Genomic DNA, 71,651 nt, shown 5'->3' with positions numbered 1-71,651 from the left:
CTTTGAATTGGCCATATTATGACCCGGGCGGTGTTATGACTGGAGAGTTTCATGTGTTTATGATATTTATGGCCAAGTTATCTCGTCTATCCAGTCGTTCCCTTGTCGAAACATCAGTCGAAGAACAAATCATCATTAAACAAGAAGCCCTTGGAATCCAACATGAAGTTCAAATGTGGTGGCAAAATTGTCCGCCTATGCTCCGAGATCTTTCTAACGATTGGCGACGACAACCACGCGATACTAAGCTCACCGTCGCGGAAACTCTCGAAGCTGAAGCATTCTCTAGTACAAAAGCTTGCATGTACGGATGCATCCTTTTCATTCATCATATTATTAACCCAGTTGGTGAGGAACCACCATCTCCAGAAGTTTCAGAGGCAATCACACAGGTTCTAGATATTGCTGCCGAGACACCAGAGGGTTATGGATTGGAGATGGGTTTGTATTATGGGTTGTTTGCAGCGGGAGCAAGTATCTTTAATGATTGGGCGGTAGAGGATACTGTTAGGAAGAAGTTGAAGGCTGATACTAGGATTGCACTTTATGTAAGTTTTTTGTATTCTTTGTATGGGCATGATGGGAAAGATAATGGGAAATTCGGTTTCTGGATTAAAGCTAATCAAAATCATACAGCATGCTGATCGAGCCTTGGAATTACTTGAAATCCTTTGGAGAAGGCAACACCAATATGAACGCAAATTTGATTGGAGAGAAGTTCAACAACAAATGGGAATTCACATGTAAGTTTTGTCCTTGTCGATCACATTTCTTTTTCTTCACGAAGCTTTATTGACAGTATTGTAGATTTATTCTTGCTTGAAGATATTACTTTTTCAGGTGTATAAATCTTGAAGACAGCCCCACCAGCAAAATTCGAAACTCGCAACAAAATTGTGCGAGTTACGGAAGGACCGGAGTTCGCCACCAAACGGAGGGGTAAAATGGTCCGGCTTTCTTCGGGTACGCAATAGAAATGACTAAAGTCATGGATATTCCATTGGTGTGAAAATCATGCAGATACGCAGGGACTTGAGTGGGAATGAATCATGCCGGTAATCGGATCATCCAAATGAACTCTTGGGGTATTTGATAGGTTTCACCTTCCTTCGATTTCCACACCATTCTATCAATCAAGGATAAAATCCCGAATTCACGAATTTTTGATCGAATTCAAGGGTATAGGTCAAGGATTGCGGAGAAATAGATAGGACGCCACAGCCGGGTTTTGGAAAGATGGACAGGAATGAGATCAAGGGTACCGATATTGGAGTCAAGAATGGCGGGACGAATAAGGCTACTATTCTACTTCTCGGTGGTACGGGAAAGGTCGCCCGTCGAATCGCTCCTCTCCTCTCTGACGATGGATACAACGTTCTTTTAGCATCTCGATCCGGATCGTCTCCAGTATCACTGCCAAACACTAAAGGAGTTAAGTTCGACTGGTTAGATACGAATAGTTATGATAATCCGTTTATCTCATCCGAGGGGGACGGCGACACGAAAGAAAATTCAATTGAAGCGGTTTTTATGATCGCTCCTCCTGTTCTCGATGCACTTCCTCTGGCTAAAAGGTTTATCGATGGAGTAATTAAGAGAGGAGTAAGAAGAATTGTATTTCTGAGTGGGAGTATACTACATTGTGGGGATGGACCAATTTTATCTCAGATATCTGAGTATATAAAAGGAAGAGGAAAGAAGTTTCAGACACTTAAAGAAGAATCGGAGAATTCCGACCCGAACGCAGTGGAATGGACGATATTGAAACCGAGTTGGTTTATGGAAAATTTCTCGGAAATGCACCATTTATACACCATCCGCGATGAAAATCGATTAATTTCAGCAACGGGTACAGGGAAAATCCCGTTTGTTAGTGTAGAAGATATCGCAAATGTGGCACGTAAAGCACTCATTGGGTGGAGAAGTGATGATTTTGAGAGGGGATTGATGGGGAAGGAATTGGTTTTGAGGGGAAGTGCATTGTGGTCTTATGATGATATTGCTGCGCTCTTGACGGAATTGTTGGGGAGGGAGATTAGTCATGTGGGTGTGGAGGAAGAGGAGATTGTCAAGGGGATGCTGGAGGGTGGGGTGGAGGAGGGGTTGGCGGGGGTTTTGGGGGAGCTTGATGGTGCGGTTAGGAGGGGGGAGGAGGCTTGGTTGGGGGGAGATTTGGAGGGGGTTATTGGGGGGAGGGGGAGAGTGTGAGGGAGTTTGTGGAGGGGTGTGTGAGGAGTGGAGTGTGGGGGTGGGGGGTGTAGGGAGTAGGGAATTGGGGGAGGGGGGATAGGAAGAGGGGAAGAGAAGGAATGGTGAGTGATTTGATATTGATCAAGTAGTAGTTGAGTTGTGCATCTAGATTTGCATTGAAATTTAGTGAAGAAAATAATAGGGAAGAGAAGGATATATTGTTTGTTGTATAAATGAATGAATAAATGAGCATATCGTATGTTATTTTTTCTGAAAACATATTCATTCCAGTCATCTACTTTTTCCATTTCCAGTCGAGTATACTATATCGCGGATCTTCAACTCAAGGCTTAACTTCCAGTGTGTTCTCCAATACCTTGTCTGAGCCACCCACTTTCCACCCATCATTCAACGCGGCCTCTTCCTGATCTCGAACTTGGTAACGAGGAATCGCTACTTGAGGATTCGCTCTCATCGTTTTCTCCCTCTTCGTTTTCCGCCAGGCCATTTTCGTCCTACGTTTAATTTTCTACATGAGACAAGATGAATCATCGCAAGAGAAAATACCACACAAGAGACATATCAATCATCAGCCGTAGACGGATCATACTCCCAATCATGTGGCTACCGCATCTTCCTTGATGAATGAATGAATGTGGGAGTGGGAGATATCTCGCGCTTCTCCATCTGGTACTCCGTGACAGCGTACCATACATAAACGATTCCTTGTCGTGTTTTCCTTCTTAACAAATCCACAGATTCTATGATAAATATATTAGATACACGATCCACATACGCTGCGAGAATAACATGCGAGATAAACAGGAGAGATGTGATATATGGGAAGCGTACATATATACATACTTATCAGCAGTACAGCTCACAGTTAATACTCGTGTACCGAAAATGATTCTCGTGCCGGATCTCGCACTTTGTCGTCTCTTTTTACATTTCGGGTTGTGTAGTCGAGTAGTATAGTATGTATGCATGCAGGATGACAGTCGGTCTTGAGATAGATGTCTTTCACATATCACGAGCGGGGGGATTTCTTTTCAATCCTGTGGTTTGGTGGTGTTGAAATTATGCTTCTGTATTTATGATTGGTTTAATGGTTGTCAAAGATGTTGAGTTTGTGTTGGTGGTTTGAAGAGGTGATTTGAACAGATGATTCTCGTGTGTTGTGGATATTTATGGGTTGCTAGTGGTTGAAAAGGCCAGTCATTCTGCAAGTAAAAAGTTGGAGAAAACACTGCACGTATAAGGACTTCTCCGAGTGAGATCAATAGTATTGGTATGTGAAAAAAAAAAAAGAATTGTGTCACTATTTACCTCAAAAGGATACCAGAGCTTCGCATTATTCGGCTGGGTGTGAGTGTTCTTGTAGTATAGGTATGGGTTACATATTGCTTCATCAGCAATCTTACTCACAGCAGCCAAAACCCATCAGCCACGATGCAATGCCAACCTGAAAGGAAACGTACACAAGACTGCCCCGAATATTCTGGATCGCTCGTGGAATTTTAGTCTAGTTTTATTTATTGTGATGGTAGAGAGAAACATTCTGTTATTTTAACAGTACAATACCATCTCAAAGCGACTTGCTAAGAACGGGTAACCTCATCATGAGTACGGCCAAGCCGCTATGCCAACTCTGCGAAAGGATTAATCCAAGTAGGATGCTTGCAAGCGAAGTCAATGAAATCATCGTTGGCTTTATTAGTGACTACAACAAAGGTCAAGACTGTTCATTCTGTGCGCTCATTTCTAGAGCGGCGTCTTTGGTCTGGAGAAACAACTCTAGCAAAGTGTCACGCTCGGTTATCAAAATAGCGTCACAACTGCTCATTTAGAGTTGGAGCTCTCTCGCACTCAAAGTAAATGTTTGCATGGAATATCTTGTACTATGGTTATTGTTGATAATTAGCCCAAAAACTTCAAGCCAGAGGAACAATCGGCCTCCTGTACGAGAGATTGACCGATGCGAAGACAGGTTCATTTTTGCGAGAATTGAACACTTACCCAACTTCGCTGATAGTTTCATCCGGCGACGTGCTATTCCGAGCTCTTTGGATGTTTCTTTAGTCCAAAAATGGTTATTGAATTGCAATGGCCATGAGCATTCAAATGTGCCACTAAGCAGGGCTAGCAACACACTTTTCCATGGGCAACACCCCTTCCGGTTGATTGATGTCGTAGAGGAATGTCTAACAAATCGGAATGAACGATGTGAATACACAGTATTATCTTACACATGCGGAAATTCAGACACTATTCTGAATGCGGAAAAGAATACTAAAGAAGCCTCAATTCTTGTCACAACCTAAACAAATCTAGACACACTTTACTGTCCACATGCTTTATCCTCACTGCGAATAGATAGGCATCAGGATGGGATTGTTCCTCGCACTTTCCGTGACGCAATGGAAACGACACGCAAGATTGGATTCGATACCTGTGGGTGGACACACTTTGCATTGTGCAAGATGACCCGGATGACAAATCACGACTAGTGAGCTCGATGGGCAACATCTACAATGGTTCTACACTCACCCTTATTGCAGCTGTAGGTGACAATCCGCATGCGGGACTGCGAGGAGTTAGTCACCGTCCTGAGAGTCCCATAGAACCTTACGAAATCATCAATCATGGCAAGTTATTGACGCTTTCTCTCTGCCTGCCATCCTTATGCGAGGAAGTCCGAAAGGGCAAGTGGTACACTCGTGTTTGGACATACCAGGAGCAGTGCTTGTCGCAGCGCTGTTTGTACTTTACCTCGAATGAACTTTTTTTCAATCCCCCGAAAGCCAGTGGAGGGAGGGATATGACTATATGGAGCAACTGCCCATCTCAAGACATTCAAGTCCGCACCGGGCCTCCATGGTGGAGTAAGAGACACAGAAAAGACCCCGATCCTACTCCCTATCGTTACCTAGGGGAAGTCAAAGGGCAGTTGCAAGCCGAAAGCTACATAATGACAGTCCAGGAATACAGTCAGAGAAACTTAACACATTCGAATGACGTGCTTGATGCCTTCGAAGGCATTTTTCATCGATTCAACAGGCCAAAGAATCTGTCTAACTTGAGCATTCATCAGACCCAAGGCATTCCAGCCGATGTTTTATCTCAAGCTTTATTGTGGTTTCCATCGAAAACCTGTCAGAAACGTGTAAGAACCACTCAGGCTAGGATGGCTGTAAAGCATTTCTCGACATGGTCATGGTACGTGATTATATATCCCTCCCAAGTAAAATCTCATCTAGTTCTATTCCCTTATTAATCGATGTCACTGTAGGGCTTCGTGGATTGGACCTATCGAATTTATATTTGCAGAGAGCCTTTGGCTATCACGAAGCATCTCTCAAGCCCCGCGCAAAGGTATTCCGCTCCATGTGTGTATTCCTCAATGGCAGGTTGGCAACTCGACAGAGAAAATCTGGCCGAGTTCTGCGTGGAAGAGCGCGGGCAAGTACTATCGCAGAAATTTGAGGCGCTTTCCTGATAGTTTCTCACCCACCCAACAGTTTCTGGGTAGTTGTATGGGAATTGATCTCTCCCGGTTACTCGATCAGTCATTCACAGCGCGCCGATCCACACTTGAATGCGGGCAACTTAGGTTTGTCGCACCATATTTGAGATCTCGAGAATTTGTTCTTTCTGATGGCACCAATCAATCGATCAAGGTGTTTATCCATATCTGCAACTCATCGCGGCGAGTTTCGGTTTGATGATAGGATGTTGATTGGGCCGATAAATGAATTGGTGATGGTATTATGTACCAATACTGTGACCAAGCCCCCCAGGGCACTGGGTGTCTTTCTTGGCCTCGCTACTTGTAAAGGGATCTCGCGCCGCGTTGGAATTGGATTTCTTAACCTTTCTGGAGACGCGAAAAGACCCAAGCCATCATGGGAATATAAATCATTTACCATACAATAAGGTGATCACATATACAAGAGCGGGTCAACGACAAAGCCATCTAATACTGGCGATATGAATGATTCATATCTGAAGGTCGCCGCTATTATTATAACGACTCTAGATTCTGTGAGATTCCTACTAAACGCTTTCTCTGAAAAATAGAATAAACCTTTCAGAAGAAATGTATTTGTATTGAAGTCTTGGGAACAAATAGGGGGAGATGGGGTATTGTTTAACAAATGAATAAATGAATGATACATTTGTTTTCCGAATATATGTTTGCATAGGTACTAGCATTTGTTCCCTAAGTCGTGGTCGTGGTCGTGTAAGTAAATAGGCTGATAGGCACTTCCTCCTTACAACACAAACATAAACAAGAATAACAACACCCCGGTTCTTTATTTGATATTCTGGAATCCGTAGACTTGAGATAAGGAGTTGAGAAGGATATCTTTATTTCTATTGCTTACTTACTTATTTGCTATCTTATTTGCTTACTATCTTAACGACTGTCAGTATGTATTTGTATTGTATTGTATGTAATCTTACACTCGTATATAAAATCGAGTATCAAAAGCAGGGTTGTAACTTCCTATCTGTAGATAGACAGACAATGGTGACAGACAGACCGGTTGACTCATAATGATTGATGAATAATGAATGGCTCTTGAGGTATTTCTTCACTTTTATATGTTGAGATTTCTTTTGTTTATTTTCCTTGATTTCTGCTACACTTCTATGTCATGTAATCGATGAGGTGTTGGAGTTGACAGTTTGTTAGATATCTGGATGGATGTGATGGATGGATGGATATTCAAGTGAATACTAGGCAGATGAATTGATATCATCTCTTCGGATTTCGGAATAGTTACCAGATAATGAGTTGAATGCCAAGTCTGCAGGCACATCATTATGATCACATCTATCCATCGTATTGTATTCCAATGCTTTATCATTCAAATTCCCGAGTTCATCAATTCTTGTTGGTTCAATATTCAAGATAGTGAGAATGCATTCAGCATTTCGGCCATTCCATTCCGTGGAAGAGCGATGTTGAGCGTGGATACCCGGGATTGTCAATATTCTAATCAGTGTTTCCAAGTTCCAAGTTCCAACAGCTTGCTGGCTTGCTGGCTTACACTCCCGAGGTCTGTCTGAATGAAGATGGATGTCGAGATAAGGAATTCAATTCGTATCGCCCATCGGAGGAGTTTCCTCATTCATCTAAACGATATCCTCGTGCTTACCTAGCTATGCATAGGCATATTCCTTCATCGGCAGGTCAGAACCTAAAAGATACATCACGAGTGCCTTTTGAATGGAAATGTTTTGATTGATTGAACGGCTTGGAAACATTACTCGTGCTTTTCAATGGAAGTCTTTTGATTGATTGGTTTCTGTTCGCTGCGAGATGTCTTACCATATCTTCAAACTCACTATCAGCTTTAGAAATAAGCGCCGGATAGCAATATGTTTCTTACCCAGCTTTTGGTATCAGAGAAATAAGCATAAGGCTTTCAGCCTTCGCCAACCTGGGTTACTGATTTGAGTTGATGATTCTGACCCTGTGGCCCGTATTGAATGTCACTACGCACATATCTTTACGCTTGGCAAATCAGTGCAACGTTATGATTTCTTTGGCTGCTAAGTGGCTCGCCTCCAAGAATTCTTGGAAGAAGCTTCGAAAGCTTCGCCTCGGGCTTGCAGATTGTACCTACTTGGGAGCTTGGGATGTGATCATGATTATCATTTTGATGTGGAGGGAGGGGAGAGAAACTGTGAGAATCGAAAGATCGAGATATGGGAGATATGGTATGGATGAACTCGGACTCGGATGAGGTTAAGGGATTCGGGTTCTCCACCTACTCCGTATTTCTTATCATGTATCAATAGCTTACATCTTACGCCTCTCTCTATCTCGTATCTCATCCATCATATAAGGTTATCAGTTCATATCTACTGGTATAACTTGGAAAGAAAAGACGAGGAGGCGATTTTACACTCTTTAGAGTATAGAGACACGTGCGTGGCATTTTATCTTGGGAATTCGAGTCTTGTTTGTACTTATGTATTTATTATTAGTTGCATTAAAAATGTTCACAAATAATCAAACACAATAAATAATAATAATATCCTCACAATCTCCCAATATTTCACCATATCTCGTTTTTTGCTTATCGTAATTGCAAAAAGGACCGAGGTGACGAGGATGGTACTCCCATCTCGGTCCAAAAACCCCCATCGGGTATCAATTTCGAACGCCTCTAACGCCATGAAATAATTCTATCCACTCATCGATCACGACATTCATGTTTAAATCTAGTGCTTCAATTGCTTATTATCCAATCCCTAGCTATCCCCGATGATTTGGGGGAAAGATAAAAGACAGACCCCGGATGGCTTTCCCGCCACCAAAATCAAACCACCTTACCATGATACCAAGAGGAGGGAAATGCTCGTTGGCTAGATCTAACGGCAATATTAAGTAAGACTGGATAGGTCTGAAAAGACGGGCGGCTCATTTGAATAGGTACATAAGCTTCTACCTGTACCTAGTATTGCCAAGTCGACTCGGTAAACAAATTAAACCTTTTTTTGGCAGGTGAAAAGAGCTGTAGGCAGTTCCATCATTCCAATTTCGTATGCCCAGTCTTCTCGGTCTCGCGTTCTTGACATAAGTCACATAACATCTTTTGCCAGCTTGTTATCCCGGGTGTCCAGGATAGAATTGTTCCTGTTCCAGTCCAGTGGTAGAGAGGTATTTGTGAGCCGAGTTCACCGTTCGCTGATACCCGGGCTCGCCGGGTTCCCCAAAAGCTTTGTTCGCCTCTGACCCTCTTCCTGTCTGGTTTACTGCTCGCGCGACTAATTTCTTATCGGATTCTCTGCTTGGCAACATTCTCAAACTCTTGGCGTAACGTTACCTTCCTAATGTGGAGTAAAGAGGAGATAATTATTTGTTGGTGGTAAATTCGCTTGACAAATGAGAATGATTTGGTTTAATGAATTTTGATAGAGATGAAGGACCACGGTTGAAGGTGGGTTTTGGGGGGTGATATTTGAGATTGGGGATATGATTGTATGATGAGGCTGGTAAGGTGGATATTGTGGAGGGGAAAGGCCTCGCAATTGTCTTTGTCACTCTTGTGGGTGCTGCAATTGAGGTGGTACTGGTGACTGGGCTGGTCTTTGGACGCACTAGGGTCATTACACTGTATGCACGACAGCTTTCCATAATCGGGTGAATACAGAACTATCCGTACACAATACACAAGTGTGCTACCGATTGACCTTGCTCTGACTCTATTTGCCACAGACAAGGAGGTAGCCTGGTCAATTCAGAACCTGGGGTCTGAGTTTATATCTTCTAGAACGATTTGATACCTGCTATGATTTGTTCCGTGCGTTCAATATCACTTACACACCTTCCTATCTAGGCGATCTCCGTAATGGATCAGCATTGGATTGAGTTCACAAAACACAATCGTGAGAGCTCGTACCAGCTGATAACGGTGCTGATTGGTATGGCGTTCCCGTATGGGAGGGAGGGATATGATCCCATGCTAGTTAGGAGTGCATGGGAGCAGCATGCGAGATTCTCCGAATTAGTTGAGGGCTAGGATGGTGAATGGGGAACATGGTGAATAAAGGTGGTGTAGCTTGGGATTCGATGGGCACGGCAGCGGTATATTTATTCTCGTGTTTCCCCTCCTCGTGGGCTCGTTCTTTAGTCGCACTTCTACGACCACTCTCTTTACCTGTTGTGATAAATCAACTTCGCAAAGATGGGTAAGTAATTTTTTCTACTCAATCATACCTGCTTGGTGATATTTCATACAGCTTACTGACATTCAAAAATAGTTGCCCAAGAAAATGTCACAGCCGATATCCAAGGCGCGATGCTAGGCAGTGATGCTGTCCTAGCTCTCGACCAAAAAGGATCGTTGATTCACACAGCCTCAAGAGAGCATCACCCTAAAGTCGGTCTCGAAACTGAAGCCGCAATAGTCCATGCAGATGGCCATGGACACGACCACATCGATCCAGAATTAATTCCTACTGAAGAGGAGAAGAAAACCCTCCGAAAAGTAGCTGGAAAACTCCCAACTATCACTTACTTAATCTGTGCTGTCGAGTTCGCTGAGCGAGCTTCTTACTAGTAGGTTTCCCCTCATTTTGAAATGACGTCTGCAATTTAAATTAGAAAAAGTCGCTAACATGTAATTCACTCATAGTGGTTGCCAAGGTTTGTTCAACAATTACGTCAACAGACCACTCCCAGTCGGTGGTAATGGTTATGGTGCACCACCAAGAGGAACTCAACAAACTGCCGGAGCTTTAGGTCTCGGTACCGTCAAAGCAACAGCCACATCTCAATCATTCTCCCTGCTTGCATATGCCCTTCCATTGTTCTTCGGATGGCTCGCCGATACCAAAACTGGTAGATTCAAGATTATTTGCTGGGGTGTAGCAGTATGCGGTCTTGCACACGTTCTCATGGTTGTAAGTGGTGCTCCTAGTTTGTTGGCCAACGGAACCGCCAAGGGTCCTTTCTTTTTGAGTGTTTACACTTTGTCTATTGGTGCTGGTAAGCTTTCTCCACATTCTAAATCTTAGCCATCATCCACTAATCTTCTTTAGCTATGTTCAAGCCTAATATTGCACCAACCCTTCTCGATCAAATGCCAAACGCAGTTCCAGTCAAGAAGACTCTCCCATCTGGTGAAGTGGTCATTGTTGATCCCGAATCTACCACCGAGCGTGTCATGCTTTGGTTTTACCTTCTCGTTAACGTCGGTGGATTCATGGGTGTCCCAACTGCCTACACCGAAAAATACATCGGATGGTGGTTGTCCTTCCTCCTCCCACTCCTCCTCTATGTCCCTCTCCCATTCCTCCTCTGGTTCATGAGCAAACGTCTCATCCTCTACCCACCAGGAGGATCTGATCTCGTCAACGTCTGCCGTGTAGTTGGTATCTGTTTCAAGAGAGGTGGTTTAAGAAAACTCTTCACCCGCAAGGGAGGATTCTTTGAGGCCGCTAAGCCATCTGTTATTGCTCAATCCGGCAACGTTATCGATGTACCATGGAACGACGCATTCATCGAGGATGTCAAGCGTACTTTCGAAGCCGCCGGAATCTTCTGTTTCTTTCCAATCCAAAACATCAACGATAACGGTCTTGGTAGCTCCGCCAGTGCTCTCTCAACTATGTTGTCTACCGATGGTGCCCCCAACGATCTCATGAACAACTTCAACTCTCTCTCCATTATCATTGTCGCACCAATTCTCAACTACGGTCTCTACCCATTGTTGAGAAAGCGCAACATTCACTATGGACCAATCGCCAGAATGACCACCGGATTTTTCCTTTCTACTCTCGGAGGTCTCGGCTACACTCTCCTCAACTACTACGCCTACAAGATCGGACCTTGCGGAAAATACGGTTCTTCCGAAACCTGTGTTGATTCCAATGGTGTTTCCCGTGTATCCTCCATCTCCGTCTGGTTAATGGCCGTTCCCTACGCCATCGGTGGTATTTCCGAACTCTTCGTCAACGTTCCCGCCTACGGTATTGCATACTCCCGTGCTCCAGCCAACATGAGAGGTCTCGTTTCTGCTCTTAACTTGTTCTCCCAAGCTATTGCTTACATCGTTGGTCTTGCCTGTGCCGGTGTCGTCAAGGACCCATATCTCACCTGGGTTTTCGGTGCGCCAACTATCATTGGTTTCATCATGATGTGTGTTTTCTATTGGATCTATAGAGATATCGACAAGGAAGAATACAGACTCAGTGTCAATGATGAACAAATGCATGTTGCAGATCATCCAATTCATGACGGACAGAGTGCGAGCGAGAAAGCTGGACCTCCTTCATATGAGGGAGAGAAAGGTGGGCTCAAGGACAAGGAGAGAGAGCTTTAGAAAACGATGAGCGAAAAAGTTTTAAAGGGGATCAGGGAGTAAGGTTCGGGGGCTCTTTTGGGGTTTTGGGGGTGTGATGATGATTCTTATGATACCGTATGATAGTATGATTTTGGATTGTGGTGATTGGCTCAGAAAGGCTAGATGCTGGCGAGCTATCGCTGGGTAATAAACTTCTTAATGACATTCTTTTATTTAATCATCTGTTTGTTCATCGTTGATGTGGTTTTTTGTGATGATGCATTGCTCCAAACGTCTATGAAAGGGAACCCACCGTTCACGAACATATGTGGTCACCGACACGAAGGTAAAAGAATGTATGATCGATAAGAACTTCAAGACATGGCGCATCTTATCAGAATGGAGACCAGCCACAGTCAAAAACCCTCGATCCCACCTCTTGAAACATCTCTATCCCAAGAACCAAGTTCCAACTCCATGTCCGCATCGAATACCTCTAACGGAAGACGGACCTCCTCCCAACCAACCCTCATCATGGATTCCCCTACTAGTTCCGAGCGGGCGGAATCTCCTGAGATATCCGGATCCCACCATATCTACCCATGCAATCAATCCCTTTGAACCACTCCACTTCGTACCCCAATCTTCCTATTTTTGAAATTAAGAATTGCCCACTACCAAAGAGGAGCTGAATCCCTCGCAAATATATACAATCGAACTATAATCAACCACCTCAAGTTGTCTTATCAAATATGAATCATTGTTGCCGGGGTAATATACCCGTTACCTCGATTACTTCTGAAGTAATTCTTCGATCCCATTCTGATCCCAGCATTGAAGTCAAAGAACACAGAGTCGAAATTAGGAATTCAAGGACTTGAACATCTGATATAAGTAGCGAGATATTCAGGTACTTCACTTACTTCTAACTTTAGCACGGATATTCATTTCGCATTATGTGAGATCTTAGATGTGATTGGGAGGAATCTTTTACCGGATCATGAGATTCAGATGGAAAGAAAAGGAATGGGAAGAATGGGGAATCGATGCTGAGTTATGTAGCTTGAATATATATACATATCACTCTTTTCCTCTATCATGTCATATGCTGCCAATAATTGGTCTCAACCACTATCCATCAGGTGTTATCCTTCAAGACGAATAAGAATGAAAAACACATCTAAAATTGTTTCGAAAAGGTAAAGGGAAGAAGTGTGCCAGCGAACCGTACACGACTCAATATCATTTTGGGATTGTGATTATATGTCTACCGAATCCGTACTTGTATTGGTTCATCTTGACGTTGATCTCAGTGCCACTATTCAGCGAAACTTTTTGTGAAAAGGCAGGATTTAAGATCATCATACTCAAATATCAATCTAGGAGGTGTCCTTATGGTATAATAGGGACAAAAAGTCAACACCCTTGGTTAGTAACACATCCCATGCATTCGCACTCGCAATGCATAGGATGGTTAGCAGTTCATTACGCCTGTGTGCGCACTATTTTCTTTCCACCAACTCCGGACACTGTATAACTTTATCCTAGAGGTTTTCCTTTGCCCGGAAGCCTTGTCTTTTCACTGAAACAATACCTTACTCTCAGCTTCACCTTTTCCAAGGAAGGTATTTGCAAGTTGCTGAAGTGCAGAGTATTTATGTCAAAGGTAGTCTTATGAGTTATAATTTTACACTTGACGATAACCACACTGCCAGTAGTAGAAATAGACTTGAATGGAACACAGGGGAGTCAATGTCCTACGTACTAAAATGTGTCGATGATATTCCAGACCTTTATTAGCTGAGATATGATGGCTACAGTGAGGCGTGTGATAGAAGATAAATCATGGGAAAGATAGGGGTAAAAAACGAAAAATCCTCTAATGATTATGCATCCGAACATAGGAAAGGTCATTTGGAATGATTCTCTGGAATACAAAGTCGAACAAGGATAGAGAAAGGGTTTTGAAAATATCAGACTATTCATCAGTGGCAATATGGAAGGATTCAAGTCGGGTGCATGAATATTCTTATTGTATGATCAAGCTTTATCGTCATAACGTAGACTATGACAGATATTTCGGATGCTCAACTATTGGATATTGATTAGGATGTGAGTATTGATAGGGGATTGGTCAGTGACAGTGGTCCTTTCAATTTTCGAATCAAGTTTAAACCTTCCTTCAGCGACTCATACCGAAAAAGCCGAATTACCATCAGCCTCAGACCAAAAACAGTGATTGAGGGGATGACCCAATGGCTAACATAAGAATCTGATTTGTCATTTCTAAATGCCCATGCGATGTATTCACAGATATTGACTGATTGAATGAACCTCATGCAGACAATTAGCAGCGATGTCCTGTTACCCTCTCATCATAGGACGCTCTATGAGTACTACTCGTATGTAATCATTTTAATTGACACTCTGCCTCGAAAACGAACGCCAAATTGAGAATCAAGAAGATAGACAATCTATTGATCAAAGTAAATTTCAAAGAAAAGCAGCAAATTAAGGTGGAGGAAAGATGCAAAAGACGTCGCTCTGTGAGAAACTGATATCGGCTGTGTGGAATGTATGAATGAGAGCATATCAGCGAACTCTTTCTTTTGAGATAAGAAAGAGAGTTACTTCAGAGCTGATTTTTATGACAAAAGAGATATGTGAAAACGAACTTTCAGTAGCCTCTGACGATTTGTCGCGGTGGAATAATGCTGGGTTAGATCATCGGGGAGGCATAGGAAAAGATTAAGTGAAGATAGTGAAACTGGGGTGGATGCAACGATGAAGTCGAAAAGATGGAGGAGTACTAGAAGATGGCTTTGTTATGTGGTTCGGTATTAAGTATAAGAGGAAAACAACTGGAATGTGTGTTCGAGAATTTGATTAGAGAATTGGGTGATGAGGACATCAAAGTAAAGCTCCTCAGAAATGACCATAGTAAGACATGAAGATTGTATTATATTCCCAATTTCTACTCCGACGCCTTGGCAATGCTTTGTTTCCCAGAACTCCATCCCGAATGATACCTTTGGTTAAAATCTGCAAATTGTTAGTGAAGCTGAAGCCTTCATATATCATTAGATTTCAAACTTACCGTATCTCATAAGACCCTGCTCTGGTCATATATCTCACCCATTTTACACTTGAGTAATTATTCTTCTCAAAGACCTTCAGATATCTAACCAACAGTCCCGAACTTGTAAACATCAACAAGCTAAAGTTCAAACTCAATGGTGGTCTTGACCATGCCTTTTGGTTCGTCATGCTTGTTAACGTAGCTTCCGCGCTCAAGACAAATTCATTTTGGCCAGTAAATCTTGGTATCTTCCATATAATAACATTCTCTTCCGGTACATATTTTGCTTTTCCTTGTGTACATCGATCGGTGATTCGAGCGGTATTTAGAGGCGTAGGTATCTTAACAACGACATTGGTAGCGAATAGCTTGCTACCATAATTTGCTCGAATTGCAATACTGTATTCGACCTTTGTTTTACCAACTTCATTCACGATGGCATGAATTTTAAATGGCAGATTGACATTTTCGGTGGCACGATAGCGCATAAGTTCGAATTCTCCATCGGGAGGTATGAATGAAATAATTCTGTCGGTATCGAATTTCCCTAGCTTAACACATTGGTGAAATTGACAATCCTCCAATGTAACACTACCAGCTGCTGCTTTGGTGGCCTTGGTACCCATACGATTTCCAGATGGTAGAGATGAAAGACTATCGCCATCTAACAGTAATCGATCATTGAGTCCGAATTTGCATTCTGGTGTTCCGGAAAGGTATGCTCTCATGACGATTTGACCATTTACATCAGCTCGTAGAACAGTTCCAGTAGCAGACATTAAAAGATTGACATCTTCAATAACATCTACAAATGCTTCATTCTTTCTGTATTTGACATCGGCCTTCCTCCATGATAAAGCTCCGGTTGCTTGCATTGTAATCTTCGCCGAGTCTTCCATGGTTCGTTCCGATTTAACACCTTCCGTTGTGATGTACATCTTTAATGTATCTGTCTCTGTATTTTGAGGGTATCCAAAATCCAAGATTTCTATGTCGCGAATCTATCAGCTTCCGGCACAATTGATGCCTGCGAATCGCGCATTGCACTCACCATCTAAAAGTTCGTATACCAGGACGAAATTGTTCTTAACCGCTTCTTCGTCAAACTTTCCAAAGTAGCCTTTCCCCAGCGCAATCAATCTATAGAGGAATTCGAAGACCAGCGCAGCATTGGCATTGCTCTTGGTAATTGCAACCAAATATATGTTCTCGTGCTTGACATGACTGAAGGTTGTACTTCCTAAAGTAAGGATTGGTGAACGAACTTGTGCATTGGAGATGACCTGAATTCGGAAGACATCTGCGAGTCGTGGTCGACAATCATTTCGAAATGCGCGAAAGATTAGATTCTCTCCCTTTTGATTGAAGATCAATATGCCAGACAGCATTTTGATTTATATGTGGTTGAAGGAGGATTTGTTTATTGAAATGTCGAGAGAGGATAAGGTGTGGGGAGCCGAGAGCTACGAGGTGCAGTAGATCTAGAGAACAAGCTCAATACAGTATAATATTTACCGAACATCCCTTTCACTAGTGTTCAGGGGTTAAAATGAAATCTTTCAACAATGTAGGTGTGTCGTTGAATTATTATTAGATGATTATGTAGATGATGAGCTCAAAGGTCTTCAAATGTTTCTGCACAAAATTCAATTAGAATTTTGGCTGCTTTGTTCATATGAATACTGGAAAGAGTATGTATTTTAGGTAGCCCGTTTGTTTCTTCCAAATGGAGACAGAGTAATAGACGTATGTCATCTTCAGGTAGCCTTGTTGACGAGGTCGAATAGAGTTAGCAATATTCGGTAGCTTTCGCTATCTACATGCAGTATATGTCATCACTCGTCATTTATCATTCATCACTTAAAAACATTGCCTAGATTATCTCTCCATCACAAGTCTATAAAAGTCTATACTGGCACACATAGGGTAATTGCTAGCTGTACAGGAATGAGGTATTGAAGAAAACCATTAAAACCAAATGCACATCATCATCGCCCCTTTATCTAATCACAAAATAACATCCTTAAATCATGTCAAGTCTCATGAACTCAGCATGTAATGTCTTTCCGAGCAATGCTGGACTTCTCTCAACAATAACACCTGCAGCTTCAAGAGCTGAGATCTTGGAATCGGCACCACCCTTTCCACCACTGACAATAGCACCTGAGATGAGTTAGTTAAGTGTCATTAGTGGGTATCATTTTTAAGATACTTACCAGCGTGTCCCATTCTTCGTCCAGGAGGAGCAGAGATACCAGCGATAAAGCTGACAACTGGCTTCTTAGCAGTGTTGTAATCCTTCAAGAATTCGGCAGCATCTTCTTCTGCGGATCCTCCAATTTCTCCAATCATGATAATACCATCGGTCTCCTCATCCTCAAGGAATACCTTCAAGCAATCAATGAAGTTGGTTCCAGAGAATGGATCACCACCAATACCAACAACAAGAGATTGACCCAATCCAGCTTGTGTAGTTTGGTTGACAGCCTCATAAGTTAAAGTTCCCGAACGAGAAACGATACCAATACGTCCACGCTTGTGAATGAACCCTGGCATAATACCAATCTTACATTGTCCTGGTGCAATGAGACCTGGGCAATTGGGTCCAACCAAACGTGTCTTTCCTTGAGTCTTCAAGATATCTGTAATGCGAACCATGTCTATATTGAGGTTAGATTTATCCTCTTAAACTCCAAATATAAACATACCATGTTGTGGGATACCCTCAGTGATACTAAATCATCAATTAGTACAAGTACGATCACATGCAAATTTTATGTATATTCTTACCACACAACCAAAGGAATTTCAGCAGCGATAGCCTCCTCAATACCGGCAGCAGCAAGAGGGGGTCTGCAAAGTATATTATATCAGCACCAAATCCATCCTTCCATCACAGATTCTTTGCGATTGCGGTAGATCTTACGGGACGAAGATAGCAGAAGCTGTAGCACCGGCTTCCTTTACAGCTTGTTCGACGGTTGCGAAAACGGGTAAATCGAGATGAGTTTGTCCAGCTTTCTTTGGGTTTGTGCCTCCAACAACAGTTGTACCTATTTCCATATCAGAACCTTTTCAATTCCCCCATTATTCGTCTTAAGACATACCATATTCGATGGCTTGTTGGGCATGGAAACTGTGGCAGATTTGTCAACTTATTCCCTCAATACCAAATAGAATCTCGCAATAATACTTACGTTCCTTGTTTACCAGTGAAACCTTGGTAGATAACTCTAGTATCCTTAGTGATACGAAGGTTTTCCGCGGTAGCAGCATAAGCAGAGGTCGAAGTGGAATAACCTTGTCTTCTCATAGCAGCCTGCATCACAGGTCTGGCACATCTTGAAAAAGCCTGCATCTTGTCTGAGGGACAATTGATGTCAGATATGAAAGACAGGAAAGTGATTTGAAGTTTATCTTGAATTATTTCCTTCTTTTCTTCTTACCAGCTTCTTCTGTTGCGGACGGAATCGCTTGCAAGGCCTCCGATTTTGCCGGATTAATTGGTTATTCCGGTAGTTTGGCTTGGAATGGAAATTTATTTCACACAAGAACATTAATTTTAGTAACCCCGCGATTTCATCAAAGCATCAACTGCATCAACTCTTCATAACTTCATAACTTCACGACTTACCACGAGAAGAGTTTTGATTTTGAAATACCAAAGGTTGCGCAAAGCCTCAAGAGAAAGGCGACCAAAACTCATCCCAACGTGCAATCGTATTGAACCAACTGCATCTCCACACAATCCAAAATGGCCACTACCGTCGATAGAATGACATTGACGGATAGGCAAAGAAAACCAAAGGATCCTAATTTACCTCCAGAGAATGAAAGATACTTGAGAGCATGTTCAGATATTGCTAGCGCATTAGTACAGGATCATGAATCTCAACAGGATCCAAATACGCCGAGGAAGGATATCAATTTGAATAGTTTGAGGGCCAAAATGTCAAAACGTCACAGGCTCAGTAATATTCCACCATTGACTGCTATTATTGCCGCCATTCCAGAACATTATAAGAAATATATTCTTCCAAAGTTAATTGCAAAGCCAATCAGTATGTATTTTCCATTACATAGACATATGCGGGGCTAATAGTTTGTTAGGGAGTGCTTCTGGTATTGCGGTTGTCGCAGTCATGTGTAAACCACATCGATGTCCTCACATTGCCTACACAGGAAACATCTGTGTCTATTGTCCCGGTGGACCTGATTCCGATTTCGAATATTCTACACAATCATATACTGGTTATGAACCTACATCAATGAGAGCGATTCGAGCACGATATGATCCTTTTGAACAAGCGCGAGGAAGAGTAGATCAAATTAAATCTCTCGGCCACAGCGTCGACAAGGTTGAATATATTATTATGGGTGGTACTTTCATGTCACTATCTGAAAGTTACAGAGATGGGTTTATCTCCCAGTTACACAATGCGCTTAGTGGATATCAAGGAAATAATGTAGACGAAGCAGTTCAAGCTGGTGAGATGAGCAACATCAAATGTGTTGGTATCACAATTGAAACTCGACCGGATTATTGCTTACAACCACATTTATCTGCTATGCTAAGATATGGTTGCACGCGTTTGGAGATTGGTGTACAATCTCTGTACGAGGACGTTGCTCGAGATACCAACAGAGGTCACACAGTGGCTTCAGTTGCAGAAACATTTTGCTTGGCGAAGGACGCTGGCTTCAAAGTTGTTAGCCATATGATGCCAGATTTACCCAATGTTGGAATGGAGAGAGATTTAGATCAATTCAGGGAATATTTCGAGAACCCCGCCTTTAGAACCGATGGTCTCAAAATTTACCCAACATTGGTCATTCGTGGAACTGGTTTATACGAACTCTGGAGAACTGGCAGATACAAGAACTACACACCAAATGCCCTTATCGATATAGTCGCTCGCATCCTCGCTCTTGTACCACCGTGGACTCGTATTTATCGTGTTCAAAGAGATATTCCAATGCCGTTAGTCACATCTGGTGTTGAGAATGGAAACCTTCGAGAGCTTGCGTTGAGTAGAATGAAGGATTTTGGTACTACTTGCCGTGATGTTCGAACTCGTGAAGTTGGTATCAATGAGGTTAAGAATAAGATTCGACCTTCTCAGGTTGAACTTGTTCGAAGAGACTATACCGCAAACAAAGGATGGGAGACATTCTTAGCATATGAAGATCCAAAGCAAGATATTCTTATTGGATTACTTCGTTTGAGAAAGTGTTCTAAAACACACACCTTTAGGCCCGAGCTTACTGGACAGCCTACGAGTATAATTCGTGAGCTTCACGTTTATGGCTCAGCTGTCCCAGTTCATGCTCGTGATCCAAGAAAGTTTCAACATCAAGGTTATGGTACATTACTCATGGAAGAAGCTGAAAGAATTGCCCGAAATGAGCATGGAAGTACAAAGATAAGTGTCATCAGTGGTGTTGGTACAAGAGATTATTATCGAAGATTAGGCTATTGGTTGGATGGTCCTTACATGAGTAAGATGCTCCCACCAAAGGATGACGAGGATAGTGATGACGACTTTTGATTTCAAAATATCCAAATTCTCGGTCTAGTCGCCGCACCTGACTCTATAATCTGTCATCACAATGCTTACCTGGCAATGCAATTATCACGTCCAGCTATCATATTGGCGCAGTAATCTCACTGTCGTCTTATGTTCTCAATATATTTGGGTATTAATACTTCGATTCTGAGACTTTTACGTGTGGTAGGACTTTTGTTCCGCTTCTTAGCAAAGAATTCAAGGTTGAAGTGATAAAACCCTCAAGTCGAGAGTCTCTCACAGCGACAATATCACCAGAAGAAGCAGTTGATACCCCAGAAAGTAGCTGCAAATCTCCCGTGCGCTAGCAGATGCTCTTGTCACAAAATTGCCCTCACTTCACGGCTTCGATACTTCGAAGGAATGTTTTGCATGTTCGGGATGGCTGGTAGCCATTCTGATTATCGCCGGGTGTTTGATTTGAGTTACTTGAATCAATTTAGCGTGTCCGTATCGCATTTCCTGAAATATCTGGGCATGCGATATGGAGGCGGGGTAGGTTGTGAATCATAGAAGAACCTGATCTAGATGTCACACTTTAGAGTTTAATTGAATGACCAATACTTTGTTTCTATGATGTTTTAGCTCACATGCAATGTACCAAAATCAGAGTAGCGTTTATCGTGGTGTATACTAATACTTGAGGATGTCTACAATAAATTGAACTAACTACAAAGCCTATCATTCGCGCATTGATATGGTACAATTATCGTTCTGGTCTTCTACTGACGTGTCTATTTTAAGGTTGATATACGCATGCGGGAAGTAACTGTGACTGCATGATGACATGTATAGTACCTGCAGTAAGCACTTTGAAATCATGCATGACTACTCTGAATGACAATCGCATTCCTTTCTTTTTTGGGAATTTATCTATCCATGTTCCTAGAGTTCAACATCAAGTGGTGCGCTAGTTCTCCAAGCCCCATAATTTGTCTGAGAAAACACTCCTTCATTACCCAGAAGGTGAGACTTTGACTTCAAAGACGACGAGTCTTTTCCAATAAGATTCATTAAAACTTGATGTTCATCGCATTCTTTCCCTTATTTGTTTATCATCTTATGTTGCTAGCCTGAATCTGGGCATCAACTGCTTCCATTATACCATGCACATTCTTGACAAAATCAGCCCTACGTGTTCTTTTTGACATCATCTCAATTGAAACATTCATATCATCCATTCATAGCGTTTCTCACATCAAAAATTGATGACAGGCTATTGGTCTTTGCAGTATCTACAATTGAAAAGATTCATGTCGTGGTGGCTATGCGAACGGGAACTAGAATATCCGATCATTGAGGTCAGCTGGGTCGCCTAATTTGCACATGTTCACCAATCAATCCCCTCTGGTTTGGCATATACCGTCTTTTTAAGAGCGCTTACAGCCGCGCGTGGGTTCTATTTCTGGCTTCCTACTTTTTCTGCGCCACCAACATACTTCTTGACTATTGGTTCAACAAACAGATCTCACTCACATGTAAGCACGTTCTTTGGTGTTTGGATTGCTTTGAAGAGAAAGTGAATTTAGGTCATGTTGACTGCGGCCGAATCTTAAATTGTATTCCGAAGGCAACTCAAAAGGTATAGTACAAATCTGGTGATTAACGAATAAGCATGAGGCGGTGTTCTAATAGACCTGGAGATGGTCTGGCTATATGAGAGACCGTTTGGCACGTTTGTGTTTTGACTTTTTCCATCAATAACCTCATTAACAATTACATCACCATACCTTTTACGAATCTCCTTACGTCTACAAGTTTTCTTTCTTCTTTGTCTCATAGAAACTCTTTATTTCTTCTTATTTCAACTTCAAAGGCCATAATTCATAATGCATACTTCAAATATTGCCTTTGGAATTTCATTCCTCTCGACCCTTGTTGCCGCAGCTCCTTTCTCGGTCGATAATAGCTTCCTTGAAGCTGTAACAGCAACCAATACAGGGCCATTACTAGCAATTCAAACCGCAGCCATGGGTTCTCTCTCCAACATCCCTCCTCCTTCTGCATTGGTTGGTGGAGACGACAGTCTCACCAATTTCAAGCTCGTCGCCTTCAACGAGAACATGGAAGTCGCATTCTTCGAGGAACTTACCTTTAATATCACAAATAATGTTCCAGGTTATACATTCGACAGTCAAGACAGTAGGGACACGGTGCTTACGAAACATCAAACGCAATCGTTGCGCAAGAAAAACTGCATTCACTAAATGCTGAGAAAGACATCGTTAGTTTCACCAATGATACCAATGCTATCATTCAACCGTGTCAATACAATTTCGATGTCACAAACTTTGAGCAAGCCATAGCTACAGCATCTCTCTTCACAGATGTAACCATGGGTACTTTGGGAGATATCCAAACCGTATTCGGCACAAACGGCGATTCCAAATTCATCCGTGGTGTTGCAGCATCCCTCGGACAAGAAGGAGAACAAAATGGATATTTCCGACAAATCCTTCACAAAATTCCATCCGCTCTTCCGTTCCTGACAGCTAGCACTAGAGATTTCGCATTCAGTGCTTTGAACCAAAATTTCGTTGTTGAAGGTACCTGTCCAAACAGCGATACCATCCCTCTCAAGACCTTCCAGAAACTCACTGCTTTTCAACCCGATACCATCGATTTTGACACCATCGTCACATTCTCATTCCAGCTCACCGCAGATCAAGACTACAACACCACCTGGGGAGAAAAATGCAAGGGGCTCTCGCTCGTCTATATCAATCAGCAAAATAAACCTGTTGTTCAACCATTCGAAAGTATCAGTTTACAAGCAGATGGGAAAACTGTTGTTTTTACTGCTAAATTTGAATTCGATGCCGGTGCTGCTAATGGTGCTACGGGTAATGGCTTGACTTTGGCGGTTTTGGCGAAGGGGTCGGATTTTGCTAATGCGTTGGAGGTATCTAATAATGCGGTTTATGGACCGGCACCCATTGAGGTTAATTGATTGGATTGGGTTAGAAGTTGATGGGAATGAGGGGACTGGGTATTGGGAAGGTGTGGCATAGCATAGCATAGCGTGGCGTTTTTTGAACTTTTCTTCTGGGCTTAGGATTTACTTTGTGAAGATTTCTTTGCATTGGACGGTGTTGGCTTCGTTCTTTTCATGCCTTTTTATGGAAACCTGTCTTTACTTCCCGCATGATTTTCCTGGCTCTTGATGTATGATTTACGATTTCACGACTTCCGTTCAATATGAAGATGCTTTTTTAGATATTAGATGGAGTAATGTTTATTCATCTACATATCTTAATATACTCGTGCTTCTACTAATATCAACCTCCTACTTTACTCTTCGTGTGAATCTGAAATAGAACGATTGCTTTGACTGAGTATGCCTTCTCAAATAGACTAAGTTTTTATTAGCATATAAATATATCGTATTCCCCTATCCTCAACATCAACAAACTCAACTTTTCTAGACGCAGTATACCCTCCATATATACATTCAACAACCTTCAACAACACAAAATACAGTACGTTACCACCCCATCAAATCCCTCCCCCAAACACTCAACGCTCAACACCCACTTCCCAAGGGCCATCCACAATCCCCAACCCTAAGCTTCTCCCTCCCCTTCCATCCCTATTCCCTCTTACTCCCACCTCAATCCTCATCCCCACACCCTCTAGACCACCCCCGGAGCCCATCATCCATCCATATAAAGATCTCCCAATCATCTCCATCCCATCGCCAAGAAATTCAATATCCAATATCTATCATCTACTCCCCTACCCCTCTCGATGCCAAATATCAGACAAGCAAAACCTACCTCAACCTCTCTACCTATTACACCCCATCCATATCCCATCCAATTTCACCCCCCAAAAACCATACCCCCATCCCTCCATTTCCACATCCATTAATTTCTCGTACATCACGAGATGAGCGGTTACCGTGTATACCCGTGTACAGATGTACATATATCCTAACAATCAGTCATCATAAAAACATTAGAATCCCTTCCCCTAGTGCATAGTACAAGTAGGTTATAACTAAACAACCATCCCAAATCCCCCAAAATCTCAAACCTCTAAGGTTACAGCAACCCCATTCATCCATATTCATCCATCCATAATACTCACTCAACACCAAGTAACTACCTAACAGCAACATCCCAAAACCTCCAAACCACCCCACGTGATCGTCCAGGAAAAAAAAAAGCCTATAACGTGAAACTCACGTTCTCGCTTCCAATCCCAACTGAATAAATCCGAAGTGCGTGCTGGGTGAGAGTCCGTCCGTCCTCAACCCTTATCGATAGATAACCAACCAAAAAATAACGGATCCCTTCAACAACCACACCACCCCCCCGAAACACCAAGTGAAAATTTTTCACCCGAGATATCCCGAAAGAAAAAAGGTAAACAGATCAACACATACATAGGTACATACATACATACATACGTACCTACTGGCGGTTGGGAAATCCCCCAGCCGCGGCCCCAGATACTCCAAGACCCGAGTCTAAGTTCTAGATTAATAAATCGCAACATGCATAGCACAGGCAAAAGAGGAATAGGTATAACATTCTTCATTGATAGTTTACAGGAACTACCCTTGAGAAAGGCCATTCGTCATCTGTCTGTATGTTCGTCTAATCTAGAAATTCTATGCTCTAATATAATGAGGAGAGAGGAAATCCGTCTATAAGAAGCATCGATTTTTCTATATCATCGATCCAAACCATCTATATGCAACTGCATGCAATGCCCGTGATGTAACAATGCACCGTTGATCTATACCACCACCTTCATTCCCCATCTCCATCCACCATATTTATACACACCCCTTCCCCATTTCATCAAGACATGACGACATATTTACAAGAACTTGGCCATCATAGCAACCATGAGATCGAAAAGACCGATGGCCTCGACGAAAGCGAAACCCAAAATGGCGTAAGAGAAGAGTTGACCACGCATGCTTGGGTTACGGGCAACGGCTTGCAAGAGAGCAGCGAAGACGAGACCGATACCAACACCGGCACCAGCAAGACCGATAGCTGCACCTCCCATACCGAGGTTTTGGGAAGCTTGAACGAGAGCGTTGGCCATTTCAGAGGAGTATGGGCGGGCGGAGATTTGGGTGGTCTTGGAGAGGATTTGGCTGGTTTTGTTTGACGCTTGACGGCTTGGAAAGCAGTCTTGGAGGACTTGCTCATGGCTGTGTGGGGAAGAAAAATTTGTTAGCGAGGTGTTCTTTATCCATTGAATTTTGACGATAGGTATGTGATGAAGACGATGATAGATGTATCGAATCGTAATACAATTGAAGCTATATCGATAGCTATTGAAGCTTGACGAAACCTCAATTGATAATTGACAACATGAAGGCATTAAAAGCTTAAAGCTTACCAGTGAAGGTACGTTGAGCACCAAGGTTGGATCGAACCATTGGGCGGGCAACCTTTGCGGAGGCAGATCCCATGAGGGAAGCCATCTTAGGAGCAACACGAGCGGCCATTGTATTGATGTGTATGAAGTAACTCAAAAATGAGGTTTTTGGAGATAGGTGTATGAGTGGAGATGGAAGACTTCGAGTGTTGACAAGCAAAAGAAGTTTTGTGACTTGGTGTGAGAGTGGGAAAGAATGGGAAGGGCGGAAGGAGAATCAAGAAAAAATGAGCTAAGGACACCTTTTCTGATCTAGCTCCGTTCGAAAGTCGGTGTCAACTAATTGTTCCTGAATATTCAGGAAATTCGCAATCATAAAGAGTGAATATGGATCGTGCCGTCACTAATCTTCAAAATTTTAATAGTAATATGTGGGTCAGGCCGCTTGATTTATGATATCCTCCTATCAGAATTGGTGTAACATCACCATGACTGAAATGCAAGGCTGAGAGATTTATCTCGTCCGATATCAACAACGGCGCTACGTGGTAAAAGGGTATAAAAAGAAAGAAAGTGGATTCCGAGCAAGATATCTTCAAGAGAAAATACCGGAATGGTGGGGATATTACAAAAAACAACCATTCTCGGATTGAAATTGGATATTTAATTTCCACTTGGGTAGAGGGGCCCGGATAGAGAGTGCATCGTAGACTTTAAACTTTCGCAACTAATCGAGCTGATCTTATCAAACCGTTGAATGATCAATCTCACATAAGAGTTTTATACTTACTTACACGACAAGTCTAACAAGAAAAAGTAAGAACATTTTATGAAGAAAACAATTAAACTCAATTCACTTGAATCGGTTCTTGCTAATTCCTGTACTGCCTAACCACCCGATGTTATTCTTTGCCTCTCTCTCTCTCGGGATTCCTGGGCATTGGGTGTGTGTCGTCAATACTTTTTTGACTGACGTTGAGTTTTCATCCCTGCTCACAAAACTTGTCACACAGTAGAATCTTACCCGAGACTTTTTACGCCAGCTATCATGCGCCATAAGTTCATCACCAAAAAATGCCACGAGTCATTTTGCACAATTGAAATCCCACTTTTTATAAGAGCAGATAAATCACAAGAAAGGTCGAATTAGGAAATCGATCTTGATGATGGATCATGAATTGACCAGTAGAAAGCGTCCTTCCAGCCCATGATTTTCGATTTGTTTGGATGGAATTGTTGCGTTGGTTGTTGTCTTGGCCCCTGAATCCCGTCGGAAGATTTCGGATTTTTTTCTGGAGGCAGTAAGACAGTTTGGTAAGATTTATATGTGAATTTGATGTGGCTTTCCATTTCTCTGTAATTTCATATTAGCCATGTCAGAATATAGCATTCCTTTGACTACCTATATACTACGATATAGATTAGGGATTCTTAAGCTGGAACAGTAATGAACTTTGAGATTCGGAACAATTCTGCCCACTTTCAATCATTTCATCAATAAGAAAAGTGTAAAATTTCAGCAGTGGGGGAGGCTTCTTCGTGGGGGTAAACCCAATTTTTAAGATCCTGAATGGATCTAGCTGCTAGCAGGGTAGTTGAAGAGTCTGATAAGGCTTGTACCACTAGAATATTAAGCAAGTGTCCGCCACTGAGAGGGCACTACTTATTGAAACCAGGACCCAGAAGAAATCGTTTCCCGTGCTTATTTTCGGAAAATGAAGAAAAGGCATACTGCATAACGATTTCTTCACGTGTATACAAGTACATGCCCACTCGATTAGATATCGCCGTCAAGACCGGTTCTTGCTCTGTATTTGTGAATCACGAAACATAAACGAAGATCGATTGAGTGATTCGATAGGGAGGATGTGGATTATTTGACTGGACTATCGAACTGGTGTGATTGCTAGAAAATTGTCTGCCGAGCGCTGCGGGCAAGGCCTGGGATCGATATATTTTATAGGGTCTTTCGCTTTCATAGGGATAGATTCCGGGTTCCGTTTCTGCCGATCGACATTCCATCATCAATAACGAGGACAACCTGCGGTCCCTTCAAGAACATACATTGTCGCATATATTAGCTTTCGAAAACAAAACAAGAGAGAGGAAGAAGATGATGCTTTGACTTACAGGTTCCTGAACGACAACATCTATTCAAAATTCATCACGACGATGAGTTTCTTTAATGGTAGGTGCCCGTGAAGGTCTATCGTACTTCGATCGGAGTTCGTATTCATACTCGAGGTTCATTCTTAACATTGAAATGAAATGAATTGTATGGGCAAAGATTCCATGGCATAGTATACCATTTTTCGGGATAGATTTCAGTTGCATGTACTTGCAATACTTACCTAGATATGAAATCAAACGACCCGGCCAACTCTTCGACTTCGACTACTGCGGTGGAAGTTTCAATGGGGGTGGATGTGACGCAAGTGTTTCGAGATGTTGAAATATTCTTTCAAGAGGCGATTCCGAATATAGATTCTCACAAACCGCTCGACGTTTTCATGATGGATGGAGGGAAATGAGAAGTTGAGGTTTGAAATTGATGTTTCTCTTCTCATTCCCCCCTTGCCTTACCCCATGCATGTTACATCGCATATGAGACGACTTTCGTGCGGGGTAATCCATTTCGAGTAACCACATCACGTGGGACGACGTGGCCTGGGTAAAGTCGTAGTTCCCCCTTCCTCCTTCCCCCTAGGAGTTACGGAGACCACAAATTCAATCTTGGCGGCAATGCTTTGCTATCGCAGTTTCTGTCTTTGATATCTATCAAGATTCATGGAAATCCGACAAAAATGATAGAGTTAGACCCCCTCTCGAAGAATTGAAGTGTGGTTATGCCGATAGGAGAGACTGAATCTCCAAAGACTCGATCAAGTAAGCACAAACTTTTGCGCACCGGGAAATGTGAGTTTGACGTTTAAATGCGGAGAGGGTATGTCAAGTATCCCATCATTTGTTTCATTGCACGGATTTCCTTTGGTTCATGAAAGTTTTCAACGTCGAGAATCACTTCTCGACCACTTTCGTATTGCTTGGCGTAAGACTTGGTCTTGACCATTGATTTATCACGGTGCTTGAATCCTCCTGTCTAATTTGAAGTGGAATCTGGGGCCGCGATGGGTATTGTGGAGTTTCTGCAGGCGATGCATATTCCACTGCGGGCTGACAACGAATCAAGTCGGATTAATCAAAGTCAAAATCCCGAAAGGTTTCGAGCCTCAAGAAGCAGCACGAACGAATGCACAATGCAGAAGAGAGAAACAACCTGTGAGGTAGCGGGGTGGACCATAAAGTCCTCAAACAATGCGCTATCCTTGGATTCACACCATTTGCGTCCTTATTTCATCAAGCCCCGTAACGTCCTCCAATACCGGTACTCCGCCAAACCTTTGAATGAATCGCACCTACAGGATACGATTCGCAAACTGTGGTTTGAGTGATTGGGTTGGGGATCCAATATATGATTGCTGTACCTTCATCATCGAAGTTGAGAATGTTGATTCTGGGCAGTCTGGAACCACACAAGCGACCTATGCAATTTTCAACTTCTCACGTTCCCCCGGATGATCAAAATGAAAGCTGAGAAAACATCGATTTTACCCGCCGTTAGTCGCTCCGCTTCGCGTTTCGTTTCTCATGACATCCATCGCCGCCATATTCGATTCGGCACAGCCACAAATATTCACTTCCTCCTCATCAAACAAAAAAGAATACAATATAGTTTCTGATACAACCGCTCCTTGAAAACACTACCAAGTTCAAGTTCATGGTCTAGTGGTCAAATACGTGCTTCGCGAAATTCATGAGAATGATTTCGTTAACAAATTCTCTAGTTCAATCCCTGGAGGTCGACCACTAAGACGCGTACAATGCTCTCAAGAACCATGGGTCATTAGGGGAGAAAAAGGATAGGTATACTTGTAGACCGTAAACCTTCCCCCAATTACTAACCCTTTAAAAGCTATAGGTAGGACGACTTGTGTAGCGGTGATCCCCACTGTGGTGCAGTAAGCTGGCGCAGGCCTGCTACGGGTTGATCCTCGTGAATAGTGGTCAATTTGGGATATGTGGTGGAAAAGTGAGTATATCCGCCCCTAGTCCTTAACACTGACCATGGACCTGAACTTGACATCTTTTTTTGCTTTTTTTGCCTTTTTTTCTCTCCTTTTTTCTTGCTTCCAGGCGCATATATGCATACATACATATATATACACATCATCCCAGCCTCTGCTCGAAGTATCGCAGGATATCTTTCTCGATATCCCGCTCTATATCTGAGAGTATGATTCGCTGCCCGCATTCAATTGTTAAAGTGGATACCTCCATCTCAAATATGAAATTCACTCAATAACTTGTCTTCATTTTCAAACATTTTGTACGTGCTCGCAAGTGATGAGTCCGTTTTGTTGACATCATAAAATACCTTCTACAGCAGCGAAATTTCGATTAATCTCGACTTTTCAAACAACAATTCTCCGCAGTCTCTCAGGTTTGAGCGCACGGAATTTCACGAAATTTGTGGACTCTTCCGATATGCTGTCATAATTTGCTGAAACATTTATGCTCATGTCACCTACTATCGTCTGATCTTGACCTCCAATTCATCTCAAGCCTGCCTCAACATACAAGTTTGCGATTCTGTTTCGCAGATGAAAATTGGTTATTCGTTTCATCTTGAATCTGAATCTTCCGATAACCTGGTATTTTCTACATTCATTTGAAGTCATCAGTCTTCTTCTTTTCTGTGTAACTTATAACCTCTGCATTTATACAAGTAATGAGCAAGCATAATCAACAATAATCGTTAGGTATTGAACATCCCATATTTTATACAAGAATTCATACTTCTATAAATAGTTTCAAACTCTACATCTAGTTAGATGGAAATCATAAATCAGGGTCGGATGTTTAGATTAGCGAGAGAGGGTCAAACATCACTGAGGGGCTATATAATTTTGAAGGCATAAGCTTTAATATATCGGATGCATCTACCACATACTTCAATGCTCAGTGACATTCCAATTCATTTAATTGATTGTTCTGGGTTGTTCTATTTTCTGGTCATCAAAATGACGATCTGTTCCTCTGTTCGTAGTGTAATGTACATTTTTAAAAAGAATGATTGAGGATAGGTAGTGGTATCAATAACCTTCTAAACTCTATCCCCTGATGTACATATATTCATCATTCAACGTCCGGCGTTACCTTCCTATCCGTGTGAAATGCATTCTTCCATATAAAATCCCCATGCGCCGTATCGTCAATTCCCGCTTGCTAAAGTGATGTTGAAGAACAAATGAGAGATTTTCTTTGCGTTGTATCGTGAGAGTAAAAGTCGAGAGAAAAAAAATCTAGAATTTTTGATGAAAAGCGCTTCTAGCAACTTTACTCCTCAATCTCTTTCCAAAAATATACATGGGAATCGCAAATGCTGATACGGCAAGATTGGCAATCGCCACAGTGGTAAAAACACTCTTCGCACCACTTGCTTCAAACCATCCGTTCACAAAATCACTCATAACCAGCGACAAAACCGCCTTGATAAAATTCATCGTAACGAACGCTTGTGGTGCCAAGCGATTGTGACAATCCATAACGTATGTAAACATACTACTCGTCGCAAACGGAACTGCGAAGGTCTGGACGCCCAGAAAGGCAATGGGGATGTAGATGGATGCGCCTGCTGCGACGGAATATCCAAAGCCGATATATGCGACGGTGGAAAGCGAAGCCGCAACGAACATGAGCACGAGACGGAATTCGGGTTCGTAGATACCGTTGTTGTGGCGGGTCATCCATTGGACGACGAAATCGGCGCAGTATCCGGATACTAGGGTGCCGACGAGTCCGACGCCGAAGAGAGGAAGATTGGTAAGGCCGATGGCGGAAGTGGAGAGGTTGTATGGGGGCGCGCTGAAGATGGTGTCTTGGAGTAAGGCAATGAGGGTTAGGCCGGCGGCGTAGAATGAATAGGTAAAGGCGCTGAATATGACGGCGGGGAAAGTAACGAGCGGGATGGGTTTGGCGGCGAGTGCCCAGAAACTAGCTTGCGAGATGCGACCGTTGAAGATGGAGAGACGTTCCCCGAAGGATTTCTTCATGTCTGGTAGGACGATTTCGTAGACTCGGCCTTCGGTTTTGTCGACGATGAGTTGGGTAGGAGGATCGGTTTGGGGAACGTAGAGGGTTTCGGGTACGAGGAAATACATGGCGGGGATAATCATGGCGTAGATGCAAGCGCAGATTCCAAAGGTGAATTTGAATCCTAAGGATTGGATGATGAAGCTTGCGATGAGTTGGCTGCAGGTAATTAGTATTTGGAAGCGGAATGTTTATGTTAACATTGCGGACTAAACATACCCAAGCTTAACACCACCCATAACGAACAAATTCCACACACTCAACATCTTACCCTTCTCATGGACAAAGAAGATCTCTGAAACCGTTGCGCTGACGAGTGTCTCTAAGGGAGAAGCACAGAAACCTTGAACTGCTCGCATTATGGAAAGCGACATGAAACTGTTGGAAAAGAAACCCCAGATATTGGTGGCCAACAATCCAATAGTAGACACAATGAAAACTGGACGTTTTCCCCATACGGCTGCTGCTGCGGCAGTGAAGAATGTACCGGAACCAGTTGTAAGTTGCATGATTCCGACAATGTTGAAAGAGACTTGATCTGTGGTGACATTGAAAGCTGTTGCTATATCTTCGGAACCGGTGGTAATCATTGGACCGAGACTACAAAGTGGTATTAGATTGGGCTATATATCTAACGGGGGTAGATAGTACATACGAGACAGTGACACCTGCAGTCAAGGCTAAGATGAGAAGAATGGCCATTTTTGTAGCAGTAGTCCTAACAACATGTTAGTGGAAAGACTTTTTGGTAATAGTAACATGCAAACATACCAATTGAGAGGATCATTAGGACTTTCAGAAGGTTGAGGGTTGAGAACAATCTCACCCCTCTTCTTTGGCTCAACGTAATCCCAATTCGCTTCTTTTGCTAATAGAAAGTCAGTAAGTTCGGCTAGTTCTACAAAGATTGAATACACTCACATGAACCATCAGCTCCCGCAGTATTTTCACCAAGATTTACGGTTCCAGGAATATTTGGATACCTTGGATCCTGAAGAACGCCCCATCCAACCATTTTGAATATACAACAGATAAATTTCCTTGAAAAATAAAATAAACGGAAGTAAAGTATCAAACTTTAATCGAATCAATCAAATGATTCCAAGTTTACACAGCAAACGATAAAAAAACAATAAAGAGAACGTAATTCTAAGGAATCGAAGAAAAGTCTTAACGGACTCGCCAGCGATGTGCCGAAGATGTATTGAGAAGAGAAAAGGAGGTAGGTAGGAAAGAAGATTGATGAATGTACGGTGAGAAGAAAAAGGTTTCCATCACTGCACAATCGATCAATACTTAACAGAAGGGGAAAAAGTGGAAATAACTCCCCAAATAAATACCCTTTGCTGTATACCATGTGCCTTGCTCCAAGCTTCTCACATCAATATTCATATAGATGCAATGATCCACAAGTTTCAGGCTGAGATTGATAGCTGGGCTACATCCAGAGCGACGATAGCGGAGCCGCGGCGTCCCCATTTATACGGGATGTGGATTTGGTGGACTCGTCCATTCAATTGGGGGTTCTCAGAATAGTAATCGAAAAATGTTAGTCCTAGTGGTTGTCAAAAGAAACGGTTATCATGAGAAAAACGTCGAAGCTACTAGGGTCATTGCATGATACTCATTACTTGTAGCATCACATGTCGTCTGAAGTGAAGAAAACCCGCAAGGAATTATCTGCTTGAAGATTTTCAGAATAAGAAAATACAAGTTAAGAAGAAAGATGCTATATTTTTGACAATTTTTGTTTGGGAGACGTGGATCCCAGGTTTGAAGTAATGGAAAGTGCAATTGCTGACTAGGCGATGGTGTTTGAAATGATAAGTTGACAGCTTGGCGGTGATTTGAAAACAAAGTACTTGTAAGCTTCCTAGGCTTGTAGATTAGATTGAGCCAGTCGGCTTCGAGTAATTAAGGAATAGAGACGAAAGGATATCCCCATTTAGTACTACAAGAGACCCATGTTTCAGAAGTCAATGCATTTTTTTCGAGTACTTGCTCGGTAGGTATCTATTTTCAAGGTATGCACAGACATCACACCGACTTTGGTAAAGTAGATAAGAAATGAGCATTCGAGAACTCATTGGTATCGTCAAAAGGGATTGGGCAACGTTAAATTGAAGGATTTTAGGTTCAAAAGGAAATCTTAAGTGAAAAATCTCAAAATAAGAACCCAAGGTAAAATATAAAAGCAAAAATTCAAAGCAAGAACCCAACGAAAGGACTCGAAACCAGAGACATCAGAAGTGAAGGTATTTTATGAATGATATCTATTCAACGAATTTATTGAAGAATTAGCATCGAATGGATCCAAATCTACCCCAGCAGACCCATTAGTATAAATGAAATAATATGTACAGGGCAAACATAAACTATTTCAGCAGCAAGGAGTACAAGAAGTAAAGTCAAGCTTATATCTTCAATCGTACTTGTGCTGTACTTATTAATCCATCAACTCTGTCATTTTGTCCATCGAATCTTGATCTCAAAAATTTGACCATATAATTCATCCGATATACAAAGACGAATTGCCTCAGATCCTATGACGATTCGCCCAGAATACTTTTGTTTTATTGTCTGCCATCATCAACTAAGAGAATCGCTTATCGTAGAATGATGAAGGGGTAAAATGTCCTATCACACTTGGTCACTGGCGCCGCAGACCGGAAACTGGATTGCGTAAGGCGATATCGTAACCTAGTGTGACATGTCGTCCGATCTTGTTGTTGCGAGAAGTTACAGAGGTTTTTGAGCGTAAACCAGTTTATGTGGATAGTACGAGTGTATTCTTCGATCTCGAGCCGCAACGCGAACTTGGGCACTATGCATACGTCAATTCTCTTGAACTCCAAATGACCTCGTCGAGTAAGTAATTTAACATACCAGAATAATTGAACCTCAGGTAAAGTCATCTATTCAGTCCATCAGTTTCATATTTCAAGTGACGAACATTTCCCTTTGTGAAGTTTCATGTAGTAGGACCGAACTCACCCCCATTACATTTGTGAGAAGTTGTATGGAAAATCCTTCCAATCCAACATCAAACTGTAGCAAATTCCACTTTCCTAGCTCTTGTAACTTCGGATCGGATGACCATTCTCCTAATGGCGTTTTATATGTCTTTTCATGAAGGTTAATGAACCCGGCTTGGGCTATTTTTGAGCTCATCTTCGGGCACAGATCTAATGATTGTCCGGTACGTTCTCCAGCCTCATTGAAAAGCTGTTCAAAACCGTCTGAAGTTAGTAATCGTATATTAACTTGGGAAAGAAATAATTTGGATGAAACTTCTTGATACCTACATACCTCAGAGAACTTATACAATGGACTATCTGGTGGTAAACTGTCGTCGTCGCAATGTATATATAATGATGGTTCTAGGTGCTGAATATATCCTCCTGGTTTCAAATGTCTAATATTGATTAGGACGACTGGAACTTTACATTCCTTTGGTATGTGTACGGGGCCTTACTTGAAAGCTTGTGCGTATAGTCTATCCCAATCAGCGACACTACCCAAAAGTGAACGAATGTGTATAAAATCAAAGTAATTTGGCGGGTAAGTCCATTCTTCTGTGCAGTCATCTATCTCGAACCTGGGGAGCTTTGATTAGCCGCTGTGAAAATATGGGTCATTGCGATTGTCAAATACTTTACCTGCAATTTGGAGGAACCACTGAGGGTGTTAAAGTCAGCACATGTATAACAAATGGCGACTTGGAACTTGAAAGGTATAGAGTCATGAAGTCATGGAATATGATGATTTTTGAAGGGCAGATGCTTCATGAGCCAAAAACTTGCCGAATTGATTGGGAAAAGATGAAAAGATAGAGCTACTTACTGTCCGGCTGGATTGGCGATAGGTCTGTCCCAAGAACCGACGCATTTGGAAAAAGGTCAGCAAAGTCAATTGCCCATATTCCTGTACCTGTTCCGAGATCTAAAACTCGCTGTCCACCCTATTAGTTCTTTCGTGAATTTTTCTTGAAGTCAATTGTATTTACCTCGACGTTGTCCGGTATTGGTGCCATATACAACGCGCCATCCAACATTGTTAGATATCGTCGATGGCTTGAAATTTGATTAACACACTTCTCTGTATGACTGCAAATATCGAGTTACCTAATGTCTATTTGCTCACTTTGTACTTCATCATTTGGTTGCCTATTTGGTATTAGATCTCAAAGTTTGTTGAAATTTGGAATCAAACAATCAAACAGATGGAGGCATCAACAAGTGAACACTTACCAATAAGCTCCTTCTCTATATGCCTGATATCTTCTACCATTTTCCATTCTAAAAGCCATAGCACTCGAATCTATCGAATAAGTATCTCCTGCTCTGACATCGACCATCGTTAACTGCTATTCGTTTGTGATCCTTCATAGTATTGACTTTGACAAGTTCGAACTTCTCCGGAACGTTGTAACTTACAAATCATCTTCGGAAGAAGAATAACTACGGGCGGTAAGGCTGACGTCCTGAAAATGAATCCGGTTTGTTAGTATGTCATACATATATGTGAATACCGACATCCCGGACGGTACTTGTGCCGAAGTGATCGTACCTCTTCTAGAGTCTCCGAATTTTCTAATGCCATTGTTCTCGTTGACGGCTACAATGTTCGCAAATAAAAAGTAGATATGATAGTTTGTGACAATGAATATGTCGTACTGTACTATGAAGAATTTGCAACACAGATTTGAGGAAGAGAAATTTGACATAAGACAAAGTGACAAATTCGACGAGAATGGGGAAAACGTCAAAATCCCAAGAGACGAATTCCCGGGTCGTGGGCCATGTCTTAAAATCTCACTGACCAGGGGATTGCTAATTTGGGCTCGGGTAGGGAATTTCTGTGGGAAGACTAAATTGTATGCAGCGAACCTGAAAATGAACTCTGATTGATGCGTTGGCATAGTTCAAGCCTCCTAGTATGTATATGAAATTACAAGGTATCATTCGATGGTCTCATGGTGAAATGGGGAGAAGCTAATCGATCGGCCAACATAAAGTTATTGAGGATTAGTTCTTTGGGAATCGGGATGAAGGGGTAGATACCAGAAGGGGGAAAATTTACTTTGAAGTTTGGGGTCGTTCACAGTTTTATCCCAGTCATTTCATGCATTGACCCATTAAAAGAGAACAAGCCGACCTTCCCGGTTTGCTGGGTCAGCCGTCTCCAAAGACTTGGGTTCATGATCCTTAATAATAAAGAAAGTATACATACCTAGGTAGGTATCTGCATCGTGTTTTGTCTGGGTGTAGATACTCATGCTTCCCTCTCTGTCCAAGATCGGAAGTATACCTACCTAGGTATGGATCTCCCACATCGATAGGAGACGATACTACTCTGTCCAGACTCCGGAGTAGAAGTACACATTACCCAGTACATACATCAAAAACTCTAACACATTCTGCATCTTTTTGCGAATAATACATGGTTCTCAAGGGCAAGACTCCACTGAAAGTGGCAGAAGAAGTAAAGATTTCCGATGAGAAATATAAGTTAATTTGTTTGATTGCGCACTTTGCAGTCGTTCAACCAAATGATTTGATAGCTCCAAATGCGCATCTGCCGCTGATAAATCATGCACCAAGCCCGAGAGAGGGGTAAGATAGGGAGATATTCATATCTCTTGCAACACCAGAGTTGTTCTTTGGAAAAACCCCTTCCCCCAACAAAACTATGTTATACCAAGCATGCAATATAATTCGATTACAACCTTAGTACCCGTCAACCGACCTACGGGAAATCTAAACTTTAACCATATTGTCGGAAATTGATGGGACTCGGATTTGCCGGGACTCTTCATCGTCTGAGACATTATTGGAGATAACCCTTTAGTTTGACATCGAGTCTTCAATGTTAGGAAAATTATCGACATCCACGTATACCTAGGTGGGTAATTTCTACGAACAACCTCAATTCTAGTCTCGACTTTGCTCCGAATAAAAATTCTGTTAAGTTGACGGGCAACTAGGTGGATGTATGCCCGCTTCCGCCCCTGCTTTATTTTTACGGCCGCGCGCGAGCCATTCATGCATACTATATGCATCGGATACTTAGGGTATATACCGCACCAAACTTTGGTAAACTTGTACTAAATGCAGACAAGTGCTGACAATTTCCAAATTCTTTCACTTCCAGAAGCATTCTAAAGCTCGCCTTTCAATGTACCTCTCCAATGGGATCTCAATCCAAATGGTCCGATATAGCATTCGGAAAACTGTTAATCTTCGATGGCCGATGATACACGTTAATCCAGGAAACACGACCAGCATAGACCTTTGCCTTTGGATACCAGTCGAGGTAGCGGGGGCTATTGATTAGGAGTGGGGGCCATTGGTCAAACTCGCATACCAACCTTACCATTCAAAATGTTCATTACGGCAGTCAAAATACTAAGCAGAAGGTGACGAGGGCTGGCCCTTCTCATTTTGAAGTGGTCTGTTATTTCAAATACCCAAGACTAGTTCATCAATGGTATCTGTATTATCTTCGTGTTATCATGAGTAACAATGATATTCGAGAGTCAGTGGATATGTCAAACAGCCACAGAGTATCGTTACACATCAGTTGCTACTAACTTTGTGAGATAATCTCACACTAGATATTTGCAGCTGTCTACTGTAATGAGTCGGGTTTGTGCTAAGAATTGTATAGGTCAACGGTGCCATGGGTCTGGTTGAAGCCCCGTCATATCACATATATTTATGTGGAGTGTATCCATACTCAATCTTCAAGCTTTTCAAGAGCGCCCCGTCCCGGTATGATCGTTCCACCCGGGTCTTCATGTTTGCACTATTAGTGCAGTCGCTATTTCTAATGTCTACCGATTTGATGCCCAAGAACGAGATCGGCCATCCCTTGGTGAAAGAACCTGAGCTGACATTACGTACTACGCATACAAACGCATACAATACTCATCTACACTCTCTGCTAACATATCATTCTCAAGCCTCCAACCAATTTACATCGTTGAATTAGAAAACAAGCGGAAAAAGTACTTCCAAAACTGAATATATTCGGGATTCATAGCAGCCAGTGAGTCTCGCTGGAACATGAACCCTCCCCGAAAGTTGGCAAAGAACAAGGGTCATCATGGTGAATTGTCTTATATCTACAAATCAACATTGTGACTCCACTTATCATGCACTCATTGCCATAGAGATTCAGAGGTCCGAAATTCATCCAATGTTCGAGACATGATACCTATGTCTTCCCTCCGACCTTGACTGAATGGACCTTACCGAACAAACTGCCTTGCCTCTTCGAAACAGTTGACTAGGAATTCGCGATAGACGATCTTTAGAATCTCGTATACTATCGAATAAAATGGAAGCAATCTCAATCCTTAATAACAAGGCGAAGGATTGTCTTGTAAAATAAGCATTTCTAGAAGTTGCAGCCTAGATGGGACGATTACGCACAAGTTCGCGCATCGCTCTTAGGAGATATTTCAAATCAAATCGCCGAATACCACTACTAGATACGCCTTGTTCATTCTATCTTTGTATTGCTAAGATTCCATTGTTTCAGAGCCACCTTCTGCAGCTAAGAACGCCAAGTAGCCTCTTTATTTTGACACAACCGAAGCCACTGCTGCGCAGGAACCAAGCTAACTAGAAAAGGCGGTTCGAATTCAGGACGGTTGGTCGAATGGATATAAAAAGATTCATTTAGGGTTTGTACCTATGACTGCGAGCGGTGAAAAACGCCGCAGCTTCTTGAGTGACAAATTCTGAGACATGAACTCAGCTCAAACGAAAGGAAGTTCAACAATTAAAGGAATTCACGATGAAACAAACCAGAGAGATTCACACGCCCGTTCTATCAGAGGAAACTAGCTTTCGGATGGGAATCCGTCACTACCTAGGTACGCAATGTCAGGAGTGTTTGGTCTTGAAAGTAGAGCTCTGAGTTTGTGATGGTCATGACGCATTGGACCCATCAGTTGGAAGCCCACTTAGACCAAGCAGGGAGAAGAAGAATATTCCTTCATCATGGTCAATTAAATTAACAAGAACAGATTGAATACGACAAATTCCCACAATGTTTCTGTTTATTACATGGATTTTGACACCAGGACACTCTTACTACAAGTGAAAGTCATCTTCGATTTGCGAAACTGCGGAAAGATAGGAAAGATAGGAAGTATAATATCATCTCGGTATATCCCTTTACTTGAATGACAGGATTTTCAAAGGTATTCAGTCACTATATGCGGCGGAGCTAGACTGGAAAAGCAGAAGAATGATCGCCGACGTTTCCTCCAATTGGGAATCTAAACATACCCTGCGACAGCCTCATTTTTTCTTCTTGAATATCCATAAACGATATATCTATGACCTGCGACCCTAGACTCTCAGGAATCAAGCAGTCATCTGTCGTCATCATTGAGAAATTTGATGCCAGGAAATAAGACCTAGCTTGGTTCAGTAGCATAACTTGTTTTGACATTTTATGCTACACCAAAGGCGGATACAGAGTTTATAAAGGCATTGGCTTTTGAGTCTACCATACTTGACTAGAAGAAAGAATCGGATAGCGGAAGACCCGAGTACCTTTCATTACAATCTTGGGAGGTGGATACGTTCGCACCAATCACATGGATCTTTGTTGAGCTGCAGCTAGTAGACGTGGTCGCATGATTCTCGCATCTACAGAAGTTCCCATGGAGAATTAGTTGGTAGTCTAAACTTCAGCTCGTGCGGGGAAGAAACACTGCTAACGTCATATGTTCTGTGGTAGTCCATGGATAGACAAGAAAAGTAATATCCAGGCCTACCCATAATCATTGTCAACTACAGGAATACAAACATAACTACTTTCTGAAAGTATGAGAATTAGATCACAAAGGTAAGGTCAATATACAATGGCAGAACAAAACCATAATGAAGAAGTATAGGGTCTGACTCATTTAATGCTGTTTGGAAGTAATCGCACATATCGATACTGGGGCGAGGAGAGTGATTGGTACACACAAGTCATGAGATATCAAGTGGCTCTCAATGGGCAATTGACTTATCCATCTCTTCATTTGGTGATGTAGTATCAAGATAAGGAACATTTCTACTTCTATTAAAACAAAATCTGCGGGTTCTTTGATAGGAATAATCCCAAGTCTCTCTATTCACACATTACTCTAACTACGATTCAAGCATTGGGATGGAAGTGCCACTTTCCAGGATTTCTACCATCCCGATGATCATCCAATATCTTATTGAATGCATCTACATCCAAACCACCTTCCAAAACTTTGAAGCCAAGCGGCTTGATTTTTCCAGAATTTATCCAGCCTGGCAATAGCTTGAAGAATTCCTTGGAGAATTCTGTATGTAAATGAGGTATCCCAAGTGTCTGAGCAATATCGTAGTTTCCGGAAGACGGCTTCACGCGTAACAACGTTATGACTTTACCTCTCTTCTTCTCAGATAGCAGAGAAATGGCAAATGAGTGCTCAAGGTTGACGGGATCATAAACGTAAACGATTTCATCGCCGACAGCCTCTTGGACACGTGCCTTGACCTCTGAGTCTGTACCATGACGATCGATAACATGGGTTGCTCCATAGGGTTTCAGTTCATCGGTGTTTGATTTTGACGCGACCACAACGATCTTTCCAAACCCAGTGATTTTTGCGAGTTGGACGGCGAATTTTCCACAGCTAGTTCCTCCCCCAAGAATCACAACGGCTTGAGATGAAGCATCGAAGGTCTTGTTCTCTGCCCACGGAGCTGGAAACCCAAAGGCTTTATCCGACCAAAATGATACAGCAGAAGCAAATAGATTTACTGGAAGTGTTGCTGCTTGATCATCGGTGATATTCGATGGTACCTTGGCAAAACATCCAACTTCCAAAAGAGCGTATTGTTGAGATGCTTGGGCATCGATCGCGAACCTAGGATATCCGAATACATGATCGCCGAGTTCGAAGCCAGAGACGTTGTCGCCTTTGGCAGTAATTACACCGGCAACATCATTACACAACGTCGCAGGAACGGGAAGTTGGAAGAGATTTCTGTCTTGAGCTTTTGAATCGTGGGGATTTACTAGGTTTTTTGTTAGCGCAGTTTTGGGGTCTAGGCTCAGAGGAAAGCTTACTTCCAGCAGATGTCGTCTTAATAAGAACCTCGTTTTCCTTGGGAGTAGGAATAGGTCTTGTGACTTTCACTACTGGCTTGCCAGTCTCTTGTACGATGATTGATTGTTGTGTTGATGCCATTGTTTCGGTTTAGATCCTTGTTATCTTCTTTGATTCTGTATCTTCCATGAGGGCTCACTATAGGATTATATATATGCGAAGCCTGAATGTCGTGCTCTCTGATCACAAATCAAGAAGGATCAATTGATTAGTGATCATGCTATCGGCGTTTAAGTAATGTAGGTAGTCAAATTGAATATGTTTCGTCAGCAACTATGAGCCAAGGGATAAGTCGGGTACCCCACTTTCTGGCCACCCCCCTTTTGGGCCACTTTTCACACCAAAAATGGAATTTTTAACTCTCTTATTTATGCATAGAATTTATTGAATATATATATATATATATAATTTAGATCTTTTTTAGCCTATTTTGAAAATTTCAGATTTTCAGGATTTTTCTATATTGAGATCTAGAGCTTCAAAATATTGATTTTTAAATTTATATGGGAATCGCATACAAATTTGAAACTTTTATAAAATCTTTAATAACTTTTTAATAAAAATCGCTAAAAATAAACTATAGAATTTAACCCTAAGTTTATAATACATTTATTTTGAAGGATTTAAAAAAATAAAGAATTTCCTATAAATAGATATTTAGAAGAGTATCCTCAAAATTGCAGGGATTATTTATACTATTCTAAACTTACTATATATTATATCTCTATATCTATTAATTTTTTTGAATTTTTTTTGAATTTCTATATAAATTCAAGCTCAAATCATTTAAAAAGATATATAGTTTTTTTTTAATAATTATTGTTAAAAAAATTATTAAAGATTTTATAAAATTTCTAAATTTGTATGTATTTATTTGTTACGGTGTGAGATTACATGATATATTGGTCCCCTCGGAGGGGATTGAATTGGGCGCTCGCGCTGAAGCGCAAATGAGCTAGGGTTTGATTAGGCTAGTTCGCTTAGTAAAATCCTGTATATCTTTAATTTGGAAGATCTTGTATTATAGCTTTTTGAGCTATATCTTAATTCTTAATTTGAATCTATTATTCAAATCAATATAATCTTGTTAGATTAGAGCAAAATTATTAGAATTCTATTTAATCCGTTTGTTTTATAATACTATATAGCTTCTATCTATTAAAATATTACTTTTATAATAACTATTCTGTACTTGTTTGACCGGTTTAGGAATTCCTCAGAATTTGATATTTCTATATCAAAGGACCCCTAGATTTGATATCAATATCTTTAATTAGTATTTATATATTATATTGAATTAAAGGAGACTAATAAATCACTTGAATATAAAATTTTCAAATCCCTAATTCATGAATATATTCAAACTACTCTATACAAACAGATTGTTATTCAAATACCTATCTACTTGATCGCCTTACTGAATCTATATCTATTATACCTATTCGTTTAGAAATCATATCTCCCAAAACTTCTGCTAATTTTATCCCCGAATCTATTATATCTGCTTTAATCATTTGATTGAATAAACGTATTCCCAATTCAAAAGAATTTAATAATATTCATTTCAATCTATATAAATTCGTTTAAATAGATATATAGAAAATTGAATATAAATAATAATAGATTCCCAATAACTTTTATTCACTTAATTTATATTACTAAAAAACTTATTAAAAAAGTATATAACTTATATTATTTAAGATCTCCCATAGGATTTCTTAGTTCACTAATTATATTACACTCCTCGAATATCTTGAAAATACTTTTAGGAATCCTAATTGAATATAAAATATATAAAATAAATTATATATATTAAAGCAAAAACATCTTGATTTTAATATCTTCTTTATAAAATTCCAAAGATTCGCTTTAAAAAAAAGAAATGCCTGATAATACTCTAACCCCGCTTTTATTTCAAGGAATTTCTTGTGAACTATAAGATATACTATTATATAACCCCACTCTAATTCATGAATTTTATTAATATATTAATTATCTATAATAATTTAATAATCAATTTTATTAATACTAATAATAAATTCATTATATTCATTCTATTATTTCTAAAACTTCATCCCAAAGAATAATTGCTACTCCACCTCTACAACTCGCTAACTCGAAGTTTACTCCTAAAAACCCAATGGATTTAAGCTTAGAAAAAAAGGAATATACTACTAAAAATCTGGATTTGTAATAAAAACACGGTAAATGCTATTGCTACAGCTCTATTAGCTATTTGATACGAGACTGCCCGTATTCCGATACCCGTCCTATTCAACTCTGAATTATTATTATTATAACTAACCCTACAAAAACCAGCCCTATACCGAACAATCCTCTGAGGGGCCAAATCCCTATTCATTCCCCACCTTGTTTTTCTCCCTGCTCGCCGATTAACTCAATCAATTCGGGAAAATGGGATATGTTTAATCTAAACTGTAATCAGGATAATTCTTTATATACCCTCCATTTATCTATTACTACTATTTATAGTCTTTCTTTGAAAGATAAACTAAATAATTATATGGATTTGATAATTCTATTTGTTATTTTGTTTTTAGAAAAAACATTCTTTTAATATATATTATAATCGATAGCGAATATAAAAGAATTGCCTTCATAAATCGAAATTGGATATCTTCCCAGAAAATATTAATATATTAATTATTTACAGCATTCGAAGTTATAGAATTTAATAAAAACATTTTGTTTGATAATCGAATTATCTTCTATATCCAAATAGGACTTAGAATTAATGATTATATCAAGAAAAAGATTGTTTTGTATATAACCAAGCTAGCTTATTATTTTATTATGCTGGGAATAGCTTGACTTAAGAAATATAACCCTTATATCGATTTCGCAACAAACTCGTTTCAATTCGATAGCTCGTTTTGCTATAAATTTTGTAACACTCCGTTCTATCTGTTTCACATAAAAGCTCTATCAGATATTCCTTCAAAAGCCTGATTTGTATATCTGTCTGCCTGCCCCAAAGGGTTAAAGAATAAGGATATAGCTATGATCTCTTTGAGAGCCTATTTGGCTTATGCTTATTGGAATATGAAATGTTCCAAATATCGATTAAACAAATTGATAATATCTAAATAAGAAGAAGAAGATATTCGATTCTAAAGATCTATTACCCGAATTCCGAAATTGAAAAGATATCTTTTCCCCAAAGAATATAGAAAAGCTATCCCCTTATTGATCATATAACTATGAGATCCAATTTTAAAAAGGAGCTGTTTTTTCTTTGGTATCTTGTACTCTATATCCCATTCTGAATTAAAAGTCTTAAAGAATAGCTAAAAGAGAATCTTAAATAAAAAGGATTTATTTAATCAAACTTTTCCCTCACCACTTTCTCTATCTATTTGTTAAGAAAACCAATGAAGGCCTCCGATTTTGTATAAATTATTATATTTGAACAACTTGTTGGTTAAAAATCGATATCCCTTATTATTAATAAAAAAATCTTTAAACAATTTGAAAGGAATGAAGTATTTTAATAAGATCGATATTATCTTTGCTTTTAATAATATAAAAATAAAAGAAGGACAGGAATATCTGACTATATTCTATATCTGATTCAGACTGTTCGAATTTTTAATTATACTGTTTGGGCTAATAGAGGTTTTTACAATTTTCTAGAGGTTTATTAATGATTCCCTATAGGGATAATCTGGATGTATTTTGTTACCACTTATTTGAATGACATTCTGATATATAGTCAAACTCGAAAGGAATATGTTTGCTATATTTAGAAGAATTCTACAAATACTAAGGAAAACTGATTTATTACTAAATTCGAAAAAGTACAAATTCCTGAAATCCAAAATCAAGTTTTTAGATTTATTGTAGAAAGTAATGGTATTTTGAATGGATTTTAAAGAAAATCCAAATAATTGTAGATTGAAAATTGCTTGTTAGTGTAATTGATGTTTAAGTATTTATTAAATTTTCGAATTTTTATTGATAATTTATTAAAGATTTTTTGAAGATTATTAATTCGATAATAAATCTAATTAGAAAGAATATTCTGTTTTTATAAAGCTTTATTTATCAAAAAATATTCAACCAATTGAAACAAGTATTTATTAAAACATTTATTCTGGTTTTCTTTAATTAGGAAAAGGAAGTGATTGTAGAAATCGATATCTTTGATTATATATCTATTGGAATATTTTTCTAATATAATAATAATGGAATATTTAAATCTATTATATTCTTTTTTAAAAAATACTTGGTAGTTAAATATAATTATAAGATTTATAATAAAGAATTATTAGTTATTATCTATTACTTTAAAGAATAGCATCCCGAATTGGAAGATACTACATTATTAATTCAAATAATCATTAATTATAGAAATCTGAAATACTTTATTATAATAAAATTATTGAATTGTTATTAAGTCTATTAATTCAAATTTTTATTTCGATTTAATTTTTAAATTATTTATCGTTTTGGAAAGCTAGATATCAAATTCGATATACTAACCAGAAAATCAAAAGATCTCCTTAAGAAAAGGAATAAATACCTTTTATATCAAAACTATATTATCCTGAAACAAAAGAATCTGAATCCTGATCTGTTTTTTATTATTATTATTCTAATCGAATTCAAAATTACTAAAAGAGTATGCTTTATTGTAATTATCTATAGTCAAAGAAACCCTAACTCTACTGATATTATCAACTACTTGGATTCTGATGATACTGTAATTTTGTTAGAAAATAATAAAGTTATAGAGTTTGCAATTCTATGTACCTATATTTATATCTAATCTTGTGATCTAATTAGAGAATCTAGAAAATCTTTTAAATCTTTTTATCGATCTGCTTATTCTATTCCACAAAGACTATCAAGCCGACTCTATACTCGAATCTATTCTGAAATCCTTATAAAAGAGATTCTCAAAATATCCGAAAATTATTCTTATTAAGTGTATCGAAAACAACAATCTGTTATATTATTAAGGAAAATTATATATTCCTGATTATAATCCCCTAAAAACCTATTTGCTTTATTTATATTACGAATTGTCTGTTACTAATTATTTATACTATATTCGAATCTTTTGAATTATTATTCTGAAATTATTATTGGCCTGGATATTATAATTATATTATATAGTAGATCTGTAATTATTATAATTACTATCACACTATCCCGAATTGCAAAAGCCAAAAGGGAATTCTCTATTCGCTCCTAATTCTGTAAAAAGCTTGGTAAGATATTTTCAATAGATTTTATTATATATCTATTTAAAAGTACTGGTTTGATATTATTATAATAATAATCGATTGATTTACGAAATGTAACAATTTCGTGTTTTGTGTATGGGTATCTATAATTCCAAAAAGGTTATTTGTTTATTCTAAAAGAATATCTAAAAGCTTTATAATTTATTTTAATTATTATATCTAATTATAAAGCTCAATTTCGTTTCTGAATTCTGGAAATATATCTATAAGCATTTAGATATAGTCACTAAGTTTCAATTGTTTATTATTTTGAAACTAATGGATAAACTGAGAGGGCTAATGTAATACTAAAACAATACCTCCAATGTATATAGTCTATCTATAAAACGATTGGGTAGAATAACTTCTATTTTGCCGAATTCTTTATCAATAATATTTAGTTTGAAAGTATCCAAATGATCTTGTTTTTCTTGAATTACAGATTCCATTTCTATCTAAGCTTTAAGTTTATATTATTCCAAAATAATTGTTTTATTATATAAATGCAAAAGAATTTGTTATTAAAATAAAAGCTATTTCCTCATATCTACAAATCAAACTAATTATTAATCAAGTTCGATACTTGAAGAATACCGATACCCGCTGTTCCCCTATTTATAGATATCTGCCTAGTAACCTGATCTGGTTGAATATCAGAAATATCAAGATTCTGTATTCACAAAAAAAACTTGATTAGAAAAATCTTAGGTTCTTTAAAATCCTGAATTTGATAACTCTTATATCTATAAACTAGAACTCCCAGCCTCAATAAGATTCATTCTGTTTTCTATATCAATCTATTATATCCTATACACGATAATTTTATTCCTGGATAATATAATCTGCCACCATCCCTTATAGAAGTAAACAACCTCAAGCATTTTGAGGTTACCAAAATCCTAAACTTCCACTGGAAAAGAAGAGGTCATAAAGAACTTCATTTTGAAATATACTATCCATTAAATCAGCTATAATATATCAACCGAGAAATCTACAAGCTATTTGAAAGATATACAAAAACTGATTTACAATTTCTATCAAAGATATTCTAATAAATTAGAATTCGTTTAATCAAATACTATCTATTTCCAAATAATCAAATTATAATATCTTTGTTTTAATAAAGTTTAGTTTTTAGAAAAGAGATAATGTTATAATATAAGATTATATGACATATTGGTTCTTTTGGAGGAAATCAAATTGAATGCTTGTGTTGGAGTGCAAATGAGCTAGGGCCTGATCGGGCTAGTTCGCTTAACAAAATCCTATATATCTTTAACTTGGAAGATTCTGTATTATAGCTTTTTGAGCTATATCTTAATCCTCAATCTGAATCTATTATTCGAATCAGTATAATCTTGCCAGATTAGAGCAAAGTTATTAGAACCCTATCCAGCCCGCCTGCCCTGTGATATTATTATACAAATTAAAAAATCGATATTTTAAAACTCTAAATCTCAATACAAAAAAATCCTAAAAATCTAAAAATTTTAAAATAAGTTCAAAACAATCTAAATTATATATATATAAATTTTCAATAAATTCTATATATAAATAAGAAAATTAGAAATTCTATTTTTGAGATTTTTGGTAATAAAGAGTGGCCCAAAACAGGGGTGACCAGAAAGTAGGGTACCCGACTTATCAAGTTGACAGTACGATGGAAACTTACAGATTTGTTATAGTAAGATCTCTTTATAAGGATATATTTTTTAGTCCTCAAAGTTTTAGGGCCTACAAAGAGTCTATATTCTTAAAACTCTTTTATTAGAATATCCTTATATTTTTCTATCCTGGGATCATATGTATATCCTCATTAAACTAATAAAATCAATAGTATCTAACATATTTTTTTTTATTTTTTTTTTATATTAATTAACGTCTGTTTTGGACCTCCCTAAGGGTATTTAGACGTGCTAAGATAAGGAACTATTTGAGCGGCGTGATCGTCGCGACCGAATTTAGCAATTTAACTTCAATGCCAGGGGCTATTCGCTCCTCTGCGGATAGTATCTAACATAATACAATAGACTTTCATTATTTCAATAAATTATAATAAAAGTTACAAAATTATCACAGAATATAATCTAATCAGGACTAATTGAAAGTAAATCACTATTAAGTCAGGATTTATCGGATACCTCTCTACACCCTTAAAAACAACTAAAAAAAACGATATCCTTATAAAGCGATTTTATCACACAATCGTGAAACTCAAAATCTGTCAACAACGATGATTTATCAGCAAATCTGACAAATGCGGGGATAGGTTTGACCGCTGGCAACCCGCCAAGACGGGAAAGTGGGCTTCACAACCTCATCTCAAGTTTAGTAATTAAATCTCGGGGTTTTGATGCTCTCATGCCCCTTCATCTTCTATGTCCTATATCCTATCTCCTGCTTACGTAACTCCTTTGGTCTTTGTTTTCGTGCTTTACTGGACGTATATTAAGCTGTTATTTAAACCTAAAACTCTACTTTTACTTGAATGCCTAATTTCAAGATACTGATAACTTATTGACTTCTTGATAGTCTCAATATGCGGTCCAGTAGAGGGAGAATTGGGTAGGTACTACCTATCGAAGCTAACATCTAATCCATCTCGAACGCTTGAACACATTGTCAAATGAGGGATGGGGCTAGATTCCAGGTTGTCTAAGATTGAAAGCTGGAATACATCAAGCAACTGAATATATTTGAATAACTGATTAGACTGAAGGGCTGACAACACCAAACTTCTAGCATGACATACTTATAATCTTCTAGACACAGTCAATAGAACACTGGTATAGAATGACCTTCTATTGAACACTCACAAATATGAAAGACGCAATGGTTCATGAATACTTTGGTGTGCGTATATGAATCATTAGGCTAGTATCAAGAATCCATAGAATAAACAATGTGACAAAATGCAAATTATGCGCAAATATCCTTCATACCAAGCTCAAATTCTCAATCTTGTTGTCCTTCAAACATTTCCTTCACCCCTTCGTACCTATTAAGCAAGCTTCCATCAGGATGACAATTAACGTGTAAAATGAGAATCTCATTTCCAGCTTATTATAAGCAACTTCTATCGGTCTCTGAGCCCAGAAATATGAGTCCGGCATCGAATTTTGCAAATTTTTCGGAGGCGAAACTATGACCTTTTCCATCTGCTCCCCAACATAGATACTGCCCGAGCCCGAAACCCAAGTGATATAAGCCAGGTTGACGTCGACTTTTTTCCAAAAGTTCGGATTGCGCTCCACTTCCTGGTAATATAATGATTTCGTTTGTTGGGCATCACGGATACTTGTTCGAAGATCCCGAGCCAGATCCTTCACCTTCAATCGCTGCCTGACCTTCAAAGAATTATGAGCATATAACCCTGTTGTACGGGTGTACTCATCTTGAAAAGAAAGTTGACAGCCATATGTGACTCCATCAACAAATTCCGCATTGATTGGTAAAATATGTGGAACTGGTTGTTGGTCTGAACCCCAGTGAACGTTCTCCATTGATTCTTGATGGAGGATGAAATCAAGATGCTTTAGACACGGGCATCTAGTTTCGAGTAGTTCCCATATAATTCTTTTTCCTCCGTAATATCGTTTCGCTCTTGGCCTGGAGAGGGCGTGCTGCACAGCAATGCTCTGAATTAAAGACAGATCCAAAGTAGTATGATTCCAACTCCAAAGCAAACCCGTTACCTTGCGAAAGTTTTCTATCATCAATGTACTCTGACGAAAGTTCATGTATCCTTTGCGGTCAACCCGAATCTCACAATCCGCAGTCTTCCTGCTACGAGGTCTTACAATCCGTAAATTGAGATCACATCTCTGGACTGGAACGCTCATGTTCATCTCGGAATAGTTTCTCAAAAGAGCCAAGTGTGATTCTTGACAGGCATAGAGTAAAGCTATCGGAACTTTTGAAGCAATGGGACCATGTTGTCGTACATGACAGGATAATCTTACCAGATGATTTGGGTCACCTCTGGTAGGCCTGCGATATCTTCGGTTGACAGTAAGTTTTGACACCTCGAGGATCGCAGCGTAAAGCACAGTCCCAAATCATGTATCGAAGTTCAATAGGAAGTTTAGGGAATAGGGTGAACGAATCTAAAATTGGAACGATAGCGCAAGAATCCGTGGGCCAGGATATTTGAATACCAGTTGTTGGAAGATCGTGATAAAACTTAATCTCAGAGATTTGCCATGTTTCTGAACCTGTTAGTAAACGATGATTATCTTTGTGTGTAACTCACTTGGACAGTATATAAGTCGATTTCCAAGCAAAATCTGCTTCTCTTGGACGTCGTCTTTTGGCTTGAACTTGAAACCAGGCTGATCATTTTTTACTTCGTCCCGCCATCCTATTCTTAATGGTGCAGACTTTTGCTTTACAAAAACATATCTTGATCGATCTGGAATTCTGGAAATACCTCCTGTAGGATACTGGGCATATTCCTCTACAGTCGAAGTAGGTGTCACGAACAGACCATTCAATCCATGCCAATTGAAGAATTCATCGTCAAAGGAAGGTTGATCCATGGCGTTGAGCACTTTCGGTCTCTGCTTCAAGGTCTCCGATAGTTTTCCACGATTCGAAATTCGTTGGCTGAAAGTTGTTGACCTTTAAAAATTGAGGAAGAATATGAGAACGAGATTCCTCAGAACGTGCAGAAACTTGCTGTGGCAGTACCAGATAGATGAGTGAGTACTGTTACCCTCACGGCCCCCGATCCTACAGCTCAAATGTACAGTTGGTAGCTGAAGAGGTATTTCGTCCATGATTCAAAGTTTCAGATGCCCTATATGCTTACGGCCCACGTTCCTCTTATGATTTCACCTATTGCGGTATTCATACAGTCTTGCGGTCACTGTATCAGACGATAGAAAGCTTGCGTTGATATATTTCAAAATTCACTAGTTAGCTTAGTAAGCCAGAACGCCTATAAGAGTTCTCTCTTCCATTGATTCAAGACGGTGATGACCGTATAGTATGCACATTGTACTACTCATATACGTTCAATAGTTTATACCTATAGGAGATCTGGGACTAGAATCTTGAAACAATACAGTCAAGGTCAAATTACTGACTCTAATACCCTGGAGACATGGAAGTTTCTAGCTAATACTTGCGACGACATGCCGTACTTATCATTCTCCTAGAATTCTTTTCCAAATCTATGTAAATTACTTGCAGCGTTTATATGGCAGAGGTGAATATCGTTGAACCGAAAATCTTTCAGTATTCCTGCCGCATTGTAGATATCGATAAAGCTGACGGTATGCCCAAAATTGCCAAATGGATTGACCAGGGGCTTTGGAAAAATAGCGCCGTTGAAAGAATCTGTGGTTGATATCTTAGCAAGAAATCACATTGGAGTTGCTCGCAATTTAGCATGTCATGTCTTTGAGACGTTCTGACTGTTTCATCCTCAAATAAAATACGAAATCCAACAGGATCATTCACTCCCCTCAGATTCACGGTATAGGTACACAAGTAACCTTCAACTCGAAAACAAACAACATAGTGCAGTGGTCAAGCCATCGACTTCTACTTTCCATCAGATCTCAAAAAGCTTCATTGTAACTAACATGTTATATAGAGTTTTCGAAATCGCAAGTGTTCGCCGGCCTATGGTTCGTGGAGTACCCACGAAACCTAAGGTAGACCATGTGACCCTCACTAATGATATGGCTCGGCATAGTGTACAAAATGGTTACTGGGGCATCTTGAATGAGATTAGATGATGTGGAAATCGAAAGTGGGCCCGCTGGAGATAGTAAATTGTTGTTTCATTTGTGTTGATGGTTTGAGCACTCACTATATTTTTTGTGCTTTTTTGGAGCGCTCAAAAATTGTTAGGATGGTGTTTTTCAGAATCGCATTTTCATTGCAGTTCCCTCTGATCATATGTACTTTCCACCTTTTTTCAATTCGTCAACACTTCCCTCAAGCCCGAACGCAACGTGCCGAGGAGAATCATCAGAACCTCTCTTCTCGGGACCATGTTGTGATACCAACGGTCCAACCTTAACTTTGTGTTTTTGATACTTTTAGGCAATGGATCAGATCCCAAAGACTTCTCTCTTGCCAAGATGTCCAAGTCTGCATTCCTTGTTATAAGCATGATGGCGGAGAAGGAGTTTGAATGTGAAACGCCATTAACATGCATTGAGTAAAAACCAATTGCACCACAAAGGCTTGCCAGGAAAAACCCGATACTATAGGAAAGAACGAGGTAGAGCGGATGATAGACGTAGACGTTCCTAGTGTCTGAAGTGGTGACATTTGCATATTCCGTGCTGCTGCTAGTGAGATCAGGAGAACCAAGATAACCTATGGTGATATTGATGGAAAGATCCTCGATTGCTCTCATGAAGGTTCGATTGCGACACTGCCATGGCTCGATTTTAAAAATCTCCTCAATGGGCCTTGGAGAAAGGGAATCTGGAGGTAATAGGGACTCGAATGGTGAAGCCTGTATGTCGTCGCATGCGGTAAATAGACGGAGGAGAGGATTGTCGATCAAATAAGGGACCCAAACCGCGCGATCGATGCCCGACACTCTCCTCTGTAACGAGATATTTCCTGACAACACTCTCGCGAAATTATCAAATTGATAATAATCCACCAAACAGCTGGGTGATCCATCACACAAAGGTATTTCATTCACGTAATGGGTGCTGTGTTGCGTAATTTCTTGGTCGCCATAGGCAGAAGCGATTATAACAGCAATAGAGGCATTCATGACTGTACCCTGTGGTGGCAAAGTTAATACCTATATACGAATAAAATATTAGTATAAATTCCTATATAAATATTTAATATATATATTATTGAATTGAAACCTTTTTATCCCTAACAAATTATATACTTCATCATCAATAAATATAATCGGCTCAAATTGGGATCCGTTTATTATTGAATTTTTTTTTAAAAAAAAAAAGAATTTAGAAAAACCTTTAGAGTTTTTAAATGTTGAATATTAAAGTTATAGAAAAAAATGAACGGAAGGATATATATACAGAAACTAAGAGAAAATCAAAGAGGCATATAGAAGTTAAGCAAGACCCTAAACTCCGATTCGGGTATGCAGACGACATCTGTCTATACCGATTATCGGCAAGCGTTCAACAAAACATTACAATGTTAGCAAGAAATATGAAAAGCATATTCTATTAAGAAACTAGGAATAAAATAATCTTTGTATTTGAAAAGATAAAGATGATCTATATAATATAATACAAGCATTCCATTAATCCGGTATGCGAAATAAACCGCGATTACACCATCTCTCCAATCACACCAGGATCGGCTTTACAATAGCTAAGCGTATGATTTGATTGCAAGCTTACATTCAAACAGTATATCAAAACGCAAGCAACCAAAGGCCGGAAATTGGCTCATCACATTCAAAGGCTAGCCCGGATTACAAACAGACCCCCAGCAGCATCCTTACAGAAAGTAGTGATCACTTGTTTATACCTAGTCCTATTCTATAGGGTAGAGGTATGGTATATAGGACAAACAAAAATCACTGGATAGCACTAAGACGGGATATTAGTAATAGTAAGCATCCAATTAGGAGAAGCGATTCTAGCTATTAATAAGATTCTACAATAGTAATTAGAGAAGTCCTTTTAGTTTAATGAATAATCCCGAATATAGTGATAATGAGGGATAGTGCTCTCCTATTAGTAGAAGTGGTACTAGAACAAATAAAATGGAGAACAGCTTTTTGTGTTTAAACTATTGATTCAAAATACTCTTTTTATTATTGAGGGATAAAAGCCACCTATTCCTTTAATAACAGGGAAGATCAATTGCAGTTAATTAGATAAAGATCCAGGTGATCAGTTAGTGTCTTTCCCAAATCAAGGAAACAATTTTAAATAGAATCTTATTATATATTAGGATATCGAACAGATCCTATTAAAGGTTTTATGAAAAGTAATAGCAACAGTAGTTTCAGGAATAGTAGAATAAGTGCATATATAATCAAATCACTATATTTTCTAATGATGAAACAAAACCGATAAGAATAATAGACAAATAGAATATGGATATATTGTATATAAAGAACAAACAATAGTATGCAAAGGAAACAATAAATTACATTACAATTCTTATATATTCAATATAAAAGCAATCGGGGCATAACTAAAGCCTTCAAGCAGTAATCAGAAATATTATTGGTATAAAACAAATGGAAATCTGTATATATATTGATAGTATATTAGTGATATAAGGAATAAAAGATATAGCTTTTATTATATTACAATGGGCTTTCTTAAATATTACGAATTGATGTAAATATATTTAATCTAAATCAAATAATCATTAGGTCATATAGGGATTAAAGAGAATAAGTGTATGGATGTATTTGCTGATAAAGGGATAAGAAAATCAATCTTAGGGTATACGAATCGACCTATAGCGAGTAGTATCCGTTTTATAGCAAAAAACTGCTATGGAATTAGTAGTACAGATATGATGGATTAAACAGAAACCAACACTCTTCAAACAATACCAGAAATGGAATCCAAGGAGTATAAACAAATACCCTAATGAATTAGAATTCTTACAAACTATTCTCTACTGTATACTAAACAATCCACTTAGTATATAGCGATTTCGAAAACTATCACCAACGATTTAAATACAAGGAAGTAATAATCCATTGCTTATGTAGTGTATACAAATCCCCCAAGCATATTGTATACTACCACAAAGTCCTTGTAATCTATAAAACCTAGCTCTCAGATATCAAACTCAAATATCCATTCTGTAATTAGATGGTTCAAAAACGATTATTGAAATAGTTAATGTATATATCAGTCAAGTTGCTGAATTTATTATTATAACAGATTTTTATAGGAGTATATATTCTAGAACACTATCAGAAGAATAGGAAGAGGAAATGGAACTGGATTAACTAATCCGGGTGAATACAAATATAAAATAGAAGGCAATTGATATAGTAAGGTTATAAAGAATAAAATCAATATATGCAATACACTATACTATACTAGAATATATACAAAAACTATCCTTATAGGATAAAGCAGCTTTCAATTAAAATATTATATAAAAGATCGGAAAGCGTATACAGAGGTGTTCAGAGGATTGGAGACAAAAGTGTAAGCGTGCTAGCTATCGCTTGGGAGGCTATTGAAGGTATTGAGACCCCACTTTTAGGAGAGGGGGATCATATAAATTAGAGATTATCCCGCAGTTAGCCCAATCGTAATGCCCCCTGGGAGGTTCGCCTATACGGCCCGGTTGAAAATTACTAATAATAATAATAATAATAATATAGAAGTTAAGAGGAGTGATATTACGGGAGCTGCCTCTAGGGTCACATGGAAGTGGCTAGAGATCTCTTGAGGTGGTTTAGACTAAACTTCAAATAGGAATTCAATAAGATTGTAACTGATTACAATTCTCATAATTATAGTAATAAAACTAATGATTATTTTTGAATATAAAGCTTTATATTATAAATAAAACTCATTTCCTTATATAGATCTTCATCTTATTTGGATAGCTAGAACAATCAGTCGCTTTGGAAGTTGTTGTTTTTGAACTGTCCATTATAGAACACTAATCTCATAACTCTTGGTATCCTAGCTTATTCTTTTGTTTTAAAACTAATCCTTTAGAATATTATTAATTCTAGTAAAGTCTTCTTACTTATTATATTCTATCTTTCCTAAAACCTACTATTCTGAAAACTATATTCTAAAGTTTCTAGAATATTTTATGACTAATACTATATACATATCTGAGGCTTTTCTTGGGTGCTTAGTATCCCTTGGTATACTGCAGCTGAATCACTAAGGCCTATAATATCATTATAGCCTATAAGTTGGTAATTCTATAGTCTATTATTAATCCATTGTAATACTATTCTTTTCTTAATCTAATACTTATTCCAAGTATTTATATTAGTATGTTTTTCCTTTTATATACTTTAATGATTGTAGTATTCCCTTTTTCATTATGCCTCCTCTAAATATTAATAAAAGAAAAGAACAAATCCGTTTTATTTATCTTATTAAATAAAAAGGTTTCGAAATACTATTATACTCATTATACAAGTATATTAATCGCAAATATATTATTTCGCTCTCTAATTCTTTATGATATAATGAATATATTTGTAATAGTAAAAAATACAATATTCAAAGTTTATTTGAAAGTGATTAGGAAAGTTTGTTCTAATAAAAGGAAAGGTTGGATAAGAAGAGAAAGAAGCTATAGCTAAAATCCTGTGATTGTAAAAGTAGAAACGTTTTCTATTAAAATGTGAGTCTGAGATACTGTCACGGATCACCTCTGGGAGTATTCAGAAGCTTTACCGCTGAGCTAAACGCCCAAAAGACTAGGAGGTAGAACTGGAAGTTCTACCTTACTCTCACATATATAGCAGGACAGGACAGGACAGAAAGGGCTTAGTGTCACCCCGTGACAACTTCCACTATAAATACCCTAACAAACCCGGTCCCGCTTAATCAAACTCTGTTTGCCTATAGATTATAAACTGTGATATACTGCTTTAACGAAGCTCAACCCTTAGAAGAAAGATAATATCACGATATAAGCTTATATAATATACTAATTCTATCGGAAAGAATCGAAAGGAGCACTCGCACCAGAACACAAGCGAGCTAGAGTCTGATCAGATTAGTTTGTTATAAAAATTCTGTATATCTTTAATTCAAAAGATTCTGTATTGTAGCTCTTTGAGCTACATCTTAATCCTCAATCTGAATCTATTGTCTGAACCAATATAACTTTGCCAGATTAGGGCAAAGTTATTAGAACCCTATCCCGCCCGCTGCCCCGTGATAAGGAGGTAGAACTAGAAGTTCTACTTTGCTCTCACATATATAGCAGGACAGGACAGGACAGGACAGGACAGGAAGGGCTAGTGTCACTTCGTGACACAAATAAACAAATAAACAAATAAAACAAATAAACAAATAAATGAATAAAAGAATAAAAAGAATAAAAAGAATAAAAGAATAAAAAGAATAAAAAGAATAAAAAGAATAAAAGAATAAAAAGAATAAAAAGAATTAAAGATAAAGTTATTCTTTGCTTTTTTAATCCTTTGTTTTTTTAATTCTTTATATTAAAAGGAATAGAAGTTTACCGGTGCTAAGCATGTGTAGTGATTAGTAATACGGCTATCTAAACAAGCTAGATTAGACGAACTATAGATAGTATATTGATCCCCTTATATAATACTATAAGGAGATTAATATGCTTATACATATAATTATATAGTCAATATAGAACCCTCTTCTATTCAATCTTCTAATAGGTTATGAGATTCAGTTAATATAGCCTCTGGATAGAATTGACATAATCAATATTATATCCAATTTGTAAAATTGAAAAGTATACAGCATTACCTTATATTCAGTTTATAGAGTTGAAGAGTATACAATATTATCTTATTAATTAGTATGCGGTACTATAATCGATTATTATTATTAACTTACAAAATTGAAAAGTATATAATACTATCTATATTTATATGTTTATAATCACAAATCTATATAGCATTTATCTATACAGAAAAAGAGAAGGAAAAGGAAAAACTCCGGCAAATCTCTATACAAACATTAAAAAGGGATAATATCAAAAAATAAGCTAAGTATATCCCAATTCTTATTTAAAAGATTTATAAGAAATAGTTCTAACAATGAAAATATAATTAAAAGAAAGAATTGATTTTATATAATTGAATTTATATTTCAGGATTATATTACGGATTGGAGAACTTGGGATAAAGATCGATGGTATTAAGGTTTTCTCGATTACTACAGGTGCTATAATAATATATATCAGATTTAATATTGAAAAGAAAACTATATATTAAAGGAATAAAGTTAATATACTTTTATATATATATAAATCGCTTAGCAATAATGATGAAGTGCTAGCCAACAAATACGATATAGCATACTATATTATAGAATTATCTAAAATCCAAATATTCGAGAACAAGTAATATTATAACAAACTTGTATCTAATAATGATTCCAACATTTATTTTCAAATCTTTAAATCAATCAAAGATAATTATTATTAAGTCTGTGGAAGTTGTGGCACGTGCGCTATGCTACTGTGCATATATCACTTCCACTTCATAGTTAGATTTTATCTTAGTACTACTAATCTACATAGTCAATATTACATGCATTCCATTAGCCTATTCCTTCATTGTGAAACAGGTTATAAGCCCGGTAGCTCTATAGTAAGATTAAGGCCGAAAGCTCTTTGAATAGCTTTACGTTGCCAAAGTAGAGGTTGACGACGAGAAGCTCCTACGCAACGCAAACATCAATATACAAAATGCATATAGTAAATAGATTGCTGAACAACGATAACAAGTAATTATTTATATTACACCCTTTCCTTTAAGTACGACAACAAAGTAATTATTTATATTGTGTTCTTTTTCTAAGCAAAAAACTACAAATTATTATTGAAAGAATTATCCATTCCAGTTTAACACTGAAAAGCTCATCAATTATATAGTATTCGATATTACTTTAAAAATCATTATTTACAAATCAAAATTTATTGTTTTCAATTATTCCGTTTTGAAGAGAATTTCTTTCTGCAAATATTAGTATATCTAAAACTGGATAGTGTAGTTTAAATAATTCCTCTTCCTCTTTTACTCTTTTATTTCATTGTCAAAAACACATTCAGGTTATTGATACAAGTTTCCTACTTGCAGACCTCAAAATGAATGAAGATACTGGATCCAAGGATTACTCTAAACGTATCCCTCCCTTCACTCAAGAAAATTATGAATGTTGGATTCGTTAAATAAGAATTCAATTTCGAGGAAAAGGCTGGTTCTATACATACGAGAAAACATTACAGGAATATGTGTAGATTGTAGATGTTGATAGATTAGCTAAGGATTTGAAGAATTTTAAGTTTCTAGTGGTAGCGGTAGTGCTACGATAAAGATTCGATTTAATATTGATAAAAAGGTTATCTTTCTTAAGAACAACACTAATGTATTATTTTATATTTATCATTTATTATTTAACGATAATAAAGCTTTAATAAAAACGAATATAAATATAGCAAAAAAACTTTGGGATTATCTAGCTATTAAATATTCCAGAATCGATGATATAGTAGTAGACAAGTATTTCCTTAAAATTAAGACCTTCTTTTTCGATGATATTTCTGATATGACTATTATAGGTGTATGGGATAAGCTCAAGAATCTTCAAAAAAGCTCTTATTTGCGAACACTTCAGTTGATACTTTGTATATAGATAAATCATTTTTTTCAAAGTTTGATCTTGTTTTTCCTTGATGAGTATAAAGTCATTATTGATATGATTCGTGTTATCAGTTTTACTTTAAACATTGATGAATAGATTAAGTATTTGTAGGTTAAAGAAGTCGAAATACAAAACTCTAGAGATTCGGCATATTTTGTAAAAGAAAAGAAATATGTTTTATCTTATTGTCAATACAAAATCAGCACAAGTTTGGAGTTCGATATACCTGTTATCACTTGCAAACTCTGCGACAAACCTGGTCATTTAGTCCTAAAATGCTTTCAGCTCTGGTATGCCAAATATTTTTTGAAATCCGATTCAAAATATAAACAAAAGAGAAAACAATCTACCTTTCCATTACAAAAAAAACAAAAAGCATAAGGAGTATAAAGCTTATATTGCTAAATCAAGTTTTGATATTATTGAAAGTGTTATTAATGACGAGTCTGACTCTGAGCATTATTATCTTACCAAGGAAAGTATTAGTAAAACATTCCCATCACAATAATATACTGATACCAGTATTACCTCATATATATCTGATTAATATTCTCTTTCAAAAGTCTAACCTATATTCTACAACAAAGAATAACGATTGATAGAGGAGTTATATATTCAGATAAACAAGAAACAATAGATATAATATATAAGAATAGAACAAGAATATCGTTAACTGGAATACTATATATACCAGAATTGAGAGTCAACCTGCTTTTAGCTAAAAGAATTTGTGAAGCAAGGCTTAAAGATATATTTAATCTCAAAGAGATGTATTTCACACCAGAAAACAATAAGAATAATAAGATTATTAAAGCTACAATGAAAAATAGAATGTATATCATTTCATATATAAAAACCAGAATACAAGGATTCTATATTCTTTACACTCTCTATAGAGATTATTGATAAAACAAAAAGGGAAGTCGAAGAATTAATTATAATGGAAAAAGAAAGATATCTTTTTAGTATAAACGCTTCAATTATTCGACTCTAATAAAATCAAGAACTTGTATAAAGTTATTACACTCCAGAGATTAATCAAGGTTTCTTCAATTCTTGATATCTATAAAATGTATACTCTCACAAAGATGATTAATAGAATTCCAAGTTAACTAAATATACAAAAATCTAAAAGGCTGGAATTGATTTATTTCGATATTGCTGGCCCTTTCCCAAAGATTATTCGAGGATATAGATACTTCCTTCTTATTATAGATAACACTATAAGGGTAAATTAGGTTTATTCTATTAAAACAGAAGAGCAATGCAATATCCTTATTGAAAGTCTGAAAGCAAGAGATTGAACTTACTATAGGAATAGTTGTAATTACTATCAAAATCAACAATGCATTAGAGCTTCTTCAAGTTATTCGGGAATAAAAGATTGATATGCGATTAAAGATTATAGTGGTTATATTGTCTCATTAAAATAACCTAGCCGAATGCAATATACACATTATAGAAATCGATATGAGAGCAATATTGAAAGAAGTTTATTTATTATTAGAGTTTTAGAACGAAGTTGTTGAATACGATGTATATATTCGAAATCGCATTAGTATTGGTTTAAATACAAATAGAATCGATTAAAGTCTACTTGAAGCATTTATAAATATATTATTAGATATCGATATATACAAGATCTGGGAAAATCAATATTATGCTTATATCAATCCCAAAACTATCCCAATAGAATAAAGGTATAATAAACTTTGTAATACAACAAGAATTGGGATATTTCTAGGATACTTAAAAGATACCACCAAGCATATAAAGATTTATTTATCAAAATTAGATTATACTTACCACTCTTATCATATTACAATTGATGAAAGCTACAAAGAAGGGAATCTGGATTTCAAACTCAGAAACTGTACAATCGGATTACAAGATATTAAGAATATAGAATCTGATTATAAGCCTCACAGTAAATCTAAAAATATCCCTGAATCATTGTTTATTCTGATCAATCTATTAATATTATTAAATAGAATAATTATAGATTCAATAAAGGTATACTTGTTAATATCAGAACAAATAAAGACTGGAATATTATATTTTAATAAGATAATATAGAAATATCTAACAAGTGATTAATAATTTATTAAAACTAATAAAGGAAAACGATAAAGAAATAGAGATTATCTTACCTGAGATTACTTCAACTTTTGATTTTATATTATTAGATTCGATTATATTATCTTATGAAACTTTATTACCTACAGTATCTATATCCGCATTTATTCTAATATTATTAAATTCGAGGTACAATTTCAGAAAAAGAAAGAGAGATAATAATAATGATATGAAAGGATATATTTCCAAGATTATTTGGTCTCTATCATTTTTTTGAATGAGTTAGTGTTAAAATCAATCGAGTATATTATGATTGCGATCCCAAATATTTATCATTCAAGATAAAAACGAATAATAGAATTGCTTTCAAAATCTTAAACTCTTTTAGAGAATATATCAATAGAGATTGAAATCGCTTTATTAACAATAAAAATACTAAGGATCAAAATACTAATATATATAAAGATATAATAATAAACAAAAGATATATAAAAGATTGGTAAGCTGTAATTCAAGAAGAAGTAGATTTATTGATTAAGAATGGTATTTGGAAGAATTTTATTTATTATAAGGAATAATCTAATTTCAATAAAATAAGTATTTATTATCAAAACAAAAGATAATAAGGTAGAGCGATTCAAAGCAAATTGGTGGCTAAAGGATTTAGTTAGTTTTAAGTAAAGATTATAACGAAATCTTTACTCCTACAATTCGATTCAATATTCTTTGCCTTTTCCTTATAATTGTTGTAAGAGAAGATTTTGAATATTCTTATTTCGATATCAAAAATATATTTATCGAATTATACTTAAAAGAAGAATCTATTTAGTATTCCTTCAAAATATCCAAATTCGTTATGATTGTATTCTATATGTACTTCAAAGTCTTTATAAGCTAAAGCAAGTTGGTAGAGATTGAAGTTTTCTTTTAAAAGAAAAATTATCAAGATAGGTTTTATATAAAACCTTTTAAACCTGTGTTTATATACCAATCATCCGTGATAGCTATTCTTCTAGTTTATATAAATGATATTGTTATCGTTACTGTACAAAAACGAGATATTAAATCGTTTTATTACAACCTTTCGGCTTGATTCAATACTAAAGATCTGGGGGAGATTATAAAATCTTAGAAGTATATATTATTTATAATAAATCTAAAAAAGTATTAACTATAAATTAAGAAGAGTATTTGAATATAATACTTATCCATTTCGGGATTTCCTATAATTAATATATTCTAAGAAGATATCAATCTCGGATTATAATTAATTACATCAATATGTTCAAATGAATGAGTTTATTAATATAAATAATATCAACAAGCAATTGGGCAATACAATTTATTCTATAATTATACTAAACTGGATATTGTATTCAATCTTGGGAGATTAGTACAAATCATATCGAATCCTACCAAATATCATAATATTATATTCAAAACCTTATAAGATATTTGAGATCGATATCAATAGAAACTATATTTTAAGCCTAGAAAATTCAATCAAATATTTATAAGAATATAATCTCCCACAACAGACCATCAAAATATATACCAACACAGATTGAACAAACAATAGAATCAATCGAAAAAGTATTTCTAATAAAGTAATAATATTCTATAATAGACTAATCTCATAGGCAAGCAAGAAGTAGATATTTGTAGCTATATCTAGTATAAAAGCTGAATACATTTTTATAATAATATTCACCAAACAAGGGCAATGGGTAGTTCAACTCTTGAAAGACTTAGAGCGACCACAATATATCGGGAGCAACGGCGAAGTTCAAATGCTTGGAGATAATCAAGGAGCGCTAGTATTAATCAAGAATTTATATCTATATAAGCGATCAAAGTATATTGATATATATTATCACTTTATTCGGAATCTTATAGAAAAATGTTTAGTCAATATTAACTATATCAATACAAGTGATATGGTTGTAGATGGATTAACAAAACTATGTGCAAGGGTGATATTTAAGAGATTTAAGAATATGCTAGGGTTTCAAAACTAACTATAGAAGCTAAAAGAGTATGCTCTTTGGGGGAGTATTGGAAATTGTGGCATGTGCGCTATGCTACTGTACATATATCACTTCCACTTCATAGTTAGATTTTATCTTAGTACTACTAATCTATATAGTCAATATTACATGCATTCCACTGGCCTGCTCCTTCATTGTGAAAGTCTAAAATAAGCTCAAGGAATATCGATATAAGCTTAATATAGCCAATCCTGTATTTAAGATTTATACAAAAATCAAATTCTCTTTTTAATCCTTATAAGAAACCTACCAATTAATTATTAAACAATAATTAATACTATAAATATTCAAAATATACTAATAATCAAAAACAAGATTAAATATTTCACAATTAAAGAACTCAGTATCAAAGAAATAGAATAAACTCATATTACTAATAAAAAGTATATAATCCCAAATCGATAAAGAGAATATAAAAGATCAAATTTATTTAAAAAGCAAAAATAAAATAATAATATAAAATCCTTTGTTTATTATCTATATAAATAAGAAGGATACTTTTTATATAATTACAAAGATCTTTTATTTACATAAACTCTTGATTTATAATATTTATAAAGCTCAATAATAAAAAGCAATATTTAAAAGATAATTAAAGTATTATTTTTTTAAAAAAATAATCAAATTTATCTTATAAATAACAAAAGCCTTCTAATTGATTTCAATTTATTAGAAAGCAAAGAAGAATCTGATAACAAAGAATATTATATATTATTAAAGATTGGGTGGAAGAGGCCTCTATATTGACTATGTAGTTACGCGTGTAAGCATATTGATCTCCCTATAGTATTATATGAGGGGATTAATATGCCTGTCTATGGTTGTTTTAATCTAGCCCATTTAAATAACTATATTATTAATCACTACACATACTTAGCACCAGTAACTTTTATTCCTTTTAATATTTCCCCATAAAAATTACCACCTTTGATTTCCCTAATCTTTCACAACCTCTACTATCTCAATCCTAGCATGTTTTTGAACCTTTCGAATACTACTCTCGCTAAGAATTTAGTCATCCCATCTGCTACCATATCCGATATATTGATATAACTAGTTACCACCTTTTCTTTTTTAGTAAAATTCCTAATAAAGTGGTAGTATATATCAATATACTTTAATCGTTTATGTAAATGCAGGTTCTTGGTTAAAGCAATTGTTTCTTAGTTATCGCCTAACAATTAAACAGTATTTCTGTATGTAGATATATATTCAGCCTTTTCAAAATCTTTGAGTATTTAAACTAACTATCTTTCTTACTTAATGAATATCGTTATTGATATATATTCGGATTTAGCATTTGATATCGCTATTGAATTCTGTTTTTTATTAGCCTATAATATTGATCCGTTATAGAATATAACAACTTTTCTAGAAATACTTTTCCAATTATATCGATTATTTGCCTAATCTATATCAGTGAAGACTTTATAGTATCTATTGGTAGGTTATATTCCTTTACAATTTGGTATTATATTCCCTTAGATCCGTATTTGAGTTTCTAAGTGATTGTAGCTTTTAGATATCGCATTAAGTTCTTTATTCCTATTCTATGACATTTCATTGGCTTTGCTATATACTGTGATAATTAGCTTAATATAAAGGAAATATCTAGTCTTGTGTATATATTATTAAATAAATGAAACTATCTATAGCTTATTGATATTTAATAATATCAATCAATTCGTCATCTTCTATAATAGGTTTAGGTATGAATAATTAATAGCAAATATCTTCTTAACATAATACTGAACATATAAGATTCCGAATTTTGTGAGTATAACTTTCAAATATTCTTTTTGATCTAATATAAAAGATCTATTTGCTCGATCTCTTATAACCCTAATACCTAAATCTTGCTAATCTCCTCTAGATTCTTGATATTGAAATATAATGAAAGTATTATAAAAAACCAATTGAATTGATCTTTTAAGATTGAGAAAGTAATTATATTATCAATGTATACTAATAAATTGAATTAGTAAGCAGTATATATATAGAGATACGGATCAACAAGACTTTGGGTGAAGCTCCAATTGATCAATTAAGACTTTAAAAGTTAACTCCAATCTTATCCAACTTGTTTAAAGCCATACAAACTTTTCAATGCACGTAAGACACATCCATCTGATACCTTAAGTCCCTGAGGTGGTGTGAGGTATATCTCTTCCTTGAAATGGAATTCTGTAAAAGCATTTTTTATATCGAAATATCAGCATTCCAAATTCTTTTTTACAATAATCACTAAAAACAAGTGGAGTGTATCGAATCGTACTATAGGAGTAAAGATTTCATTATAATCTTTTCCGAGAATTTGATTAAAACCTCTTACTACTAATTATACCTTAAACCTTTCAATCTTATTATCCTTTATCTTTATTATAAATATTTATTTTATTGAAATAAGGTTCCCTTCTTTCAATAGAATATACTCTTCCCAGGTACCATTTGCAATTAATGAATTAATTTCTTTTTCAATAACTTGCTTTCATTTTTCTTTATATTTGAAGTCCAAAACTACTTAATGATATATAGTAGAAATAAGAATTCCTAGAATCTATTCTACAAAAAAGGCTATATCTTTATCTATAGGGTTTCCTAAAATTACTTACAGATTTTCAGATAGTTTTGTTTTAATATTTGTATCGATTTTTAACATAAACAATATGGAGATTATAGTATATTCAATAATATTTCTATTTGGATCTATTATAAGTATTATTATTATTACTCTAATCAGTTTCTAGATATACTTATTTGATTTATTATCATTTTGCTTGTGTTTTTTGAAAAGAATATCTTTTAGGAGTATTTATATCTATAAGTGTAATCAGGATTTCGGTCGAGGGTTGAATTGTAGGTACAGTATCTGATATCTCTATCTCCATTATTTCTAAAAATAATATTAGATTCTCAAATAAATTAATCTTGATAATATTCTTTTCACTATCTTTATTAAATTCCTAAATATTATCTATTTTAGATATACTAGGGATTATTATCTTTAAAGTCTTGGGGATAATAGTATCTTATAATGAATCAAATAGGCATTCTGATTTCTTTTATACTTTGTGAAGTCTACCTCTAGGTCTTCTATTAGAAACAATATTCTCTGTATCTTGAGGATCTAATACTGAGTTCCTTATTCTCAAATCTAGATCTTCTTCCTTTTGGATTCGTCTATAATTATTTGGCTTGCTTGTATGATATAATCTAGTTTTGGTGAGTATACTCTAATATATTTATTAGTCGTGGTTGAGTATTCTATAAAGATGTTTTCTTGAGCTATATTTTGTAACTTATCATATTATTAATCCTTTAGAATTGTCTTTGAATTGATATATATATAGTACTTGCTTCTCTATATTCTATAATAACTAATATCCGGAATTGATTCTGTAAATACTTTAATCAAGCTAATTACATTATTATTGATAATCAATTTAGTATTTGTTCTATTTCTGTAGTGTATATTATATTCAATAACTTTATTCTAGAATTCCAATAGTAATTCGGATTCCTTTAGTATAGCTCTCATATTGGCTTTAGCAATACCAATATTTCTTTCAGCAATTCTATTCTGATAAAATAATACTATAATTGTTAATTCTAATCAGATCCCAAAGTTCTATTCTTTAACAGTTTAGATTAACTCTAATATATTATCAATTCGAGCAGCTATTATCTTGTTATCAATATCGAGTTTCAATTCGGTTTTTTATTTCTTTAATCTTGGTATGGCTTTATTTTTTGTTTTTAGGGTCAAAATCCAATTCATTTTTATCTAGCTATTTATAATCAATAGGAAATAGTGGTTTTTTTTGTAATAATCTTGAAAATAAACCAGCAATATCAAAATGAATAAACTCTAATCTTTTGTCTTATAGAGACTGAGTTGTTTCGGGATTAGGTTCTTTATCTTAGTAAACATACAAACTTTGCATACAGAGATCTTGAATGAAACTTTGATCGGCTTTCTCAATGTAGTAACTTTATAAAGATTCCATATTTTCTCTAAACCAAGATGATTAAATCGTTTATGTTATAATAGATAAGTTTCTAGATTCTTTTTGGTTTTGTTTAAGAAGATATTTAGAGTAATCTCATTTGGTTCAATATCATTAATAATCTCTATGCTCGGTAGAGTGATATCTTTGTATCCTTTTGCAATATCCAAAATCATATAAATTCCTCTATTTATTTTTGCTTTGATAATATTTATTTTATTTTTCGAAAATATATACAATCTGAATTGAATCTGTCTTTGAATCCAGCTTTACAGATTTTTTTGCTAAAGAGAAGATTAATTCCTAATTCTGGTATATATAACATTTTTGAAAGTAAAACTATACCCCCATTTTCCAGTTCTATTGTAGTAATATCTATTCGATTATAGTATATAATTTTTCTATTAACTTTTATTATCTTTCTCTTTATTTTTTTGATATTTCTAAAAAGAGAAAGTTGGTTAGATATATATAAGGAAATACTAATATCTATATATCAATAAGAAAGGGTAATCTTACGGATAAGCTTTTTGGATATACGGTACTTTTTATTATCAGATTCTTCTTTGTTTTCTGATAAATCGAGATTAATTAAAAGGCTCTCGCTATTTACAAGGTGAACTTAATTGCTTTTTTTTAGAGAATAACATTTTGATTATCTTTTTAAATATTATTCTCCGTTATTAGGCTTTATAATATTGTGGATTAGAGTTTATACAAGTGAGAGATCTTTGTAATTATATAAAAAGTATCCTTCTTGTTTATACAGATGATAAGCAAAGGATTTTATATCATTATTTTGTTTTTACTTTCCAAATAGGCTTGATTTTTTGCATTCTCTTTGTTGATTTGGGATTATATACTTTTTACTAGTAATATAAACTTGTTCTGTCTTTTTGATATTAAATTCTTTAACTATAAAATACTTGATCTTATTTCCAACTGCTAATATATTTTGAACATTCATAATATCGATTGTTGTTTGATAATTAATTAATAGACTTCTTATAAAAACTAAAAAAAGAGCTTGATTTTTATATAAATTTTTGAATGCAAAATTGATTATACCGAGCTTGCATCGATATTCCTTGAGCTTGTTTTAGGCTTCAATGATGGTTATCTTTGGTTGATTTGAGGGTTTGAAAGTAAATATCTGGATTATTGTTAGGTACAAGTTTGCTATGATATTACTTGTTCTCGAATATTTGGATTTTAGATAATTCTATAATATATATGCTATATCGTATTTGTTGGCTAGCACTTCATCATTATTGCTAAGCGATCTGCATATATATGAAAGTGTACTAGTTTTGTTCTTTAAATATATAGTTTTCTTTTTAATGTTGAGTTTGATATATATTGTTATAGCATTTTCAGTAATTGAGAAGATTTCAGTACTATCGATCTTCATTCTAAGTTCTCTAATCCTTATATAATCCTGAAGTGTAAATTCAATTGTATAAAATCAATCCTTTCCTTTTAATTATATTTTCATTTGCCAAAACCATCTCTTGTAAATCTCTTGGGTGAGAGTTGGGATGTATTTGGCTTGCTTCTTAATATCGTTTATTTTGGTGTTTGTACAGAGAATTTGCAGAGTTTTTCCTTTTTTTTTTTTTTTTTTTTTCCCTTTTTCTGTATAAACAATACCACACAGATTTGTAATTGTAAATATATAAATGTAGATAGTATCGCATACTTTTCAACTCCACAAGTTAGTAGTAGTGATTGATTATAGTACCGTGTACTGATTGTAAGGTAGTGCTGTGTACTTTTCAATTTTGCGAGTTGGATATAAGGTAGTGTTGTGTACTCTTCAGTTCCGTGAGCTGGATGTAATATTGATTACATCAATTCTATTCAGAGGTCATGTTAACCGGATCTCATAACCTATTAGAAAATTGGGTGGAAGAGACCTCTATATTGACTATATAGTTATGCGTATAAGCATATTAATCTTCCTATAGTATTATATAAGGGGATCAATATGCCTATCTATAGTTTGTCTAATCTAGCCCGTTTAGGTAGCTGTATTACTAATCACTACACGTGCTTAGCACCGGTAACTTCTATTCCTTTTAACATATATCCAAAAAGCTTATTCATAAGATTACCCCTTTTTATTAATATACAGATATTAATACTTCCTTATATATATCTAACCAACTTTTCTTTTTTAGAAATATCAAGAAAATAAAAAGAAAAACAATAAAAATCGATAGAGGAGTTATATACTATAATCGAATAAGTACTATTATAATAAAGCTGGAAAATGAAGATATGGTTTTACTCTCAAAATATTATATATATCAGGATTAAAAGTTAATCTTCTTTTTAACAAAAAGATCTGTGAAATTGGATTTAAAGGTAGATTCAATTCAGATTATATATACTTTTGAAAAAATAAAATAAATATTATTAAAGTAAAAATGAATAAAGGAATTTATATAATCTTAGATATTACAAAAGGATATAAAGATATCGCTCTATTAAATACAAAAATCATTAATGATATTGAGCTAAATGAGACTACTCTAGATACCTTTTCAAACAAAACCAAAAAGGATCTAGAAACTTATCTATTATAATATAAATAATTTAATTATCTTGATTTAAAGAAAATACAAAATCTTTATAAAGTTATTATATTAGGAACTATGAGCGACTGGA

At 36.9% G+C, this 71,651-nt stretch overlaps 14 protein-coding genes across 14 annotated transcripts in view; 6 read left to right on the top strand and 8 right to left on the bottom strand.

The window, feature by feature from the left end:
- Positions 1-823, top strand: part of EAF02_006980 (uncharacterized protein) — a gene marked incomplete at both ends in the record, with an annotated part of 1,811 nt that extends 988 nt beyond the window's left edge. Inside the window, 3 exons of the mRNA XM_038903028.1 lie at positions 1-548; positions 637-743; positions 808-823. The exon at positions 1-548 is cut by the window's left edge and continues 244 nt beyond it. Of these exons, the coding sequence (XP_038757349.1) occupies positions 1-548; positions 637-743; positions 808-823 (671 nt within the window). The remainder of the gene's footprint in view (positions 549-636; positions 744-807) is intronic.
- Positions 824-1,236: 413 nt separating this feature from the next.
- Positions 1,237-2,208, top strand: EAF02_006979 (uncharacterized protein; the record flags this gene model as incomplete). The annotated part of the gene is made up of 1 exon (XM_038903027.1): positions 1,237-2,208. One exon carries the CDS (start codon positions 1,237-1,239, stop codon positions 2,206-2,208), a length of 972 nt encoding a protein of 323 aa, XP_038757348.1.
- A 2,500-nt stretch (positions 2,209-4,708) lies between these two features.
- EAF02_006978 (uncharacterized protein) lies at positions 4,709-5,676 on the top strand (the record flags this gene model as incomplete). Its single annotated transcript, XM_038903026.1, has 2 exons — positions 4,709-5,409; positions 5,451-5,676. The coding sequence occupies 2 exons, from the start codon at positions 4,709-4,711 to the stop codon at positions 5,674-5,676; spliced, it is 927 nt and encodes a 308-aa protein (XP_038757347.1).
- Positions 5,677-9,893: 4,217 nt separating this feature from the next.
- Positions 9,894-12,032, top strand: EAF02_006977 (uncharacterized protein; the record flags this gene model as incomplete). The annotated part of the gene is made up of 4 exons (XM_038903025.1): positions 9,894-9,897; positions 9,970-10,267; positions 10,344-10,696; positions 10,750-12,032. The coding sequence occupies 4 exons, from the start codon at positions 9,894-9,896 to the stop codon at positions 12,030-12,032; spliced, it is 1,938 nt and encodes a 645-aa protein (XP_038757346.1).
- A 2,996-nt stretch (positions 12,033-15,028) lies between these two features.
- On the bottom strand, positions 15,029-16,460 carry EAF02_006976 (uncharacterized protein; the record flags this gene model as incomplete). The annotated part of the gene is made up of 3 exons (XM_038903024.1): positions 15,029-15,035; positions 15,091-16,060; positions 16,124-16,460. The coding sequence occupies 3 exons, from the start codon at positions 16,458-16,460 to the stop codon at positions 15,029-15,031; spliced, it is 1,314 nt and encodes a 437-aa protein (XP_038757345.1).
- Positions 16,461-17,095: 635 nt separating this feature from the next.
- On the bottom strand, positions 17,096-18,430 carry EAF02_006975 (uncharacterized protein; the record flags this gene model as incomplete). The annotated part of the gene is made up of 7 exons (XM_038903023.1): positions 17,096-17,235; positions 17,289-17,732; positions 17,781-17,806; positions 17,863-17,925; positions 17,999-18,125; positions 18,180-18,208; positions 18,270-18,430. The coding sequence occupies 7 exons, from the start codon at positions 18,428-18,430 to the stop codon at positions 17,096-17,098; spliced, it is 990 nt and encodes a 329-aa protein (XP_038757344.1).
- A 210-nt stretch (positions 18,431-18,640) lies between these two features.
- On the top strand, positions 18,641-21,302 carry EAF02_006974 (uncharacterized protein). Its single transcript, XM_038903022.1, has 2 exons — positions 18,641-19,133; positions 19,183-21,302. Exons 1-2 carry the CDS (start codon positions 18,827-18,829, stop codon positions 20,619-20,621), a joined length of 1,746 nt encoding a protein of 581 aa, XP_038757343.1. The 5' UTR covers positions 18,641-18,826; the 3' UTR covers positions 20,622-21,302.
- A 1,166-nt stretch (positions 21,303-22,468) lies between these two features.
- On the top strand, positions 22,469-23,589 carry EAF02_006973 (uncharacterized protein; the record flags this gene model as incomplete). Its single annotated transcript, XM_038903021.1, has 2 exons — positions 22,469-22,750; positions 22,786-23,589. The coding sequence occupies 2 exons, from the start codon at positions 22,469-22,471 to the stop codon at positions 23,587-23,589; spliced, it is 1,086 nt and encodes a 361-aa protein (XP_038757342.1).
- A 1,877-nt stretch (positions 23,590-25,466) lies between these two features.
- EAF02_006972 (uncharacterized protein) lies at positions 25,467-26,109 on the bottom strand (the record flags this gene model as incomplete). Its single annotated transcript, XM_038903020.1, has 2 exons — positions 25,467-25,768; positions 26,001-26,109. 2 exons carry the CDS (start codon positions 26,107-26,109, stop codon positions 25,467-25,469), a joined length of 411 nt encoding a protein of 136 aa, XP_038757341.1.
- Positions 26,110-31,342: 5,233 nt separating this feature from the next.
- On the bottom strand, positions 31,343-33,147 carry EAF02_006971 (uncharacterized protein; the record flags this gene model as incomplete). The annotated part of the gene is made up of 5 exons (XM_038903019.1): positions 31,343-32,291; positions 32,352-32,732; positions 32,788-32,850; positions 32,904-33,000; positions 33,054-33,147. The coding sequence occupies 5 exons, from the start codon at positions 33,145-33,147 to the stop codon at positions 31,343-31,345; spliced, it is 1,584 nt and encodes a 527-aa protein (XP_038757340.1).
- Positions 33,148-34,871: 1,724 nt separating this feature from the next.
- Positions 34,872-36,734, bottom strand: EAF02_006970 (uncharacterized protein; the record flags this gene model as incomplete). The annotated part of the gene is made up of 12 exons (XM_038903018.1): positions 34,872-34,956; positions 35,019-35,047; positions 35,127-35,357; positions 35,442-35,547; positions 35,608-35,730; positions 35,792-35,810; positions 35,976-36,084; positions 36,139-36,205; positions 36,257-36,298; positions 36,383-36,475; positions 36,569-36,615; positions 36,702-36,734. The coding sequence occupies 12 exons, from the start codon at positions 36,732-36,734 to the stop codon at positions 34,872-34,874; spliced, it is 984 nt and encodes a 327-aa protein (XP_038757339.1).
- A 4,560-nt stretch (positions 36,735-41,294) lies between these two features.
- EAF02_006969 (uncharacterized protein) lies at positions 41,295-42,363 on the bottom strand (the record flags this gene model as incomplete). The annotated part of the gene is made up of 2 exons (XM_038903017.1): positions 41,295-42,190; positions 42,243-42,363. 2 exons carry the CDS (start codon positions 42,361-42,363, stop codon positions 41,295-41,297), a joined length of 1,017 nt encoding a protein of 338 aa, XP_038757338.1.
- An 8,152-nt stretch (positions 42,364-50,515) lies between these two features.
- Positions 50,516-52,069, bottom strand: EAF02_006968 (uncharacterized protein; the record flags this gene model as incomplete). Its single annotated transcript, XM_038903016.1, has 3 exons — positions 50,516-51,488; positions 51,511-51,739; positions 51,784-52,069. The coding sequence occupies 3 exons, from the start codon at positions 52,067-52,069 to the stop codon at positions 50,516-50,518; spliced, it is 1,488 nt and encodes a 495-aa protein (XP_038757337.1).
- Positions 52,070-53,457: 1,388 nt separating this feature from the next.
- Positions 53,458-54,276, bottom strand: EAF02_006967 (uncharacterized protein; the record flags this gene model as incomplete). The annotated part of the gene is made up of 1 exon (XM_038903015.1): positions 53,458-54,276. The coding sequence occupies one exon, from the start codon at positions 54,274-54,276 to the stop codon at positions 53,458-53,460; it is 819 nt and encodes a 272-aa protein (XP_038757336.1).
- Between the last annotated feature and the right edge of the window lie 17,375 nt (positions 54,277-71,651).

This window comes from Botrytis sinoallii (assembly GCF_014898435.1).
Source record: "Botrytis sinoallii strain Bc 23 chromosome Unknown BSIN_011, whole genome shotgun sequence".
NCBI lineage: Eukaryota > Fungi > Ascomycota > Leotiomycetes > Helotiales > Sclerotiniaceae > Botrytis > Botrytis sinoallii.
Note: the sequence above shows the minus strand (reverse complement) of the source record. Positions and strands in the feature narration are given on the sequence as shown.

Coding starts and splice junctions, on each gene's coding strand:
- EAF02_006974 (XM_038903022.1), top strand. CDS start 18,827: ATGGCCACTACCGTCGATAGAATGACATTGACGGATAGGCAAAGAAAA. Junction 19,134..19,182: donor GTTAATTGCAAAGCCAATCA/GTATGTATTTTC, acceptor ATAGTTTGTTAG/GGAGTGCTTCTGGTATTGCG.